At 44.0% G+C, this 72,089-nt stretch overlaps 1 protein-coding gene across 1 annotated transcript; it reads left to right on the plus strand.

The window, feature by feature from the left end:
• Positions 1-2,603: 2,603 nt before the first annotated feature.
• Positions 2,604-53,902, plus strand: SLC22A15 (solute carrier family 22 member 15; the record flags this gene model as incomplete). The annotated part of the gene is made up of 12 exons (XM_084243787.1): positions 2,604-2,690; positions 16,001-16,213; positions 28,854-28,986; positions 29,641-29,805; positions 31,748-31,877; positions 35,411-35,626; positions 39,969-40,109; positions 42,165-42,250; positions 48,450-48,570; positions 50,741-50,813; positions 53,015-53,203; positions 53,813-53,902. 12 exons carry the CDS (start codon positions 2,604-2,606, stop codon positions 53,900-53,902), a joined length of 1,644 nt encoding a protein of 547 aa, XP_084099913.1.
• Positions 53,903-72,089: the final 18,187 nt, after the last annotated feature.

Consider the following 72,089-nt stretch of genomic DNA (forward strand, 5'->3'; position numbering starts at 1 on the left):
AATAACTACAAACATTGTAAAAATGTGTATAGTCACGTGAATGTGAAAAACACAAGAATAACTATCCAAATAATAATAATAATAATAATAATGTAATCTGTAGTTCTCCAAAACAGTAAAAAAAAAAAAAAAAAAAAAGAAGGGCAATATAAAAATGGCAGATGATCAGGAAGGAAAAAAAAGATGGTAAATAGAAAGCACAAAATGAAATGATAGAAAAAATTCCAAATATCTCACTCATATTAAATATAAATGGATTTAACTCATTTATTAAAAGACAGAGACTATCAAATTGTATAGGTAAAACTGTCCTTCTTCCATAAACACACCTAGACCAGAAACAGAAAGAATGAATGTATAAAGATTACAAGGAAAATACTGACAACAAAATTATATGCCTGATGCAGCACTATTCATATTAGACAAAATAAAAATTAAGACAGAAAGCACTCAGAAAAGACAAAAAGCATTAAAAGAAGAAATAACTATTTTATGATCAAATACATAACTCAACTGGTACGTTTATGAATCTACAGAAATAACAAGCGAACTAGATAAAAGCTCAGAAATGAGAAATGTATTGGATGATTTTGACACACTTATTAAAAACTGATATATTCAGCAGAGGAAAATTCAGTAATAATACAGACTATTTGAATAAAATTAACAAGTTTGATCTAATAGATATGGAGAAGCTTGGATCCAAACAAATGGAGAATATTTCCAATACATTCAGTACATTTTTTTAAAATGATCACATAGTTCAAAAAAACTCCTCCATTTCAAAGATTTCACATCATCTTTGTCTCCAAAGCATTTACATTAGTAATCAATAATAAAGAGATGGTTGAAGAGTAGCAACAACCTTTAAGTGGAAGCTATTGAAAAAATGCATTGACAAGTAGCTCATTGATTAAAGAAGAAATTATAATGTCATGGGATATTTAAAACTAAAGACATAGAAAGTACCACGTAACAAAACTTGTGGGACAGAGCAAAGTATTACCTAGAGAAAAAAATAGTCTTGCATACAATTATTCTTAAAAAAGAAAAGTTGAAAGCCAATAGGCTAAACTTTCAAGCCATTAGTTATATAGTAAAAGAATTACCAACTAACAAAAGCAAAAAAAAAAAAAGAATTTATATAATCTACAAAACAGAAAAAATATATAAAAAGAAACATAAACACTGGTTCTTTAAAAAGTACACAAGCAGTACATGAACTAGTTCTTTTAAAAATATACACAAATCTCTAGCAGGACTCCTAAGAATGAAACAACAAAAATGAACAATATTAAGAATGAAAATGGCCTAAATACAGCTACAGTGTGATTGTCAAAAACCCTAAGAGAAGCAGATGAACAAGTTTATTCCAAAAAACAAAAGAAAAAATGACATAAAATAGAAACAGTTCTAGGAAAAAATTAACCATAAGTAATTCAAGAAGAAACTAAAAGTGATTCACTTTTAGTGAATTCATGCATCCACTTCTCTGAACTTTCTACAAAAAAAATTGTCGAAAGCCACAAAGCCAGCCAAGGCCAGATGGTTTGAAGGAGAGTTATAACAAACCCTCCTGAGCCTTTCACTCAACTACTGTGTATAATCTCACCCTCAAATCCAGACAAGACAGTAAGAAGAAAATTAAGCACCAGCCTCACTGTCTCGTGTATAATCTTAGATAAAACAGTAGCTGGCCGTTGTCTCTGATCAGGACTGCCCTGGGGACCACAATGGACCACTGGGGCCAGACGATGGAATAGTATACTGCTGTTAAAACCCCCCCAAGGAGGTGGAGGGTGAAGAACTACGGCAGGTGCCCAGTGCGCCTCGGCCCTGCCCATCTTTCTCCACCTTTCCAGCCTGGCAGATGCATTTACCCTTTAAACCCCTTGGCAGCCACCACCTGTGGTCCACAGATTCGTCCTTCTTGTTCTTCTTTTATATTCACGTTGTACCTTTTGCATCTTTGCCTATGCAAACATACCTCAAGGTTTTGCAAGAATTTGTTTACCTAGGACCAGAACACATGGCCGGCAGAGTAGGATTGCAGAGAAATGTTGGACAGAGCTCATCTGTGAAGGATCTAGAACGACCCCCCAGCCGAAGCACCTCCAAACTGCCCCTCACCCCTCACCCGCTCCCCCCGCGCGCATTGACCTGATGCGCGCACTAAAGGGCACCCAAGTCTGGGCCACCATCTGGTCGCGCAACAGTGGTGGCGACACCAAAGCAGGGGCCGCGGGTTGGGCTGCAGGGGTGCTCGGGTTTCTCGGGCGGGAGGATGCCACACCCCAGTCCACTTCCTCTCGCCTCTCTCTTTAAAGGGCGCAGACACCAATCCCTCTCAGAAGAAAAATCCCTAACAGGAAGCTCGGAGGCCCCGGGACCCGCAGCCAGCCGGGCCTGGCGCGCGGCCCTGGCCGGGGTTGGGCGCTTCGGAGCGCGCGGTGCGCGTGGCCCCGGCCCCCCCGCGCCCCGCCCGCGCCCCCACTCCGCGCCGGGTCCGAGCCGGGCGCCGCCCAGGGCCGCCCCGCAATAACGGTGGGTGGGCTGGAGGCGGCCCCAGCTCGGGCGCAGCCCGGCCCAAGGCGCGGCCTGCCATGGAGGTGGAGGAGGCGTTCCAGGCCGTGGGCGAGCTGGGCATCTACCAGATGTACCTGTGCTTCCTGCTGGCCGTGCTGCTGCAGGTGAGTCCCGCGTCCCGGCGGCCCCCAGCACTCTCCACCCGCCCTGGGGCCCGGGCGCCCGCCGCGCCCCGCAGGCCAGCGCCAGGCCTGGACGTGGGGGCTCTGCAGACCCCGCGAGGAGGCGAGCAGCCGACCCCAGGGGCCAGGGCAGGATGGGGGAGCCGCGCGGAGGCCTGGCCCCCCACACCAAGGTCGCCTGCGGCCTGTCCACTCCAGAGCCTCCCAGCCTGGGCCGGCTGCCTCCTGCCTCCCCACCCCTTGCCCGGGAGCAGGAGTAGGGCTCTGTGTGTGTGTGTGTGTGTGCACTCGCCTGTGTGTGTGTTGGGGGGCTTCAGCCAGTGAACTGGTTAAAAGGGATGCAAAATGTCTGTTACCTGTAATACTCTGTGAATGTGAAAGGAAAGGGTTAAACTCTAACCTGTGGCCCTTCTCTAGGGAATTGAAACCCCGAGGGTGTCCTGACAGGCTCTGGCAGCCTGCCCTCTGGGGTGGGTCTCCAGCAGCCCCTCCACTCTCCTATCTGCTGACTTTATTTTCCTGGATTTGAGGGGATTCCTGTTCCAGGGACTTTCAGGGCCTCAGATTTATTTCTCTCTGGTATAAGTTTCTCCGGGTCGTCTGCTCTGAGTCAGCTTTTGGATTGGGATTTTGATCCACTGAAGTGCCATCTATAATGAGTGGTTATAAGATGAAGTCACTTCTTGGCTGTACAGAATTCTCCAACCATTTTGCACACCCCGCCTTAGAATATATGTTCCATAGGATGTAAGTTGGACTGCAGACACTTTCCCAGGTGAGAGGTGCTTCTCCTCTGCTTGGTTAAATGGCCCGTTTGATTATCAATTTCTTTTCCCAGCATACTGCAGGCATTTCATTCACAAATCCTTTACTAGTGCCTAGTGTGAGTCAGTACTTTTACTCAGTCCTTCATTCAGCACACGTGTAATGAATACCTACTGTGTGCTGGGCAGAAGCTCCATAGTGGACAAATCAAAGTCCATTTCTTGTGAAGCTTGCATTCCGGTGGGGATGGGGCGGGCAGACAGTTCAACAAAGACTTGCAGTTAACAGGTGATCATCGTAATTCTGAGGGAACTATTCGGTGTTCATAAGAAAAATCTGTCTACCAGTTGTTTATCCCGCACGAGGCAGCCATTCAACAGGAAGATGTAGGTGGAGCTAATACTGACTTACTGATTCTCTTTTCCAATAAAATGAAAGTTCAGTTGATTTTATCACCAGGCAGAAGAGCCTTTCAAAGGATGGACAGATAGATGGAGCTAGTTTTTTCCCTAGTAAAACACGTTCTCAGTTCACACATCTGCAGTATTCGGAAGTTCTTTTTAAGTTCGTTGTTTTAGCTTTAAACAGACTTTCCCTATGGTGACAAAAGTGTTCCTGCTAAGTCAGAAAAGAAGGTTTAATACAGACTAGAATTATATTCTTGCTGCCTGATGCTCACTTATAACTGGTTCTTGGAGAAAATTCTTTTCCTGTTGCTAAAAATTCCAGGAACTTAACTCCCTCTGTAAACAATCCAGCACCCTAGCTCTCCATCCCTGCGCTCCATCTCCTGACCTGCCTAGGTGTCTGCTCACCTGGCTAGGTTTGCCTTGAGTGGGGGATCGCACCAAGAGGCCAGTTGCTATTAAGTTTCCCTCGCTTTTGTTTATGGTTGACCTGGTTACTTAGGGTCTGGCACCAGAGGTCCAAGCCCATGGCGGTGACTTTTCACTGAGCCCTGAGTGATATGTGGCCAGTAGTTGCCATAGAAGGATGGGGTCTTACAGGGGTAGGTGTGGCTGGGGAGGTGCCCTGTAGCTGTGCTTCTCTCCACAGAGGAGATGCCCCCATCCAGGCAGCAGCGAATCCTTCTCAGGCATGAATTGTTTGTGATGACTCACCTGCCCACTAGGACACCTGGTCCAGGCTTCCCTGGCCTTCCCCAAACTGTCCTGGATATGAGGGGTCCCTCAAAGACCCCTCTGCCAAGGCTGTTGATGGAGATGGTTTGAGGAGAGCTGGCCTGGGGACAGGGAGTCTAGGGGGTCCTTACCCAGCTCTCTTGATGTAGACCCACCCAGAGGGCAGGCTGTCAGAGCCTGTCAGGACACCCTCTGGGTTCCAATTCCCAACCTTCAGTGCTGGGGTTGCTGCCCCCAACAGCAAAGTAAGGAAAAGGGAAAACATAAGACCTTTTCAGAGTGGACTTAAATGAGAGGAGATGGATGTTTGCTTTTAAAACCAAAGCATTGTCTGCTGTTGCCCAAGGGAGGTGCAGGCCAGTGGCCCATCAGCATGTCCAGAGCCCTGTGCCCCCAGGAGAGGGCGTCTGTCTCAGCAGCAGCTCCCTCTAATCTGTGCTGGGTACCAACCAACCCCAGCGGGGACACACCAAACTTGAGGGACAGACATGGAAATGTTCTAGATCCTTTTGCATTTTCGTCCTTTTGGGATCAGTAAATGGTTTTAACTCCCTTCAAACGTATTCAAGTTCAAGTAAGAGGACAAAATCACATTCAAAACAACACCAAAGGTCTTTAGGTTAATTTTCTTGGATTACTTGCTGCTATCACATAGATCCTCAAAATTTATCTCGAGATCCAGTTTCCTTTGGCTGGAGACTTCTGCTCCTTGCAAACACAGTCTTCGGAACTGCCTTTAGCAGCCAGCTTTCAGAGACATAAAGAATAGGTACAGAATTTATAGATTTCTCTTCAGCATACGATGCAAAAGCCCTGATAATAGTGGTTTGTCATTTTAAAGTTCCTAAGCAAAGAGCTATAGGACAAAAGGATTGCCTTATGTGAAAATGGTTGTCTTACGGACAAACATTAAGATTTATAATTGTAAAGTTTGAAAATTTCTTACCCCCAAATATTTGTGCCCTCCCAGCTCTCTGTGGTACTTAAACATGAAAAATTCTCAGAAGGTGTGGCCTATGCTGAGCACCAGTGGAAAGATTAGTGATGTTCTCCAAAAAATATCAGTAATTCTGTTTATTCTTGTTTCTATTTTCTGATGGCGATGCCATGTGGTAATTTTGTATTTGTGATGTGTGTGCTTGTGTGCCAGGCTGTCTGGAGGAGGGAGGTTGGAGTGCAATGCTTTGTTTCTTGATCCCTTTCGATATAAAGTAAAAATGGATCCTACCTTTTTGTTCTAAGCCCGAAGCCCAGCTCCTTCCTTCATTTTTCTCAGGACTGTGAATCACAGGCGGTAGTACAATTTGCAACCTCAAACTATCGAGAGCATGTAACCTGTAACAAGCATTAGTTTCACCAGCAAAGTGGCAATGTTGCTGTGAGCTCCAGCTTGAGAAAGGCCCCATTTTTATGCAAACTCTTAATAACCCCAACCTTATTTTTCAGATCCTGGTACGACCGGTGCATTCATATCATGTACACAGTAAATACCTTTTCATGGTGTTTTTGAAAGTGGAATGACTGAACAGGTATTTTGCAGAAGATGAAACGCTAATAGTCCACACGTAAAAAGATGTCTACCTTCAGTGGTCATCTGGGACAAGCATATTAAAATGACTATGAAATATCATTTCACACTTATTAGATTAGCAGACATTAAACAGTCTAACAGTACAAGTGTGATGCAAATGAGAAGTAAGAACTGTCCCATTTAGAGAATAATTTGGCACCATCTAGTGAGTTGAAACCCAACATTGGACTCCTAGGTATACATTCTGCAGTATCTCTAGATCTCTCAAAATGTGCATAAGGAGAACAGGATGGAATGTTTATTGCAGTGCTGTTTGTAATAACTAAAATTAGTAATCACCTAAATAAGTCTCAAAAAAGAACTGGAGGGCCTCCCCGGTGGCGCAGCGGTTGAGCACTGGGTTGCGAAGCTGCCCGCGGCTTCTGCGGTGCCGGTTCGATCCCCGGCTGCTCCCCGGCCACCGGAGGAGGGTCCCACATGGCGCGCAGACCTCTCCTGCCGCCCGCTGCTCCCCTCAGCAGTGTACTTCGGTCCTTCTGCCTGCTCTGCTCCCCGCTCTGGCTCTGGTGAATTCTCTCACCCTCCCGCGCTTCTGACTGTACCCAGTGCTTGTACAAATAAATAAATAAATAAATAAATAAATAAATAATAAATCTTAAAAAAAAAAAAGAACTGGATAATGAAGATGTGGTGTGAATTTGGTAGAATATAATGAACTAGATTTATACGCAACTCCCTGAATATATCTCTAGAATACGATGTTAAATAAAAAATAAAATAACCAGGATGATAGATACAATGTGACACATGTTCTTAGTACTGATTTTATTTTTTTATTTTATTTTTTTAAAGATTTATTTATTTATACAAGAACCGGGGTACAGGCCAGATGCACAGGAGGGTGAGAGGGTTCACCAGAGACAGAGCAGGGAGCAGAGCAAGCAGACCGACTGAAACACTGCTGAGGGGAGCAGCGGGTGAGTCAGGAGAGGTCTGCTGCGCCCCGATTTTTAAAAGCATAGGAAATAATACTATGTTTGGTTGGTGAATGTATTTGAACAATGTAGAAGTACAGACATGTGGATTAGAAAGACTCATACTCAATGAACAGGATTGTTACCTCTTGGGAGGAAAGGGTATGGGAGGGATACACTGGAGATAGCCTCTGTTATCTGGAATGCTGGATTTAAAACATCCAAAGCAAAAATGATAAAACATTACTTCATCACTGCGCTGGTAGATTTATCAGTCTTATTTATTTTTGAAATTCCTTGAGTCCATTTACGCTGTGGATTGAGGTCACTTTACAGTAGGAGGGCGGGGTAGGATGGGTTTTGTTCAGGGGGTTTTATTAAACTTTGTGTTGTTCACTGCCACCACTCGGCTCTCCTACACACTTGCATTTGTCACCGTATCCTAGCCCCTCCGGGAGATTCATGGCCACACCCCCTTTGGATGGGGTGTCACTGGTGGATATCTGGGTCCTCTGACCTCTCACCCATTAGCATAGTGAGGACCCTTTCATATGCCAATCGTTAAGACCAGCGATCACTTCAGGGGGCCCTCAGCACAACCAGGAGTTTAGCCCCCACAGAAGCCCCCATGATATAAGCTTCTTCATTGTGACTTGGAGACATGTGGTCAGATGTCTGCTAGTTTGAGCAAATCTCATGTCATCTGTCCTCAAATGTAGTTCTGCCTGCCCAGAGCCTAAGCCCTGGAGCGGGGGTCTCCAGAGAGGTTTAGGTAAGCTGGGGAACCTTGGCCTGGTGTTCTTTCCTTCAGTTTAGACGAGAGGGGGCACCCCAGGTGCCCTGAGCAAAGAGGTCTTAGCCCCCAAGTGTATACCCTCAGGACAGCTGTGTTGTCCACAGACAGACACTGCCCCCTGGCGTGAAGCAGAGAAAGCTGCAAATGTGTCGGACCCTTGGATTCCATCCAGGGGGGTTTAGGAGATTCCGGAGCAGGGAGGTTTCAGGGACCTGTCAAGGATTGGGATGTGCCTTGGGAAGCCCCTAGTTTGATGCCTCCATAGAGCCCGAATCTTCAGCAGTACACCCGCTCAGAGCCACCCACAGCTGCTGGACATGTGCCCTGCCAGAGAAGGCATTGCCTTCCAGACAGGCCAGAATTCATGAAGGCTGCCCGGGCAGTATGAACGGGGGCAGGGAGTACCCTGGGCTCGGGACAGGAGCGGAGTCTGCTCTGTGCTCACTCTTCACTGGGCTCCTGGGAACTCTGCCTCTTGAGAGTTTAATTCATGTATTTTGCAAGTTCAGGATTTCCTCATGTTGCTCAATGCCCAGCAGTTAGATGGCCTCGTGTCAGTGTGGACACAGAGGTTTTCAGAAAGCGAGTGTGGTTCCTCACTAGAGCCAGAGGAAGCACGCACAGCAAGAGGATAGCCTCAAAAACTTGCTCCCCACACAGCACAGAGGAGGCACCATAGACTAGGAAAAGGGTTGAGCAGCACGACTGCTAACCCGTGCTCACCTTTGGGTGTGAGGCCTGCTAGACATTTTATCACACAAATATGCCCACTCATTGTTTTTGCAGAAATTTCTGTTTAACCTGACTTTGTCTCAAAAGTCTTGTGAGTACCTTGCTGGGCTCATAAAAGAATAATCACGTATTTTTAGTGGCTGGCGTGCGGTGTGTCAGCATTTGGCTAGCCCGTCATTTGCTTATTCGCTTCCCATTTATTGTAAATGGAGGTTGGTTGTTTCCTCTTTTCATGGTTCTGAAATGCGCACAGCCCATGCTATTGACTGTGTTCTGGATTTAGCCTTTGCTTTTCCCAGGTGACTCTTTACCTTTCTTCTCAGCCCAGATTTCCCCTTACTTCTTCCCTGTCATTCTCCCCAGGTATCCTTTGTTCCAATTTGTGGATAAAATAGAGGTCTCTCTCTTTCATCCAAATGGATGCTGTGTAATTAGCATAGGTACCATGTGATGCAAACTTCCTGAACATCCTTTCATTTTGCTTCAAAATTACTTTTTTTAAAAAAGATTTATTTTATTTATACTAGAGCTGGGGCACAGGCCAGAGGCGCAGGAGGGTGAGAGGATTCAGAGACAGAGCGAGGAGCAGAACAGGCAGACAGACCGAAAATACTGCTGAGGGGAGCAGCGGGTGAGAGAGGAGAGGCCTGCCGCACCATGTGGGTTGCTCCCTGGCTGGCCGGGATCGAACCCACACTGCAGAGGCTGCTGTGCTTAACCTGCTGTGCCACTGGGGAGGCCCCAAAATTACTTTATAATTCTCATTGGTCCTTATGTTTTCCATGGTGTCCACAGGATGACATTTTTATATCCTCTTTGTAGGGGTAGCCTTTCAGAGTTTTTCTTGGTTCTGTGTGACTCCCCCAATTATTTCTAAACTCCTGTCATTCTGCTTCTCTGACGTTCTAACTCTAAATCTGTAGATTTAGCTGGTCTATGAGAAAATTATTAAATTAACATCAACTCATAAAGTGAGGTTAGTCCCTTTTCAATTCTTCTTTAATCCTTCAATTTATCTAAAAAGAAAGCCTCATTTGGTATGGGTTCTTCTCAAAACATTCGCAAATATTTCTCTTTTAACAAAAGAAATGAACTAGAATTAAAGAATTACAAAGGGTTCAGACTTTGGCAGGAAACATTGCCTACTTAGAATTGAATAACATTCTTCTATTGTCATTGTATTTATTATTCATTTTTGCTAAAAACTCGCAAACACACATGTACCTACTTCCCGATTTAATAAATGTTAATATTTTGCCAGGTTTGTTTAAGGTTGTGTCAGTCACAGTTCAGCCAGAGGAGCAACAAGCAGAACTAAGCTAGAGCTCTGTGTGTGTGTGTGTTTGTGTGTGTGTGCCTCTCTGTGTATAGGATTATATATGTAACTGGTGAATAGCACATATGGGGATTTGACTGTATTCGGTAGTGAGAGCTCGTCCACAGACCCTGTGAGGCTGTTGTCCTCGTTTCTGGTGTCGGATCCCAAAGTCTGCAGTCAAGCCTTTGGGAAGGGAATGCATCACAACTGACTGGGACTACTACCTCATGCTCATGGTCTCCAACATTATCAAGTGAAGGCCTTTCATCGTGGAACTAAGCACTTACCTGGCCCAGGAGTCAGAGTTGCTGAGGAAGCTGGACAGGTGTAGGCCCAGGTGCTGTGCTTGCCAACAAGGTGAGCTGCAGAGAATTGACGCTGTGTGTGCAGCAAGAACGCACCTGCCTCACCTGCCCCCACAAAGTACTCAGTGCCTGCTGCTTTGCTGCCAGGTCCCTCCCCAGTCCTGCCCTGAAGTACCTCCTGCGGCCCGCCTTTACCAAACACACACCAGCCAACACTTGACATCACAACGTGGTGTGGATTTTAGTAGCTCCATTAGGCAGGGCATGGCTGTATTGATATACAGCTTTATTTCTCTGTGAATTAAGTTACAAAATTTGAAGCAACTTAGAGGAAGACGATGAAATAAATGGAAGACAGAAAATAGGCATGTAAAACTCTTGTAAGGGGTTCTCAGATGACTGAAGTTTGAGAAAAGCTGTGATAACTCTGTTAGATCTTCACAGACCCCTAAAGTGGTGCCTTTTCCTTCCTGAATCAGATTTTTGTTTTGATTAACCCCCAAGCTGTCTTTCATTACCTAGCTCAGGTGACACATGTGCAACTTTTCTTGATGCTCCTGTTTGGAATTCACATCTATTTTCTGTGTTCTCGTTAACTTCACTTCTACTGTGATGAATGTAGCATTTGCCTAGCTCTGCCTTGTATTTACAGCTTCAGAGATATTTGTTGTCCTTACCTGAGTGGATGTACCTTGAAGGAAACAATCATTTCTTATCACATCACTGAGGCTTATAATATGCACGTGACGTGTTGGTGCTCACTGCAATTTGTTAAAAATTAAACTGTAGTAACAGCAGGAAGTTTGTCAGGTGCTGGTATTCCCATTTTATGAGCGAGGGAGGTAGGAAGGGTGTGAAGAAGGGAGAACAGATGCAGGGTAAATAACTTGCCAAAGTCTTAAGCAGTGGTGGGTTGAGATTGCAATTGGGTCCCAGAATTACTGGTTTTTAACCCACCATCATCATCGTCTTTTGTTATTTATTTATTTTGCTCGCCATTCTGCAAGGAATTAACTAGCAAAATGTCTCATAGGCTGGTATGTCCAGAGTGGTGTACTGGGTTTCTTGAAGGGTTATAGAGGTATAAGGTAGGGTTTCTTCCCTTCAGGAGATGACACAGCATTTAAAACTTAGAATTTAACTATGTCCACACAATTAAATAAAGATGCAAAGTTATTATTTCCCCCAGAAAATAATACAACCATTGAAAATTAAGGAAGGAGATGTCAGTGGGTCTAGAATGGCTTCTTGAGACATCAGGAAGTGGGTCTTGTCAGGAGTGCAAAATCAGGCCCCACCCAGCCCAGGGGGTCAGACTCAGCATGTTAAAGCTGGGGAGGTGGCTGGGGGGGGGGTGCTGATAGGCAGTTTGTGTTATGCTATTGGACATCCCATTTGACCTAAGAACAGGACAGGTAATGTGAGTGCCTCTAGCGTCCAGTCTTTTTTTTTTTTCCCCATACTAACCTGTTCAACTCGCCAAACATGACAGATTCATTGCATGGTGTGGAGTAAGTGGTACCCGAATATCTGATGGGGACCAGCTCCAGTCAACTCCCAGCAAACGATGACCTCTGTGAACTTCATGTTTTCTCCAGTAAGACTGGATGCTATTCAATCCCCAGCCAGGAGCCGACCCACATGGCACAGCAGACCTCTCCTGTCTCACCTGCTGCTCCCCTCAGCAGTGTATTTCAGTGGATCTACCTGTTCTGCTCCCCACTCTGTCTCTGGTGAATCCTCTCACCCCTGCATCTCTGGCCTGTACCCCAGCTCTTATATGCATAAATAAAAAAAATCTTAAAAAGAAAAAGACTAATGGGAATGACACAATAGGATCATCTTTGCCTCTTCCCCCCATTTTCTGTCCTCTGGAAAGAGCTGCGGCCCCAAAGTCGGGTGGCTCCTCCAGCCTCATTCTGGCTTTTCCATTAGTGTTTACGTAACCTCCAATGAGTCACTTAATCGCTCTGCAGCCCATTTCTACTACTTCACAACAGAAACATCACACTCAGTGTGACTTCACAGCACAAGATGTTGTGATGAGATAATTTATGGGAGACTCTTGGCTTCCTGAATATTATCAAAGCTGTAATGGTGTTAATATAAAATTACTCTTAAGACCTTCACTTTTTGAAACTTTTAAAATCTGAGTCCCCTAGTGCACTTCAGTCATTTTTCTCATTATAATTACATTGAAAGGGGAAGAGAATCTGGCCATCTGTGGCACTCCCCTTCCCTGGAGGCAGCACCGGAGAAGATAATGGCTTCTTCAGCCGCCGTCCGTCCTTCTCCACAGGAGAATGGACCGTGGTTTCTCCTTGTGGCTTTCAGGCCCATTGCTGATGGGTGCGATTCATTAGACAGGAATTTGTGGGCGAATGTGTGCGTGGAGCTGTGGAGTAATAGCAGGAGAAGAATATCTGTCCTTGGGGACGGAGGCAGGATGTGAGGTGTGTGGCTTTGCTGCAGCAGGCGGAGCCCCCTAAATCTGTGTTTAGATGGTTCAGCCCCACCCCTGGGGAAATGCTCAGCCATCTCCGACTTCTTACAACCCTGTTGTTGGGTGGGTGGGTCTGGAGGAGACTTACATCTGCCTGCAGACTCTCGGCACCCCCGTGCCTGAGCCTCATGGCGCCCGTCTATCAGCAGCATGATCAGGGGTGCCAGAGAGGCCAAGAGGCCATGTGGCCGTAACCTTTGCTGGCATAGCCAAGGCCCTGGTGCTACCCAGAGCCTACTTGTCTGTGTGTGTGCCCAGGTGGGATGTGGGCGTGGGGGCAGAGAAGATTCGAGATTGCTGGGACTTGGGCTGATGAACACAGATTATGCTTCTTGGCAGGTGTCACTGCTCCCTTGGTTATGAATGAGGATGTATCAGTGTGTCAGCACCTTACCTTTGTTTTTCAACTGCAGTTTCCTGACCAGAACAGGAACCTAGTGGAAACAAGCCTCCCATCAAGCCTTTCCCTTTTCTTCCAGGAACATGGCTTGTCCTAGAACAATCCAGATAAGCATATGGTGCACTTGACATGTACATAACAAGCGCTTGGAACGTAGCGTGTAGCCCCCGGTGTAGAAGTGTCTGCTGTCATTGCTGCATTCCCTGAGCTGTGTGCTGTGCAGCCCCAGAGTGACTCAGACATGGACCAGCCCTCAGGGAGAGGTTAGTCTGATTGGAAAGACAAGACAAACATGGAAACGCTGTGGAGAAGATGCCCTGTGCTCGAAGGCAGGGCTGGGTGGCGCTTGGGGTGGAGGGTGAGCAGAGCCAGCAGAGGGGAGAAGGCAGGATGGGAGGCGGCCACATCGGAGTCGCATCTTGGTGGATGGAAAGTTTTAGATACTCACAGACCAGAAGGTGTCTCCAGGTGAAGTCATGGTAGGAACAAAAGCAGGAAAGAGCTCCTTTCGAGCAAAAACCCAACCGGCCTGTTTTGCCGCCGTGAAGGCTCTGAGTTCTGCGATATCTCCAAAGTTTCCTTGTCCCCTTTTTTTCATTTCTTTAGCTTTCAGTTAAACTTCAGCAGCTTATAATCAGGAGGGGTAGTTATTAAAAAAGGTATTAGTGGCTTTGTAATCGTAGCTGTGGCTAAAAGGGTGGTCCGTTCCTGTAATTGCTAAGGTTTTTAGTTTTCTAAGCTGATGGCCTCCTTTTCTAAAACTTTCTTAATAATAAGCAAATAGCAACCAGGAAGCAGTGTAAATCTCGAAATGTATTTTCCTATTTGGCAATAAATCACGCCCACTGACTGACCTGTGGCAGTTTGGCATCTCCAGAGGCCCAAGATCATTTGACCAAAATAGAATGGAGCTGACTTGCCACCTCGCCGTCTTAACCAGAGTGGAAAAATCGCATCTTGGGCTTTACATTAGCTTTTTTTTGTGACACACACACAACCTCATGATTTCTCTTTCTCTGGCAGTAATTCCATCATCTGTTTGTGATAAATTACTGTGCCTTCGGCTCTTTAGCTTATCCACTTAACAGCTGAATATGCCTCTGCAGACTGGTGTGGAAGGAACTGCACGTTGCTGATGAACAGAGAGCTGTTGGCAAGTTTCTCGGCCTTTTTGTGCCTCAGTCAGTGCATCCACGCAGTGGGGCAATTATAGTATGTGCTGGAAAGAAACCACATGCTTTGTATTTTTAAAATAGTTATTCTATGTAAAGATATTTTAAGACATTAACTTTTAAGCTCATAGAAAACAATTGTCTCATTATGGAGCAGAGTAATTCTATGTTTCCCTAGTAAATTTTAAGCTTGAAATATCCATCCAACAATGGGAGCTAATGTGACTGGAAATTCATAGCATAGAAAGCATGTATAGGGCTCAACAGCTTAGAAACCTAATTTTTTTTTTTATTGTGGTAACATTGGTTTACAACACTGAATATGATGAGAGTTATAGGATCACAGCTCTTCAGACGTTTGTTATTATATCACACCCACCACCAGGGCACCCAGAGTCCTCCACCACTATAGCTTTTGGGCCCCCTCTACACTTTGCTCTTTACCCCTGCCTTTCTGGTAGCCTCAATTTTAGTCATATTTTCTAGGATTTGTTTTTGTTTAGTCTGACTCTTTCTTTTGTTTCTCTTTATTCCACATCTGAGTGAAACCATCTGGCATTTGTCTTTCTGACTTATTTTACTTAGCACAATCCTCTCCAGTTCCATCCATATTGTCATAGATGACAAGAGTTCATCTTTTTTATAGCTGCATAGTACTCCATTGCATTTATATTAGGCTGTTGGAAAAGTTATGCAGTGTTTTGTATATGTTTTCTTCTGTATTTATTTCAGTCTTACATCTACTTCTTTAATCCATTTTGGGTTCATTTTTGGGTATGGGGCAAGAGAGTAATCTAGTCCCATTCTTTTGCTCATGGTTGTCCAGTTTTCCCAACACCATTTGTTTAAGAGACTTTACTTTCTCTGGTATATACTCTTGGCTCCTTTGCCGTAAATTACCTGTCCATATAAGCACAGAAGAAACCCAGTTGTGAATAACCAAAAAGCCCAAAACAGTCAGTGACATGGCATATGTGCTCAAGAAATATTTCTTGAATGAATTTTTTTGGGTGCTGCAGGACCACTATGTTTAGATTAAGCAATGATTAAGTACAACTAAAGATTATAAAGTGAATGTCTATGCTTGGGATTTTGAATTTCTTTAAAATCTATTTCCAGTGTCATACCTTATTATAGGAATAGTTCTTACTCAGGTACATATTATGTTAATATGCTTTAATAAAGCACATCGCCTATCTGTCTGTCTGTCTATCTGTCTATCAGTTAGTCAATCAATGTGGTTTTCTGTGCCACAGAAAGTCTTCTTGTTTGGTGTATGAATCCAAGACTAAGAAACTCCTAACCCCTGGTGACTGCTAGTCTGACTGAGCTAAGGGTGTAGTACTGCGGAGCAAATAGCTGCAATGTTTATCTTTTAAACCAGTCTTAAGATGCCAGCACCCCCTACCCCCAGGGTCCAGCAACCTATGTGCATGGTCCTCTACATCAGAGGACAAAAGCAGAAGCTCAAAAGCAGAAGGAAAATCCTTGGGAGAGTTACAAGGTGCTTTGCAGATGGGACTGTTGGTGGCTCTGTCACTTGCGGTCATGAAGCTTCCTTTTTCTCCTTTGTCCCTGATGTGTCTTCTTTCTGAAGGCTGCTGAGCTCGCTAATGGCACTTCCAGCTTAGACGGTTGTGTGCTTGCTTTCTAGCTCTACGTGGCCACGGAAGCCATCCTCATCGCGCTGGTGGGGGCCACGCCCGCATACCACTGGGACCTGGCCGAGCTCCTGCGCAATCAGAGCCACGGCAACCGCTCGGCCGGTGAGGCCCAGGCCCTCGGGGACTGGCTGCTGACGGCCAACGGCAGCGAAGTCCGCAAGCACCTGCACTTCAGTGGCAGCTTCACCTCCATCGCCTCAGAGGTAACACACCTGGGGGGCAGTGAGCCCCCAAAGGGGATTCTGATCACCAACAGGGGCCTCCTGTCCAGAGGAGTCTGTTTCTTTATCATTGATTTACAGTTCAGCCACATTTTCAAATTGTTTTCTAGTAAGTTTGAGAGTTCAAGAACATGCCATGAAAACACATTTGTTTTTCTTTTACTAGAAATGGGAAAAGCATGAGTCATATCAGACTAGCTAGATGGAGTCAGATGAAAACTCAAAGTCACTTTTCAAATATAGTGTCCTTTCAGCAAGTGAGTGAGAACTTCTTGTCTCTCTCTTACATACACAATAATTAACAAGTAAAGAGAGAGGGAAAGCGATGACCCACCGTAACGCCCACTGTGTGTGTAAGCCCAGCCCTGTGTGTAGACCCCGTGGGGCGTGAGAGGATTCACCAGAGACAGAGTGGGGAGCAGAACAGGTGCATCTACTGAAATACACTGCTGAGGGGAGCAGCGGGCGAGGCAGGAGAGACCATCGACCCCTTGACTGTCCCCTGTGGCACATGGCAGGCAGGGAAGCAGGAGTCTGTCAGGGACTTGCCTTCTCTAAGCTGATGTGATGTTGGTATCCAGCTCACGAGCATCTTGGTCAGTGTTGCTGCACGTGAATATCTTGCAAGTGCTACGGAGAAGGTGTGCGTTAGCCCCTCTGTGTTAATTGTCAGGCATAAAGAAACCTGCAGGTTTCCTGATATAACAAAGGAGAATGAAATAAAAGTCACAACATCTGTGCTTCTCAGCCTTTCACCCCCACCCCAGTATGCCCCGCTGTTGGCCATACGGTCGCTCACATCTCTCCTCACTGAGAATGTGCAGGGAGACCCAAGAAAGGCTGGTCTGCTTTACATATTTTTTAAAGATTTAGATAAATTATATAGTGTACGTAATGTACTGTCACATACAGTATATCTAGTATATTATCATATAGAAAAACTATATATATATACACGCTAATATACACGCTAATTTGAAATTATTTGGTGTAAAAGCAGAATTAAGAAACAAATGTCAAGTCCTATTGACATCTCATATAAAAATCCTGAAAATAGATATCTAGAGAGAGTCTGCAGAACTCCAGTTTAAGGAGACTGAAAAAAATACACATTTTAAAGCTCCCGCTCCACACTGTGTTCACGTCAGGTCTTGCAGAAGTTATTGGTGGAGGGTTCGGGAAGGGTGAATGAAGGGTTATGTAGATGTGATTAACTTGGTATTAATGAAAAAAAAATCTCTAATCTAGAAGTCTTGACTATTTTAAAATGAGCTAATAGCCATTGGGGTGAATTTATGTAGCAAATTGCTGTCTGCTGTATTCAAATTATTCCCTGCGCTCTGACTCATTCAGAAAGCACCAAATATCACGGAGACACACAATTATCATGCTTAATTAATGTTTGCAACCCAAAAGAGTCAGGTCGGAATCTTTAATATCATTGTGGATTTTGAAGAACTGAAATTGACTGATTATTATCTTGAGATTAATATATTTTCCCCAAGCCATACCCCGGGGTCAAAAGACAGAGTATTAAAACTATCTGAAAAATTCACTGCAATAATTGCTTTAGGGGCTAATTTTTTTTTAATGTCTTGCTTCCTTACGCCTGTACTGCTGATTGTTATCGCCTGCACACTTCACCCATTAAGTGGTAATTCAGAATGACAACTACATTGAAATGAAGCAAGTTAGTTAATCACCATGAAACTGTTCCCGAAATACCCTGTTCACATACGCCCTCATCACGGGAGGCCTCTGATTACCTGATTTTTTTTTCCTGAAGTGAAATTTTCCTGTCCAAAGCTGTAAATATTTTTGTGGGAAATACAGGACCATGGAAGGGGAATTGGCTGGAATTGTGAGAATACTTGGAGCTTATTCAGAGCAGCCACAGCTTAGAGCTGTGCAGACCCTCAGGAAAGAGCCTCGGGCCTAGGGAGGCAACCGTCCAGCCTCCCTGCAGCCTTAAAGTGCTGCGGAGCCAGGACCCTGGCCCTTGTAGTCAGACAGGATTTTCATGTAAGTAGGACTTGGAGATCCATCAATAAGCCCACCTCGGGCTGATTTGCTTCTTCGGTTGGCCCACCTGGATGCCAGGGGCAGCTGCCTCAGTTTCCCCTTATGATCAGGTGTGCTGTGTCCCCCGCCCGGGCTCATTTGAGGCTAGTCGTCTGCATGGCTGATAAGCAAGTCCACCCTTTAGAAGAGACACAGTGGCAGGTGAGAGGCTCAGGTACCACCGTCCGAGCGTTGTGGGCCCTGCCTGGCTTGCAGGCTGAAGCCCTGTGAGTGTCCACATGTGGTTCCTGCTCTGCCCATTCCCTGTGCTTCTCAGCGTGGGTGTTTGAGGGGGTTTATAGACCCGTGAGAGTGCTTTTGGGGACCTCGCTGACTCCCTTGCGCAGGCTTTGGGAAGTCTATGTTTCCATGGACAGAATCTGCCTTTGCGACTTTTTTCAAGCCAGTTTTCCAGAAAACAGCCATAGTTATTTTGTGTTTTTTAAATATTTTATTTCTATTCTTACAGCATTGTTCCCCCCTCAGGTGTGGTCCGAGTGGTTCTCCCACCACCAAAGTACCCATGAACTGCTCCCGTAGTCCCTTGTGCTCTTCTCCCCCCTGTTTTGACCCCTCTCTCCTCCTCCTCTTGCTGTTTGCCTCACTTCTGTGCTGGGTTTGCACGTTTTGTCTTTTTTTCCCTGACCCTTTGTTTGGTGTTCTTATGCCGCCCCATCAGTGAAATCATTTTTGATTTTCTTTTGCCTTCTGACTTATCTCGCTGAGCATTATCCCTTCCAGCTCCATCCATGTTGCTACAAATGGCATGAGTTTATCTTTTTTTTTAAGATTTATTTATTTATGCATGCAAGACCTGGGGTACAGGCCAGAGGTGTGGGGGGTGAGAGGATTCGCCAGAGACAGAGTGGAGAAGCGTTCACTCTTACCCATAAACAATTCAGCACGTATCTAGTTAGTGCTGGTAGACATTATCACGGCAGCGCTTAAGAAGAAATACACCCTTCAGAGACTCTCAGAGACTCCCAGCATGCAGGGGAGAGACAAGCAAACACGTCACTTGACAGGCATCACTATAGATGCAAAAATTGGGAGAGAGTTGGCAAAAGGAGAGCATGGCCAGCCCTGCCTCAGTGGGTCTGTTGTTTACAGGTGAGCAAAACAACCTAAGGATGTCTTGAAGGACCAATAGCAGCTCACCAGGGGACCTTCGGGACTGGGAGTCGGGGGGGGGCCAACAAGGCCACAGCCCCCCAAGTGGGGAGTGAGTGGTCAGTGGCAGGTGCAGTGGTCAGTGGCAGGTGCAGTGTCACAGCAAGTGTGGAGTGAGTCATGTTGTTTTCCTTTGGGGGGCCGTGTCCTCCCCGGTGCCCCTACATTATTCATGTGTGGGAAAGGTAGTCATTCATTCACTGTGGCCAAAACAAGGAGGACAGAAGGACAGAGTCACCTTGGGGAAGGAAAACAACCTGACCCAGTGCTTGAAAAAGCTCAGGGTAAAGGTTTTTTATTTCCCATGCGCTGCCCCTCCCATCAGAGCCAGCTACAGGAATAGCTTGTTTTTCAGCTCTTTGTGCATGAAATGCCACCAGACAGTAGACAGCGGGAGAAGAAAGTGGGCTGTTCAGGTCACAGAGGAAAACTGCAGTAGAGACAAGTCCGTGACTTTGCCGGTGCCGATGAGAAGTTGCTCACAGCAGATACTGGGCTCATGTCTAAATTCTCAAGGCCCTTCTTGCTTTGTTATCATCCTAGTATTGATGATTGGCTGAAGACATATCTCGCATAGACCGTGTTCTAGTTCTGTGGGGACAGGGCCCAGCACGGTGCTTCTCAGGGAAGAAACAAAGGAGGCAGCCTGGGGGTGGGATTTTGTGACTATGAGTGAACACTGGGAGCTTAAACAGACAGGAAATGATAAAAGCGCAATTAAAACAGAATTATTTTGGGCCTCCCTGGTGGCGCAGCGGGTTGGTTCAATTCCCAGCTGGCCAGGGAGATACCCACATGGCGTGGCAGACCTCTCCTGTCTCGCCCGCTACTCCCCTCAGCAGTGCTTTCGGTCCATCTGCCTGTTCTGTTCCCCGTTCTGTCTCTGGTGAATCCTCTCACCCTCCCACCACTCTGGCCTGTACCCCAGCTCTTGTATAAATAAAAAAATAAATCTTAAAAAAAAACCCAGAATTATTTTTAGTATTTTTATTTAAAATATGCAACGTAGATTGAACTGAATCTCCATTAAATACACTTTGAAAGTTGCATTGTTAATTTTATGCTTTTGGTTTAACACACTCATGTATAGTGTTATGTGTACGATTGAGATCTGGGTGTTAGTTCTAAGACTGAACTAGCTGGAGCATCTAGGACTCAAAGAATGGGGCTGAGAAAGTATCCTGGTATCAGATCCAGGCACCATCACTTGCTCTAACGCCATTTTGTCTCAGCTGAGCAGCAACGTCTATAAAATGAGAATAATAACAGTGACAGTAGCAACCTATTCTAACAGGCGTTTATTGGACTTAGAGGATCATGTGAAGACTGGCTGGTTGTTACTGATCTGGTTATTATGTGCTCTAACCCTTCCTAGTTGACATAGCTTTGATATATCTTTTTTTTTTTTTTCTCAGATGCTGAATTTATTTTTGGGGTAATGTAAGCATGCAATCCATTTTAAAGTAATAATTAATGTTTTCAGATTATCCTATTTCTGCCACACCAGAAAAATGGGAATGATTTGTGACATCTCTGCAAAGCTGCGGTTTGGTGATTTCGAGAGTGATGCTAAAGACATATTTTATTCTTTCCTTTAAGACTTGAGGCTTCACTCAATCCATGGTTGATCTAGTCCATGCTAGCGTTTTCAGATAATACCTGTTTGTGGGTGACTCAGCCAGGTGTCTGGATCCAGCTTGAGACCATCCTCTTGTTTGAGGCCCCGGCCCTGTCCGGTCTGACCTAAATCACTGTAATCACCTTTGATGGGGCTTCCCACACCAGTAACTGCCACCTCTGTCCACTCTCTGTATTGCAGCTGGAATAACTTTCCTTGACATATGCCAGTCCTTTATCCCATCCAGGGAGATGCGGTTTATTCTCAGCCTATAAGCAGTAAGAATCCAGTTGCTCAACAAAAAGCCTACTGGTTGCTTCATTAATACTAATCAATAGTATCCTCAATTCTCTTCACTCCTGCTTGCTGCTTTTTTCCCTCTTTAAGAGCTGGAAGGCCCTAGGTGCCACCTGGAAGGCCATGGGTGCCACCTGAAAGGCCTTGGGTGCCACCTGGAAGACCCTGGGTGCCACCTGGCTCTGATTCACACTGGCATTTGCAATATTTATGTTCCTTTCATCTTTTATATTTGAGGCACCTGCTGTTGGTGTCAGTCTGCAGAAAATTGTGCCTGATTTTCTCCGAGGTCTGTTTTCTGTAGATGAATGAATGATGATACCAGTTTTTTAATGTTAGCTCCCTCAGATCCTTCTTGAAAGTACAGTATAATGTGCAACTTATGTACTAACCCAGCTTAGTGATTGCGGTTAGCATAGAGCAAAATAAGCTACACTTGTTAGTTGTGAAACAAAAGTAGCTTTAGCCAGATCAACTGAGACTGACAATATTTTGTCTCTGGATTCTTCCCTTTCTGTTACGGCATGGGAGAAGAAAAGTAGATTTCTTGCTTTTTCAATTTGCAAGTGATTTTTCAACTTGAAATAAATTAGTATAAAAAGAATATTCATTAGGTAGCTTTAGAATTTGACTTGTCATATAAGAAAATAATGAGACAGTCATCACTTTAATCATCTCAAGCCAATTAAGGATTTGAGTGACATAAATTTATTTCTTAAAATTAAAGCCTCATGAAAAACCTTTTTGTGAATATCACAGTCATCGTATTTAGGTTTAAAATAGTTTAATTTCTGATATATACTGGTTTGGGTTTTACTTTGGTACCAAGTATTTGCCAAAGGCACAAGAAAAAAATGAGTTAGCAATTGAATCTGGTCTGGTGCATGCCCTCTTTCCAAAACTTTAATAGTTTAGGCCAGTACATTTTCTCAGACAGTATAGAAATCACTGGTATAACTTGTCTGGGATTTTACAAAATAAAACCCTTTAGCTTTCATAGTTGGTGTGTGAGAAATATATAAACTATATTTGAAAAGTTTCAAAAATCGAAAATAAAACATTTAAAATCTCATCTGTTTGGGGGAGGGGAGTAAGTGTGGAAAGCTGATGGTAACCCATGATCTGGGCCCCTGGTGTTTGGGTGGCTCATTCACCTAGATCTGTCAAGGAGATCTCCTGGGCTCCAGCTTCCCGCTGCCTAATTTGCATTTTAAAAATCCAGCGGTGACTTTCCATTTTGCTATCAGTTTCTGAATCTATTCCAGGAGATACAGGGAGACGCATTAACCCAATCAGCATTGACATGAAGAAAAATTACTAGAAATTGCTTTGATACTTAGAACTGGCAGTCTGAGAATTAAAATTTGGTATTTTCTGGTCAGACATCCCCTCGTGCCTAAATCTTCCATCTAATGCCAACTGCAATCAATAAGCTGAGTTAGTACATCAGTTGCACATTATAGTGTATTTTAAAAAAGGATTTGCGGGGCTGACAAAAAAACTGGTATCATCATTCATTCCTCTAAAGAAAACTTGATAGCTGTCCAGTTGTGGGGAAGAGTAGATTAGCAACTTTCCGATGGATTTGAGAAGCTCTCAAATGCGGTCAGCAGGGTGGTTGATGGTGGGATGGCTGCATTAGTGGCTCTTTTTAATTAAACGCAAAACAGACCAGAATGAGCCTGTACATCCTGTGGTGTAGACAGAGGAGCAGAGGTAGAGGCACAGGATAATTGAGGCTAATGTTGCAGGTCAGATTTAAAGGCATGAAAACACTAAAACAAGCATTATGAACATGGAAAATGTAACAATGAGCGTTCGAACTTCAAGGTGTGCAAAATAAGTCCATGACGCCTTATTTTTTAGTCATTGTAAGAGAAGGGATATCTCCGTAATAAATGCTGCCCTCTCCTTCCTAGGCCAACCTTATGCCTAATATTTGATTCAGTTTTCAGCCCAGAAAAACATCATCACCTTAGGCCTTCCTCATGACTTGACCATTTTACCACACACTCTCCTTATATCCAAAATGCTACAAAACAGAATTTCTCCTTCAAATTTCAGAACTTTTAAAATCTTACATGGAACTGTAAAGTGTATCACACCCTTTCCTTCACAGATCCTTAAATCAGGGCATGCGAACGTGGCTCATTCTTTCTGATAACTTGGTTGTACATTTGAGCTTGGTGGTGACTGGGGCCTTGAATGCTGGGAGCTTGCGTACTGCAGGAGATGAGTGGGCAACAGTGGTGGTGAGCTGAGGGTGAGTGGGATATTCACAATTTCAGGGTGGATGCAGTTATTGAGGGTGGTAAGGTTCTGGGCAGAGGTTCTTAACCTGGTTGCCTTTGAGAATCATCTGGAGAACCTATAAAATATGCCAGTCCTGGGCCTGGTCTACCCCAGCATCCTCAGGGATGCCAGATCCTTCTGCTTTGACTTTGTCACCCCAATATATGGCCATCTTCATCCTGGTTCCAGGGGGAGCCCCAGCTTCCAGGTGAACATCCTAACCAGTGAGATATAAGAAACAGGCAAAGGCCAGAGCAGCCATCTTAAGACAACTTCCGGAAGCCACCACGCGACGCTTCTGCTTGTATTCACTGTGCTGACCTTGATACTGTGGCCAGCCCCACTGTGGGGAAGCTCGGACATTTCTTCTTCCCTTTGGGTGGCCGTGTGCCCAGGGACGCATCCTGTTACCATGGAAGAAAGGAGAGAGGACGTTTCTGAAGACACTTACGTCTCTGCCATAGAAAGGTCGAGGGCCCCAGTCTGATGATGTGATGTCAGCTGGGCTGGAGATTTTGAAGGTCGGTCATCCACTCCCTTTTCGGCCTCTCAGGTCTAAAGGGAAAAGCAGCCTCCAGTTGAGAAAGAGCCTCTTCAGCCAGTGATTTCCTGAGGAGACAGCCACGTCAATTAGGGCAGGAGTGAGAAGCACAGAGAGGTTAAGGATTCCTGAAGGTGACGACGTTGCTTCATTGTCATCCTCACGTCTTCGTTTTCTTCTTACCCAGCTTCTGTTCCACCATGACGATAATCACTCCTTTGCAGATCCCCACAAGTCCCTGCTGCTTCTTGCCCTCTGTAGTGCTCCTGGGGAACTCCCAGCTCTGCGGACGCCCAACTGCTCACCTCCGCCTCATAAAAAATGCCAACTGCCAAGTTCAAGCTCGCCTTCTCATGGTCGGGTGGGATTCTGCTGCAGTTCCTGTGAGGGGGCCGCACCCCACTCCTGTGAGGGTCCCTCGTCATCTTCCTCCTTAAACTCCCAACACCCTCTTCTTCCTCTCCCGTCACTGGTGACTGCCTTGCTATTTCCGTGACAAGGAGGCCATCAGGCGGGCGTGCCTTCATTGCCTGCTTCTGAACCCCCATTCTGCCCTCCTCCTTCTGAAGCTGTGAGCACAGGGCTAACCCCTCTGCTTTCTCCACTCGGGAAGACTTTCTCCTGCAAGTGCACCTCCTCTGCTGTTCACCCCAGATCATGTACACATGTCAAAAACAAGCCAGTGTCCTTTGACCCTGTATCCCTGCCCCCATGACACCCCGTTTCATGGCTGCCCTGCACAACCCTGCTTGTGGGGCCTCCCTGTCCATCCTGCTGTCTGTAATTCCTCAGCCTCCCCCAGTCTTCCTACCCTCTTCACCGCGACTTCTGTCCGTCCTCACTCTGCTGAAATTGCTACTGTAAAGTGTCCATTTGTTTGCAAATCTACATCTCTGGCCCTTTTCTTACTTGACTTCTAAAGCAGCATTTGACAGCCACGACTCCCTCTTCCTCTGTGCGTCAGGTTTCTTCTTGTGACCTTGGGACCTGCTCTCCCCAACCCTCCTGTTTTTGTTTGAGCCCTTTTTCCCGCGTACGGGTCAGGAGCCTTTACATCCTCTACCTTGAGGCCACTTCTCTCTCAGCTGACATCCTACATGGCCCATAGGAAGTGATAAATGAAATATCCTTTTCCTAATATGTTAATAGTTTTAATCTCTTGAGTATTTTTCTCAAAAAAATTAAATATATGATCCAGTAAATCCACTCTGAGAGCAGTCACACATTGCCTAGTTGACAATGGGCCAAATGCACAATAGTGGCCCCAATAGCCTCTCCCATAGAGCTTGGTGAGCAGCAGACTATACCACATAGGTTTGCATACACAATCTGTGGTATTCACACAATGACAAACTGCCTAATATTGCATTTTTCAGAACAAGTGGCCTCCGCACTTGCATGTCTGATAAGCTTCTCAACCTCTGCCTGTCAGACCCAACTCGGGCCCAGCACCCCCCAACACCCCGGGCAGCCTTCACCCTCCCAGGAACGGTCAGCACTGTCCACTGAGTGGCAGGAGTTGACAGCTAGTGAGATACTTGACTGTTCCCTCCTCTCCTCCTGCCTTCACAGCTCCTTCATCACCAAGTCCTGCCAGTGTTGCCTTCAAAATACATCCCAAGTCCACGTGGTTCTGTCACCATTGCTCCACCCACGCGTGAGCCACCAGCATCTCGACTATCGCTGTCCTACTTTTCCTCTTGTGATGCTTTCTCTAAGGGTGGCCGTGTGACCTTTAGAGACGTAAACCCATTAGTCCCACACCTTCCCTTTGCCCTGGAATAGAACCCCTGCTCCTTACCTTGGCCCAGGGCCCCCTGTGATCTAATCTCACTCACCTCCTTGTTCCCTTCCACCACCCTGGAGGGACACACGCATGTGGCCTCCTCTTCGGGCCATAGGATTGTCCTCAGATTCCCCCAGCAGCTTCTCATCACTGATCACTTAGTTAGATCACAAATGTTACCTCCCCTGAGATGCCCTCCCTGATTACCTTATTTGAAGAGGTTCCCACTGGCCTCTCCCTATGTGTTCACTTGTTTAAAGTTTATTTTAATCAGATGGCTCTTACTCCCACGAGGGCAGGGACCATGCCTGGCTCATTCACATCTGTAGCCCCAGGTTTTAGAATAGTTGTTAGCAAGCTAATAAAATATTTATTAAATAAACAAATGAAAACACATCTGAGGCATGCTGCAATTTTGTCCCACTGCCTCCATCACCCTCCCTTATTTAAATGACTGCCTCGGGGAGCCTCCTGCTCACCTTTTCCAAGGGTAGTGGTGCTTGGTCCTCACTCTCAGCCCAGGAAGGGCGAGGCCAGCAGGTTAATGAACCTTGCTCAGAATTGCAGGTGCAGAGAATCTGCAAGTCAAGCACCTGAATGAGGGAAAGTGGCCGTGTTTATCTTCCAAACCCTGAGTTATTTGTTTTGTTTTGCACAGAGATGTCCAGAAACCACCTTGTCAGGGCTTTATCCGTGCAGGAGACCAAGGAGGAAAGGCAGCTGTGCTCTGAGTCAGAGAAGGTTCTGGAAGCTTGGGGAGGGAGTAGGGCAAGGTATGTGGGAAGGAGCATAGGGTTTCTTTCTTTCTTTACTTAATTATTATTTTTAATTATTTTTTTCTTACAGCGTTGTAGTCACCATAGTTCTCCCACCTCCATGTCACTCATGAACCATCCCCATGTTCCCTTGTGCTCACCCTCCTGTTGGGGGCGCAAGGCTCCAGGCTGTCCTGGGCTCTCTGCTCTTCCTCCATCAGTAACTGGAACTTCTCTGAAGTCTTGTCTTTGGGGGTTTTATGGAGACTGTATTACAAAATCATGATTGATTTAAATCCTCAGCCACTGGTCATTGAATTCAATCTTGGGTTCCTGTCCCCTCCCCAGAGGCCTGGAGGGATGGGAGCACAAGTTCCAACCCTCTTGCATTTGCGCCGCCCTGGCAACCAGTTCTGTCTGTAGGGACTTTCCAGAAATCACCTCACTAACATGACCCCAAGGTGGTTGAAAGGGGCCTTTATGAATAACAAAAGACACCCACTTCACTGTTGCAGCTCTGGATCTATTTCAGAAACAGGGAACAAAACTAAATATTATCGCAGAAGGTCCCCCTATGGCTCTTTTTTTTTAATTACAGCTTTTTTTGAGGCTCCTATGGTTCCTACATAGGAAATTGTAAGAGTTTCAGGAGCTATATGGACAAAGACCAAACACATTATTTTTAAAATTTTATTGTTCATTTTTAGACAGCATTTGATATCTCCCCTCAGGTGTAGCCCCCAGAGTTCTTCCACCACCACACACCCCATGACCCATCACCACAGTCCCTTGTGCTCCTCCTTCCCCTGCTTTGAGCCCTGTCTGTGCCCCTGCCCTGCTGTATGCCTCAGATCTGTTGTCTGCCTGCAAGTTTTATCTTTTTCCTGACCCTTTCCAAACATGTATTTCTTATTATAAATCACTATATCACACTAATATAAATAGAATTATGTAATATTTGTCCTTTAATGTCTGGCTGATTTCAGTTAGTATAATGTACTCAAGTTTATCCATTCTCTCTTTAAGACTGCATGATATTCCATTGCATATGTGTATACACACACACACACACACACCATTGGTTTATCCATTCATCTGTGATTGGACATTTGAGTTGAGCCCACCATTGGCTATAGTGAATTATGTTGCAATAAACACTAGTCTACAATTATCTGTTTGAATCCTTGCTTTCATTTCTTTTGTGTATATATAGTCATGCCACCTAACAAGGCAGATGTGTTCTGAAAAAATGCAATATTAGGCAGTTTGTCATTGTGTGAATACCACAGATTGTGTATGCAAACCTATGTGGTATAGTCTGCTGCTCACCAAGCTCTATGGGAGAGGCTATTGGGGCCACTATTGTGCATTTGGCCCATTGTCAACTAGGCAATGTATGACTGCTCTCAGAGTGGATTTACTGGATCATATATTTAATTTTTTTGAGAAAAATACTCAAGAGATTAAAACTATTAACATATTAGGAAAAGGATATTTCATTTATCACTTCCTATGGGCCATGTAGGACATCAGCTGAGAGGGAAATGGACATGAATGGGACTCAGCACCTCATCTCAAGCAACACAGGAGTCAGGACGTGGGCCTAGTCAGTAGACACATAAATGATTTTCTATACTATGTTCAGTGCTGTGATAAGATGTGTATAAAAGATTATGAGAGTATGTCATAGTGATAACATGGAATAAAAAATATAATAAAAAATTTCTAGCATTTCTGAAGACAAAATTACCTTGACTGTTATCCAAAGTGGGCGCTGTACTGAATTCTAGTTAATAATGGGTGATATGGCAGCCAGGGACCACATGTGACGCAGCAGACCTCTCCTGTCTCGCCCGCTGCTCCCCTCAGCAGCGTATTTCAGTCAATCCACCTTTTCTGCTCCCTAATCTGTCTCTAGTGAATCCTCTCACCCCCTCTGCCCCTGGCCTATACCCCAGTTCTATGCAAAATAATAATAATAATAATAATTTGATGTGGTAGAGATATTGCAATGGAAAAGTTGTTGTATGTTTGGTTTTTTGACAGCTAGCTCAACCCATCTATTTTGTGACCTAAAAGTCTCTTATTTTTTCTTCCTCTAGTGGTTTTTAATTGCCAACCGGTCGTACAAAGTCAGTGCAGTCAGCTCCTTTTTCTTCAGCGGTGTGTTTGTGGGAGTCATCTCTTTCGGTCAGCTTTCAGATCGCTTCGGAAGGAAAAAAGTCTTTCTCACAGGTAACCTGTCAGCGAACTCCTGACCGGGCTAAGAGAACTTACTCCCTGGGGTTCTCAGAGAAATAATAAGGGGCTCCTTGCTGAAGGTTCCCACGGAATTGCCATGTGGACGCAGAACTGATTTTTATTATATTGGCAAGAGGCCAAGCTTCAGCCAAGGTTAATTCTGGCCAAGGATGTTAATGTGACCGACACACCTGGTGACGGCCAGACATGGCAACGTAAGCTTTTCCTAGATGATGGCGCTTTGTGTAACCCCCAGATTCTCACTTACATCCTGTTTCTAAGGACAACAAAGATGACGACGGTTTTCTGGGTCCAGGTCTTTCTGTTTTTTGTGTTGAGTCCCTTCAAATGCACTTTGTAAGATTCAGAATGGTTCTCCTGACACGCTGAGAGTGAGCCAGGAGCTGGGATTTTTCAATCACTAACGTTATTGTTCTTAATTGAGAACTGTGCGTGATTGACAGCCATCAACTGTAATAAAAAAGGGGAATTTCAGGTTTTCTTTATAGTTTTTCAGAAAAGCTGAAAAAAGAAAACAGTTCAGAAAATTTTAGCTTACAGATTTCTTTACAAACGAATGAATATTTATTACTTTCATCAAATGCTGTTTTGTCTCTGGATGACTGACTACTGCTCCTTCCTTTCTAGGTTTTGCTCTTGACATCTTATTTGCTATTGCAAATGGATTCTCCCCCTCCTATGAGTTCTTCGCAGTAACTCGCTTCCTGGTGGGCATGATGAATGGCGGCATGTCTCTGGTGGCCTTTGTCCTGCTCAACGAGTGCGTGGGCACCGCCTACTGGGCACTGGCAGGTACTGTTCAGTCCGTGCAAACAAGGGGTGGCTGCGGCTTCAGAAAACCCGTAGACCACCAGTTTAATCCTAGAGTCGAAAAATGTGCTTGAACTTGAGGTTCTCTGTCCAACTATTATACTTGCTTTCCTGAGTTTGTTCTGTATGACCTTGAATGAGTCATTTTGCTCATGTCCCTCTGCGGACTCTCCCCAGGGGCCTGCCTCGCAGATGCTCAGCTCCCCCCACCACACTGGTGGTTTAGGATTATTGGGAAAGCATTGCTTTCCTCAAAGTTGCTAACTGCATTTTTACCTTAAACTGAAAAGCAGTGCAAAGATAGCAAACACTAGAAACTCCTTTCCCAGAACCTTCTCCCATGTTTCATGGAATCCTTGTCTCATTGGCCTTTCTGGTTTGTGCTATTCAAGGCAGCAGAGTACCCTTGTATTGTGTTTCTAGTGTTTGAGTTGCAGAATTGAGGCCATGCTTTGTATTGTTTTTAATCATCTTCTCAAAACTACATTGTTGTAGAAGAAATGATTTGAGAAATAAATGATTTTAAAATGATTTAAAAGTCAAAGAAATGATTTAAAAAGTCAGTGACTGAAAATAACGTGCACTCTAATGTTTGCAGCAGCGATAACTTGGTTTTGCTTGTCGTTCATTTGGTGCTCATTGAGTACTGCTGGTGTTCTTGTACAAACACGGGAAGCAAGTTGGCCGTGTGACTGACAGAAGTATGTCCCAGAAGGAGAGAGATGAGAGCACCATTGTCTTTCTTTAGAACTAATGCACAGTGCCAGCTCCCATTTCTGAGCATCTATCCATGCCTGGTACCACCCGAGACATTGACTAACCTCTGATATTCGCAGAACTTACAAGAATTTCTACCTTCATTTTGTGGATAAGGATACTGTGTCTCTGAAGCCCAGTATGTCCTTTTGTTAAGATCGGTCGTTGATACACAGGAATAGAAGGAAGCACTTGTCTTACAGGATCGTTGCAGGAAATTTTCATCATAGATCAGCAAAGTCCTTGGCTTGGAGAGGCCTACAGAAGCCTGCCTGCCACAGCTGGGGTGGGAGAGAGATGGGCACAGGGTGGAGGCTGCCATCCCAGGCAGGGGACCTGGTCCCTGCCCCCCAGCTCTGTCCTCACGCCACTGCCCCCAAATTCTTTGAGCTATTTCCTAACTTGAGTTTGTGCTAATAATGGCACCTGCTGTGGGGACAATGTCTATAAAGGCTTAAAGCTCAAGAAATAGCAATTTTCACTACAACTAGTGACAGAAGCAGCTATAGAAAGTGCGTCAGAAATGCCGAAGCCACAAGGATGCTGGACATAATAGCCCATCTTAATACCTATCTCAGTGTTTATTTCAGAAATGCAGGCCCCAGCACGATTGCAGGGATTGCTTTTTTTCCTATCAGTATGCTAACAAAAATCCATGACTCATGAAGCTTATATTCTAGATGGGAGAGACCGACAAAACCCAGATAAACATGAGACGTCATGTACCCCATGGTAATAAATTAGGTAGGGAAAGACAACGGGAATTGCTGTGATTTAAGATGAGAATTTCAGTGGCAGCCTCTGTGATAAAGATGAAGTCAGAATTGCAATAATCTCACACCCTGAAATCCTTGTTGCCGTGTAGCAAAAAAAAGTCTCCCAGCCTCAGTGTGGGCTCAGGTGGATGTCAGCCCAACAGTCAAGGCAGAGAGCATTTGGGCAGACCCTTCAAATCCACCCTGACCGCAGGTAGTTTGTTTTCACCTGTACTTCCTTCCTCACCAGCTTGCTGGCCTCTTCTAGTTCTATCATCTGACACTTGGTACTTGTGCAGGTTTTTCTTTTCTGCTGACATCTCGCATGGAAGGAACTGGCTCTGGGATCTGGGTTGGAAACCATGGTGCAGATGGTGCTTTCTCCAGTAATTGGGCTCTTGTCTCTGAATTAGGATCGATCGGTGGCCTCTTTTTCGCAGTGGGCATCGCCCAGTATGCCCTGCTGGGATACTTCATCCGCTCCTGGAGGACCCTCGCTGTTCTGGTTAACCTGCAGGGAACCGTGGTCTTTCTCTTATCTTTGTAAGTAGTTTTTCCTCTTGGGGTTTTAATTTACTAAGTAGAAGGAACAACTTAAGAGGATGAGGGTCAATGAGCGGCGTTCTTCCCTTTCAGGAGGTTGCCTGCACTGACTTTGGTGAAGAACTAAATTCCACAAGCGCTCCAATGCTTGGCAGCCTGGGAAGAGAGATGCTTAATTAATTCAGAATGCAGGTATCCCTTATTTAAAGTGACCTCTCCATAGACTGCATTTTAACCTTAGCTGTCGACCCAGGATTGACATTTCTCATTTAATCTAAAGCTTGACGCATAAAGATCTTCAGGCTGGAGCAGATCAGGTGCTGTGTGTGTGGCTCAGGAATGTGTTGGGGCACAATCTATTCATTTGAAAAATGTAGCCACAACTGTTTATCCCATGGATGAGTATCATTTCAGGGCTCTGGAAGATTCTCAGATATGGGAGCAATCCCTGGAGTGTGTGAGCTCAGAGCAGTGAGTCACAGTGCAGTAAATGCTCGAAGGTGCCCAAAATTTTGTAAAGCGAGGCACTCATTTAGGCTTATTTCACGACAAGTTTTAATGTGCTTATGAAAGTTTTTTTTTCCCCTAAGATATCAGCCCTCTAATTTTAACCATTGAAATCCTTGGGATAAATAAAACTTTCAGCTAATGGCACCGATTTTCCTACATACCATAAAGTGCTGGACACTTGTAGAATTTTCATTCAAATAGCCTTAATTTAGTTTTCAGGCTCTGCTAATTAAGATTTGGTGGGGATTGAACTGACATCTGTTTTCATACTCTCACTGAAGAGAATCATTAAGTGTAAAAAAGAAGATAGCAAAAATAGTTCATCTGTGTTTAAAAAGGCAAAATTTATTGAGCGTATTTGACAATGGGAATATGGGTGAAATGATTTTATTAGAGAGGGAAACTAACATCTTAATAACTCTATTTTTTGGAATAAGTGGGTGTCTAATATAGTTCCTTGAATTCATGTAAATATTGGTCGATAAATGAATTTTCTTTTAAAGTAGTTCATAAATTTCATACTTCTCAATCTAATCTGGCTCTCATAGTAGAATGAATTCAATGAATGATTCAAGCCAGTCTGCTTTGCTTTTTCTGAATATGTAGTCTGAGTTGGTTATTGCTTAGTGCCAGATGGGGACATCCACTTACTGGAAAATGAATTCAGGTCATGAAAAATTGGAAACAGAGAGAAGAGAACATGGAAAATTGGAATACGTATTTATTTTTTTAGGCCTGGAATAAGGTGTCCCACAGTTGGCTTCCAATTTATCTTTCTTAATTTTCTCCCTTCCAGTTCCCCATAACCTGTGTCCTAGGCACACAAAGATGCCTGTAATTCTGGTATAAACCTCCTGTTTTTCTGCCTCCTGCTCAGTGCTGTAGCTGCTCCTCCAAAGCCTTCTCCCCACCTCCTTTTTTAAATAATTTTTTTAGATAACATTGATTTATAATATTACTTCAGTTTCTGAAATACAGCTTTAGGGTTCAACCTCTATGTGGACTACATCATAATCACCACCAAAAGTCTAGTTTCTACCCACCACCATATAATTGACCCCCTTGACTTGTTTCACCTCATCCTTCACCCTTCTGCCCCCAGTAACCATCAATCAGTTTTCTATATCTGTTTTTATTTTCCCTTGTTCATTTGCTTGCTTGCTTTCTTTGTACATATGAGTGAAATTATGCAGTATTAGTCTTTCTATGTGTGATTTATTTCACTTAGTATCATATTCTTAAGATCCATCCATGTTGTTGCAAATGGCAAGATGGCACCTTTTTATCGCTGAGTAGTATTCCATTGTTCGTATGTGTGTATATTTACCACCTTTTAAAATCCATTCATTCAATCCATTCATTCATTCAATCCATTCATTCATTCACAATCTGAACACAGATTGTTGTCACATCTTAGTTTTTATAAATAATGCTGCAATAACTATGGAAGTACATATATCTTTTTTTAAAAGGCGATTTATATTAAGCAATAACAGTTCTGAAACACAAGGAACTTTAAGGGAAAGCAAGAATGACTAAAGTTACCCAAGGATGATGAGTGATAATGTTTTAGCTATTTCTTTGTTGGTTCTTTCTCACTCCTCCCAGTTTACTTGAGTTTTAATTTATATTACCATATACTTTCATAATTTTTCTGTCCCAAGTATTCTTTCTTCAGCCGTATGGTCTTCTCTTATGTTCTTTGTGGATAGACTTAGTTTACACAGTACCTCCTATACAGCCCTGTAGATAGCAGCAGCTGATCCAGTCGATGGTGAGCTGACCTACCTTCCAACAGGACAGTATCTTACTGGTTATTTACCTGCGTGTCAGCAGTAATGATCACCTGGCAATGAGGAAGGATTTTTCAGACTGTTACAGAAGACCTTTGTTTCAGGTCTTGATGACAATTAAATGTGCACAAATATTCTCTTCCCAGTGGTGGAACTTCTGGGGAAATCTCTGCCTTTCTGTTGTCTTTTCTCTTAGCACCTTTTATGTTGCTTGGTATAAAGTGAAAGTGCTTGATGAGTGATTATTGATCGACTGTCCATGAAGTTCCAAATTCTCTGGCATTTGCTGTCAACTCACTTTCCTTATCCAAAGGATATAGCATATTCCAAAAAGCACCTGAAATAGTCACTATTATTCTTACGTGTTTCAATTTAGGCAAATAATTTATTAGATCAAAATAGATCAAAAGGTACTTTCTGTTGTGTTTAGTAAAACAAGGCTTCTATGTTCTTGCCACAGTTTTGTCTTTGGGAAGTCCTCTGGAAGTGCATGCAAACCTGTGACACAGAACATCTAAGTCGTAAAACTTGTTGACGGTATCAGTGGCAATTTGAATCTTCAGTACTCTGTAGTTACATGTAAAATAACTGTCGTGTTTTAACTGAAAGTCACAGATAATTTTTCTTCTTTAAGATCTTGGGGGACCAGGAAATATCCCCAGGACACATTAAAGTGAGCGTGTGACCTGGTTGGAGTATTTTGAAGCAATAAACCCTCAAGAGTACCTAAGATGTGACAAGTCTTGTTTCATTTTCATGTAACCTTAAAATAATCTCTACCTTCTTAATAACATACCACTACATTAAAGACACTTCGTAAAATTTTTTTCTTCTCATGACACTTTTTCCAAACTCCAAACTTCAGAAAAAGCCCCTTTCTAGAGCATTATTCTCACAACACATGGCTGTGATTTAGCACCATATCTGTAACTCATGCTTACAGAGGAATTTGTATCATTCAGTATTATTGGCTTAACTTCCATATGTTACAGCGTACTTAAAAGCAAATGCATAACGTTTCCCTTTTTTACTGCTACTTGGAAGGACGTTTTTGGTTTCCCTGCGAAAAATAGGCCACCTCTTCACACGGCCAGCCTGGTGGATGTGGCCCCCTCTGGGAGGCTCAAGCTTGGAGGCTGGCATGGAGCCCACATACTGTGTAGTGAGTTGTCTCCTTCCGCTGCACATGTACCGACATGGAAATACAGCCTTTAATGACATCTCTTTCAGATTCATTCCTGAATCACCTCGTTGGTTATACTCCCAGGGTCGGCTGAGCGAGGCTGAAGAAGCTCTGTACCTCATTGCCAGGAGGAACCGCAAGCTCAAGTCTACGTTCACACTCACACACCCGGCCCACAGGGGTGCCCAGGAGACTGGCAGCATCCTGGACCTGTTCCGCCACCGGGTGCTGCTGGGGCACACGCTGACCCTGATGTTCATCTGGTAATTACATCCAGGGGCGGTTCTGCTAAGCTCCCACTCGGGTCGTACCGGTCCTAGGTGACCTGCTTCTTCTCCAGGGTCACAGAAAACTGTAGCTCTTTGTTAGCCTAAGGTTGATCTCACAGAAATAAGGCTACCCCCCCCCCCCCGGCAGGGCCTGCCTGTGCCCACTTCTGCTTTTGCCCTAAACTCCTTCTCAGGGAAGAAAGGATGTGCCTGGCAGCAGGTTGACTGAAGTGGTATAAGTAGGGATCAGAAACACATTAGGATCAGGAGGTGATTAATGCAAACATGTAAGCTTGTCCCATGGCCGCCACTCCAAAAACAAGCAAGTGTGCCAGAAACAGAAGAGTTTTTAAAAGGGACTTTAAAATACTGAGCAAAAATGAACAATGTAAGAAAATAAATAAATTTAATAGACAAAAAATAAAATGAAAGTATCTACCTTTGGTTTGGGCCTCAAGCATTCGGATAGCACATTCTCAGTGTGTGTCCTCTGCGGACCCCCTGGGGTGGCCTAAATGCTCACAGGCCAGTCCCTGCACACATGGGGTCTGGGAGTTTGGCATGATGGACCAGAGCCACGTGTGCAGACCAGCCCTCTCTGAGCCTCATTATCCACCTTGGCTCCTCCAGCCCCACTCACAGCCCTCTCAGCACCTTGATTAGCTCAGGATGGTCCTTTACAAAATGAGGTTGTGGAAAGGGGAGAAATGGATAGGTGGGACCTGCAATTTGTGGCGTGCATGTGTTTTAATACTGTGCATTCTGCAGGAGGGTCATACACATACGGGATCCAGTTTGGCATGTAAACATCACAATTACTGGCCTAAAGGACTCCTGTGCTGTGGTTGTTGTGTATTTTCCATGAATCCTGCATGGAAACCTACATTTTCTTGCGGGAATAAAGGAGACCAATTTTGTGAATAAAGCTAAAAAGAACAGCAGATTGAGGAAATCTGCTAGGATCTTTTTTGTATGTCACGATTTTCTGTTCCTGCCCAACCAAGCCCTGGCTGCTGTCTGCGTGGCCAGCGCCAGGTCACACCACCTGCAGCTCCCCCTGGTGCCAGCATCACAGGTGCGTGAGGGATGCTGAGTGGCAGACAGGCTTGGAGGCATGGAGGTGAGGGGAACCATATAAGCCAAAGCTAGCAATTTTGAGGTTCTACCTATTTTAAAGGAAATTCTTCCCAAGGACGTTCAGGTCCTGAGGGCACCCTAAGACTGTATTTGCATGTTATGTAGACAGTCAGACCCTCTGCCTGAAGAGAGCGTGTGACCTGTTAGGGTTACTTACCTCTTGTTTTTAAGTTTTTTATTTTTTCCAAGCATATTGCTTTTGGATTCTGGCCTTTCGGGGATAAACAAAATAGATGAACAAACAAACTAGACAGAGCCAGAGAAAATGTCCCTGATTATTTCATGCCTCATGCAGCCAGAGGAGCTCTGCTCAAATCACCGTCTTCCCCCAGGCGCAGAATGTTAAAATACATGGTAATAGATTCAATGTCATTCCACATGTTGCTGTTCTTTTTGAAGATGCTATAAAATTTTAAAATATTTTCTGTGGATCTGTCATTGAAGAAAGCCTGAACTGAGGAGTCAAATTATACCTCTGTGTTCAACAGCTGTTCCTTTGGTTATTTCCCATGCCAGTATCTTTTAAAATAGTTCTGTGCTGCACTAAATATACTGTTAAATAACATGCATTTTAATGGGCCTCCCTGGTGGCACAGTGGATTGAGCGCAGCACTGTGAAGCTGTCCTCAGCCTCTGCAATGCAGGTTCGATCCCAGCCAGCTGGCGAGAAACCCACATGGCGCAGCAGACCTTTCCTGTCTCACCCGCTGCTCCCCTCAGCAGTGTATTTCAGTCAGTCTGCCTGTCCTGCTCCCCATTCTGTCTCTGGTGAATCCTCTCACCCTCGGGCCTGTACCCTAGCTCGTGTACAAAAATAAATAAATCTCTAAAAAAAATAATAATAATAAAATAAAATAAATAAATAATATGCATTTTAAATTCTCTTTGGGACCCATAAAAAGATTGCCATGATTTTAATAGCTGCGTCTATGCACACCCCGAGGACCGGTCTGCCGTCACGGTAACCTGCGAGCAGGTCTCGACCTTGGGGCTGGGGTTCCCTAGCTCTGCTCCCCTTTCTCCACCTACTGGTGACTAAAGCCTCGGTGTCCAGGACCGGCTTTGCTTATCCATGCCAGGCTTGACACCAGCACAACTTGGCTAAAGCAGGTGTGTGTGTTTTTTACCGTTGTCATTGCTCTGTACATAATTTATGTGCAGAGTAGATACACACTGACATGCTCACATGCTGACACACTCACACACTGACACGCTCACACCTTGACACCCTGACACACTTGGCACCCACACCCCATGCAGAATGCCATGACGTTAGGGGAGGGCCTTTATTGCAGGTAGGGAAGATTTCTAAAATGCTTTAGAGAACTGCCTGGCTTCTGATTTATTTGGCCTGCTGCTTGTGACAAGGCGCCTCGGGCCCCGGGGGAGCTTGGTGTCACCTTCCGTCTGAACACGATCTCCTGGCTGCAGCCCAGCGGCTCCAGCCAGTAAGCGTTGCCGGGAGTGCTGAGCTGCTGCTGGGCTCACTGGCCCCACAGGGATGAGCCCTGAGCAGTCAGCTCTGAGGGTCTCTCTGTCTTCCTCACCGCCCCCTTCTCCTTGGTTGTTGAAGCCCAGGGTCTGGCCCACGGTGCTGTTTCGGCAGAGGCGGAAATAAAGATTTCTCTTCCATTTGTTGTCATCTTAGCTATAGCTCATTGGACTTTTTTCACAAAAACTGAAGGGAAGCAAATGGGAACTTCCTCTTTTTAATAAATAGTTGTTAAAGTGAATTACGAAACAGAAAAATGGGCAAACTTCCAAACCCAAGTGTTTTACTCTTTGTCTAGAAATGTATGGTTTACAGAATGTGTTCGGCTATAACTGAAACTGAGCTTCGGGAGGTAATTTTTGTTTGCTCTGTTCTGTTTGGGGTTGGTTTTAATAATGCAGTTTCCTAGACACGGAACTTCTTTACGCCCTTGGCTCTGCTCGGGGGAGTCCCAACTGCCACCTCTGGGAGGCACTTGGGCTACTGAGCTGCCCGGTTCCCAAGTGCGGGAAGCAGGCTTGGTGTCTGGGCTCTTGAGTTCCCGGCTTCGTACCTGGCACCCAGCCTGCCACCCAGGAGCATTCCAGCATCGACATGTGTCAGTAACTTAATGGCTTTTCAGAGGGCTCTTTTCCAGTTGACCCAAGAGGCTCCTAAATCTGCCGCGGACCTTGTCTTCCTTCCCCCAAGACTGGTGTCCACAGTGTGGGCACCTGCAGGAGGCTGGGGCTGGTGTCAGGGGGCCGTCACCATTAGAACCTTCTCCGTCCCTGGCCTGTGCCATCCTCTGTTGGCTTTCTCCATGGGAGTTCTTTTCTAGCGTCAATTAGATAATATAAAAACAATTGCCTAAAACAAGAGTTCCATAAATTCTTTTTTTTTGAAAGATTTATTTTATTTATTTATGCATACAAGATCTGGGGTGAGGCCAGAGATGTGGGGTGTGAGAGGATTCACCAGAGGCAGAGTGAGAAGCAGAACAGGTGGATTGACTGAAATCCACTGCTGAGGGGAGCAGCGGGGAGACATGAGAGGTCTGCTGCGCCGTGTGGGTAGCTCCCTGGCCGGGGATCCAACTCATGCTGTAGTAGCTTCATAGTGCTGAGACTTAACCCCTTGTACCACCAGGGAGACTCTCCATAAATTCTTGAATTAGGGGCCTCCCTGGTAGTGCAAGGGGTTAAGCACCACACCCTGAAGCAATCCGCAGCCTCTGCAGCACCAGTTCGATCCCTGGCCAGCCAGGGAGCAACCCACATGGCACAGCAGACCTCTCCTGTCTAGCCCGCTGCTCCCTTCAGCAGTGTATTTCAGTCAATCTACTTTCTGCTCCCCCCTCTTCTTTGGTGGGTCCTATCATCCATCCCTCCCCGCATCTCTGTCCTGTACCCCAGCTCTTGTGTGCATAAATAAGTAAATACAGTAAGAGCAAGGTCACTGTCTGCTGTAAATATGCAGAAGCGCTTGATGAAAACACAGGCAATGCCTTTCTTTTTTGGGGGGGCTTCCCATCACTTAGAAGCATCTGGTCAGATCATGTCCAAGGCCCTTTTAGCTTTCATTTGTTCCTCGTACAGAGATTGAGATTAGGAGAGAAGGATTTGTGGGGAGGTCAGGCTTGCTGTTTGCAACAACTCACATTGTATGGGATCCTCTCTGGAAAATTCTTATGTGTCTTTTCTTCTTGTCTTTTACCTTCAATTGCAGGTTTGTGTGCAGCCTGGTCTATTATGGCCTAACTCTGAATGCAGGTGACCTAGGTGGAAATATTTATGCCAACCTGGCCCTGTCTGGCCTCATAGAGATCCCATCTTACCCTATCTGCATCTACTTGATCAACCAAAAATGGTGAGTAGAGTTGGGAGTGAAGTGAACTGTATCGAATACACAGGCTCACTTATCCATAAATACCTACGGACCATTGTTCTCGCCCGTGCACTGTATCTGCTAATTAATTACTCCATGGTGATTAGAATTCCGAGTCTAACCAAACAACAGAATTCACTTCTAGTACAGTACGTCCTGGGTTTCATGCTTACAGGATTTCAGTTTTTAACCCAGCGTTGAAAGGTGTAACCACCCAAGTTTTTCGAGTAATGTAACTTGCTTGACTCAACAGATGGGATTATTTATTGGCTCTCTGTAGATAGAACTCCAACACCTAATCACTGTCATTTTGTTCTTACTGAAAGCACTTCTAGAGAGACTGTTCTTACCTCTTAAGACCCATGGGACCTTCTTAAAGGTCACTGTCAGGAGGCACAGGTTTGAAATGCTTTGTAAAAGTTCTTTTATAGACTACCCTTTCCTCAGTTTCCCCAGATCTGTAACTTAGTCCCTAATCAGGACAGCTAAAAGTTCTGATCTGTGTGAGCTGGGAATCAGTTGGATGGTACATTTCTTATTCTCCAGAAATCATCATTTTAACAAAAAGTGACATTCCTTTGGCATTGAGCTTGACTCCATTTTCATGAATATTGAGCTTAGAGCATTGAAGGGCAGCTTTGGGTCTGTGCTGTTGAAGGCTTTTTCTGGGGGGTGTTCCAATGGCACCTCCCCTAAGTGACTGAGCTTCCTCTCATCCTGGTCGGAAATCTGTCCCTACACCCCAGTATGCCAACACCCCTCCTTCGTGCTGTTATAGCTTCTGGTGCACCCCTCTGACACCCACATAAGTGTAACAAGGATGCTGCCCCTGGGGCCACCCCACAGTATTGCACCCCCCCCCAGGTACCTGCCTAACATGGTGCTTCTCACTTGAAAGCCTTGGATACTATTAAACCAGCAGAATGACCTGGAGATTCAAGTCTTTCCTTGTTGTCAGCTGCTGCCCACTGGAGTTAGGATTACAACCTGAGCAGATGGAGGAACCCCGCCTTCGGGGTCCAGCAGTCACCCGAGTCCAGTCTCAGCCACCTGTTAGTTTTATGGCCTTGACATGTCACCTCATGAAGCCTCCATGTGCCTGTCTTTAAACTCAGGGTTATAAATTCCCCTGATGAAACTGTCACAAAAATTACAAGTAGCATCGAAGCTCCTAACAGAGGATCTGGCCAATGGCAGTAGGCTTATTAATACCAATATCTTTTCTTCCAAGGCTAGAGATTTTATTTGAAAATTATTTCTCCCAAAAAAGTGTGCAATACTTAATTCTGACATTCTAACAAGACATATTTTTATTTGTCTTTTTAAGAGAGAGGTTTGTTTACAATGTTTAAAAATTTAAATGCTTAGATTTTTTTTTAAAGATTGATTTATTTATTTATACAAGAACCGGGGTACAGGCCAGAGGTGCGGGAGGGTGAGAGGATTCACCAGAGCCAGAGCGGGGAACAGAACAGGCAGACTGACGAAATACACTGCTGAGGAGAGCAGCGGGCGCAATAGGAGAGGTCTGCAGTGCCATGTGGGACCCTTGCCGGCTGGCTGGGATCGAACCGCCGCTGCAGAGGCTGCGGACAGCTTCACAGCGCGGCGCTCAACTGCCTACGCCACCAGGGGAGGCCCTAAATGCTTAGATTTTTGTAACCAGAAAATGAAATGATCTGGAAGAGTCCATTGTCCGTGATGCTTTATTTTCTAGAAGATGGGGGTATGTGCCATTTGGACTGTTGCTATGACAAAGTAAGAATAGGCAGGAAGCATGTAACACATGCCTGGAACAGTTAACACTGTTCTAAGTTCTTTTCCTGCCACTATCTAATCTTGCCATCCAGTAAGTTTTCTTTTGTTTTATGATAATTATTCATTGAATCTCCTGGCCTGTCAGAACCGCCCCTCGCTCCTTAAGAAAAGATGAACATATGTAATGAAACTGAGGATGTTGTAAAAGAAGGTTGGGAGAAGAAGCGGTGAATTGGTGAGATTCTCAAGAGAAATGTGTCATTTCTTTCTATTATTTAGGTTTGGCCGGAAGCGAACATTAGCAACATTTCTGTGCTTGGGAGGACTGGCTTGTCTTATTGTGATGTTTCTTCCAGAGAAGAAAGGTATGCCTTTCGGATTTCTACATAAGGGTTTGAACAGCACTTTTATTACAATGAATCTCAATATAGTAGAGAGATTACCATATGCCAGGCTTCATGTCTATGATTGCATATTATTTCGCAATTGTGTGGGGTATAATGGGCCAGATTCTTTCCATTGCCTGAACTATTCTCTGGGTGAATAATGGGCTTGGAGGTGCACTATTAATTCTTTCAGGCGATTAAGCTACCATCTGGGGCTGCTGGGCTGTAGCACTGGTGATGTTAGAGTTGTTTATTTGATGAGGAAGAGGAACCTTTAGTTCTGCTCAGAAAGAAACTCTGTCCAAGGCTTCTGATCACACCACTTGTCCAGCCGATCCCAAAATGGAGGAGCAGCGTCAGTGGTTCTCAGATCTGCCTTTGCACCCTGTACCTCGGAGCCCCAGGAATGACAGCAGCAGTGAGAGGAGTCGCTGATGGTGACAAGTGATATCTCCTCAGTCTCATGAAAAGTATGGATAAAACGTCATTAGGAAAGTCGGGGTGTTTATATATTTGTAGCTTTGCTATGCAAACACAGCTTCAAAGAAGGTTCCCTGAGCACCCTCGTGTAATATCACTTCTTCTCATAAAAAATTAAAATTCTGGTTCTCAGCCTTTTTTAATTTTGCACTGCCACTTCGAGAGCTGTGTTTCCGGTGGGTTAACTCCACTGCCGGGGCCTACAGCAGAAGCCCTGTGGGGGCCCTGGGGCCTCCGATGTTGTTCCACTGTGGAGCTCATTCTTCAAGTGGGCATCACTGTGAGATGATTTGACATAACTGCAAGAAAAACAGCTGAAGAATTTTATTTCGCACCAGCTTCTCCTACTGAACGCCCCTTTGGCATTCAGCTGTACCAATGTCTCAGGAAGAGCCCTGGGCCACGTTATAGGTCTGTGACCTGCACCCGCAATGGGCCTGCTGTCCTGTGGGTTGCTGTGTGACCTTCTCTGCCTTTAATTCAGGATGAGTTTGTTCTCTAGTTAGAATTTTACCTAGGATTTAGAATAGTCTTTGACTTATTTTCATGGAATCATGGAGAACTTACTAATCTGCCTTTTTCTTACTCTGTAAGCAGTTCTTACTCTGCAAGCAAACTGTGCTAGGAGCAGGAGAAACTTCTCAGCTGTTGCCTTGGGCTTGTAGTACTAAGTGTCCAGCTCTGTATGTCTCAGACAGACATTAATGGGCTTCATCATTGTAGCTCTCGGTTCAGCAGATTGTGTTTGTCATGGGCAATATGGGATTTTGAGTTTTCTTCCCACAATAGAACATGTTTGGAAACTTCTCACTGTTTTTTTTTTTTTTCTTAAAAGATTTATTTATTTATGCATACAAGAGGTGGGGTATAGGCCAGAGATGGGCGGGGAGAGGGGGCGGGGAGAGGATTTACCAGAGACAGAGTGGGATGCAGAACAGGCGGATGGACTGAAATACATTGCTGAGGGGAGCAGCGGGCAAGTCAGGAGAGTCTCCTGTGCCATGTGGGTCACCTCCCTGCAGCAGCTGCAGATAGCTTCATAGTGTAATGTATTAACCCCTTGCACCACCAGGGAGGCCCCACAAACTTCTCACTATTACTATAAACATATGTGTAACCTAGCATACCTTTGTGGGCCAGGCTAATTTATGTCGTTTCTCCCTCCTGCTCTGTACAGTCACCCACCCCTTAGTCTCTGCAGAGTTTTGTGCTCCTGTCCAACCAGCCATCACTCTCTGCTCATGTCCAGCCTGTTGTAAGAGAGCAGCTGGATCCCTTCGTCTGCTGTTCCCCTTGGCAGATGCGGAGTAAGGGACATGGTGCAGGGAGTGTTTTCACACTCTCAGGAACATGATTCCACGATAACACTTAGAAAAGTGAATGTCTTGTCTGTTTTTGAAGATTTCCAGACAAAAATTCCACAATGTCCTTTAGAAAATTGTTTCTAATTTTAATATCCATTAGGATATTAGAACGATCCTCTTGCATGACATCTGAGCCCATATCCATTCATTTTATTCATTGCTGGAGATGGAAAACAGATGGTCACTTTTTTTTTTGGTGTCACTTTTTTTTTATTTTATGTATTTTTTACATCATTTTTCATTTTTGTACAGTGTATGCATTTTCATCTTGGTTATATTCCCCATACAATTACCACCCCCCTTATTTTGACCCTAATCCTCCCCCCATAGTGTGTTTCTAGTTTCTAGTTGCTTGTTGATTTTGATTTTGATTTTATTATCATTAGTCTTTTTTCTGGTCTCTTATTTAGGTTTTCTAAATTCCTGCTACAAGTGAGACCATCTGGTATTTTTCTTTTTCTTTCTGGCTTATTTTGCTGAGCATGATCCCTTCCAGCTTCTCCCATGTTGCTGCAAATTGCATGAGTTTATCTTTTTTGAATGCTGAGTAATATTCCATGGTATATATGGACCACATCTTCTTGATCCAGTCATCTATTTTTGGGCATTTGGATTGTTTCCAAAGCTTAGCTATTGTAAATAGTGCTGCTATAAACACAGGCACCTTTTTTTTGGTTTGTTTGTCTTTCCTATTTAAATGTTAAAAATATTTTTATGGCTTTCTCTGTTTTTTGTTTTTGTTTTTTTTCCCCAAAGTTCTGAGCATAAAGCTGTATATTAGGAAAATTCTGAGAGGTACATATTAGAAAGGAGACCTAGTACTTAGAAAATTTTTTAGCATCTCTTCTAAGCTTGGGGATTACTTATTGTCTCACTTCTTTTTTTTTTTTTTTTGGGTGAGACCCTCGCCAGCGGCCAGGGAACGAACTGGCGCTGCAGAGACTGCAGGCAGCCTGGCAGCCAGGCGCTCAACCGCTGCGCCACCAAGGGAGGCCTGTCTCACTGCTTTTTATGCTCATTTTCTCTCAGATTTTCCCACCAAATATTCATCTGCTTTCTCCTTTCTGTCCACTCAGGTGCCCCTCTCTGATTGGCATCTAGACATATGATTGTGGTTCTGTGTGTCTGAGGCACAGGCTTAAAGTTTATCTCTAGAAAGGAGAGCCAGGAATCTAGAAAATAGGTTTCTTGATACCCTCAGCCTGGGGCTTATAATTATTAGACCCAAGTGCCCTGCCCAGTATGTAATGACACGCTGGTCAGGCTTAAGCTGTGACCTGCTGATATAGCAACACAGATGAATTTCAAAAGCTTTATGCTAACTTAAAGGAACCAGACACAATGTCTAGACCTGATTATTTTATTTGTGTGAAATTCTAAAAGTAGTGAATCTTTAGTGACAGAACTATGTGTAAGTATGGTATTTTTCTTTAAAAAGAGAAAGCACAAGTAATCACACTTCTTTGTCCTTCCTGTTTCATAGCAAAGGGCCTGGAACTATCTGAAAGATGTTTAGCACATGCGTGAACAATAAAGAATCTGCTATAATCATCCAGAGAATGACGTGGGTGATTAAGTTGAATTTTTATATTTGGGGGCCAGAAAAATATGATTGGAACATACTGAGACATTTTGCTTGGGTGGCCCTAAATGGCCTCTGAGCAGACATCCACGTGACTGTTTCCAAAGATGATGTCCTTAGTAGCTGCATCATTGGAATAAACATAATCTCCTGAGTTTAGCACATTGAAGGATACAAGTGTTTTGAGGGTTGCTTTTTTTTTTTTTAAGAAAAAAATTCAATTTAAATTTTCCCTTTTCAACAATCACTGTTTTTCTAAATGGTCATTTTGAACACTCTTGGTAACAGCCAATAATGCCTGATTTAGTTTTCAGAAAAAGAACCAAGGTCAGTAATCCAGGGAACCAGCCTTGTAGCTGCAAAGCCCCCCTAAATATGAACTCTACATGGCCAGCAGCTCCACAAGCCAGAGTCCCAAAGAAAATAAGAAAGTATTTTCCAATAAGCAGGGCTGTCTGTAATTGACATGGGCCATCTTAGAAACCAGTGAATTCTCCCAGGTTCTGGTTGGCAACTGCAGCCTTCATTGGCAGGAACACAGGAGGGAAACGTGGAGCATTTAATGAGGTGCTAGGTGACATGTGTCTGGAGCCAGACCCCCTATATGGACCTCGGCTGGCACTGGGAGATTCTCTCTGCCATGCCTTGGAGCTTGTGTTAGATGATACAGCTGCTATGACTTGCCATTTGAGTCCAGTCTCGAGGATGGCAGCCCCTTAACTTGTCACATTGTCTGCACGCAGGCTGGGGGTCATCCTGTTTGGGTGGAAAACTGCGCAGAGCTCACTGGCAGTTAAGCAAATGTGCACATTTCTGTTTGCTCAATGCCACCTACGACCTTTGCCTGATTCACTCAATTTTCTGAAAAACAATTGATGAGTTTCATTCCCCCTCATTCTTGATTTAATTGAAGTTGTTAGATCTTGAAAGTCCGGCACATACCTTGGGGTAAATGCTGAATGGCCTGATTGTTTTTTCCCAGAATCACCTTAGAGCTTAAAAGAACATATTTAGAACTTACAAGATCCTTTTCCAAATAGCCTGGCAGAAAGAGAAAGCCCCAGATGGTGGAGTTTGGCAGTCCCTGGACTGCTGTGCTCAGGACACCATCTTTAAAGTAGATGAAGATTTATTTTCTAGTGAAACTGGAAAAGCAAAACTTATGTTTTGGAACAGAGTGTGTTGTATGCCTCCCTCCTTACAAGTTGAGAGAAAATGAACAGATTCTTCTCACTGAAATTAATCCCTCTTGTAGTTCTTCCACTTAAGTTGCTCAACAAATACCTGATGAGCGTCACTGTGCTTCATGCTACGAGTTGCTCTGAGACACACACACAAGAAAGACACTGGCCTTCACCTGAGATAACGTGAAATATTCTTGGGACAGACAAGATGGAAATGTAAGCAACTAAGAGTGTCAGCAGCACATCAGCTGGATGGATCAAGAAATGGGAGCAGCAGAGGTCAGAGGAAGGGCAGGATATTGCATTTGAGTTATTTAAGGGAAGAGTGGTTTGTGTGAGCCAGGCATGCGGTCCGGGGAAGGGACAAGCGTGTTCTCTTTGGCAGAAATGTCAAGGAGACTGAAAGGCAATTACTTTGGTGATTAGGACATTGCTGTTGACCTTCAAGAGTGGGAGTTTCAGGACAGGATGCGACTGAGAGCCAGACAGCAGTGCATTACAGAGCAGATGTAGCTGCAGAAATGGAGAACTAGTCGCTGATTGGAGATGTTTGATAGTGAAGAGGGAAGTATAACAGAGTCCATGAGAATTGTTTTCCCTCAGACAGGGCAAATTGCTATTTTGAAGGTAGAGGCTAGTGGGTTATTGAAGGGTTTAGGTTCAATATGTCTGAAAGGAAAAAATCGTAAGGTCCCTGAGAGAATAATGTTAACAAAGGAGAGAAACAGGATAATTGATAGTATTTTTTATAGGAAAATGAACTGGCATAAAATCTACTTTTGCATTTTATGTAAAATTGTGACATGAAGAAACTCAGTTATCGTTAGTGATTAGTATTTCTAGTAAGAGGTGAGGGAGGAGGGGAGATTAAAAGTAGTCCCATTTTTGACAGTCCTGTTCTTTAAAGAATATGAATACAGTGATTGTAGTAACTGAATGGGATTATTCCGTCTTCTCAGTGGAACAGCAGGGAGTGTAGACTGAAGAGGGATGTTTTTCTGGAAGATGGATCTTTCTCTGCCTCTGTGTCTGGAAGACTCACCCCCGTCACGTGCTGGGGGCTTATCTGGCCGCCATGTTAGATACACCATTAATGGTGTATTCTTTCCTTGTGATTCTTTCCTCCTGTTGGTTTAATGTCTCCTTTGCTCAAATTTTTGCAAATTGTCTGTGATGGTTAGTTATTTCCTTATTGCCCCTATAACTCACTTTCCCAGCTACTGGCTATAACCATTTTGTCAGACTGGTTGGGGAAAAGGGAGAGGCAGGTGACACCGAAAGGTTTCCATGAAGCTCCCTTGATGACAGCTGATGCTCACCACTGCAGATGTCCTCAGGGGCCTCGGTCACTCAGGAGCAAGTGCAAGTTCAGCCACACGTATTAACAAATACTAAGTCAGAGTTCTGGGGAGAACCATGCCTGTGTGTTGGGGCACATCTAACTCTCTTGAGTGTGTTCTCAGTTATACCACCTCTTTGCTGTTCAGGATCCTTCCAAATGGAATGTGTCCTTTCAAGGATTTTTTCCCCACAAAGGGCCTGACAGGTGTCACTCTTGTTCTCCTCAGACACAGGTGTGTTTGCGGTGGTGAATAGCCACTCCCTGTCTCTGCTGGGGAAGCTGACCATCAGTGCCGCCTTCAACGTGGTGTATATCTACACATCTGAGCTCTACCCCACCGTCATCAGGTAAGCCTCGCACAGCTGCCCTCTTTCTCCCACACCTGCGCCTGCACAGGTATGGTTTTCACGTCACCTGGACCAGAGTTAGAAGGTGCAGCCACAATTCAGCAGGCAGTTGTGAGCTGTGGAACTGTGTGGACTGCTTGGTTGAGGAGAACAAAGTTTTCTCTTAAACTGAATTCCCTCATGTAAGTTGTGGGAGATGCTCTGCACTGAACAGCCCCCACCCACCTAGTGCTTGGATGTCTTTTTGGACATCCATGGGCTTCATTTATTCACCCATCCTGTGTCAGGCGCAAGACAGACATGGGACAGGGTCCTTCTTGTCCCAGAACCTACATTTAGCATAAAATATACACATTTTAAAAAGATAATCCGTGTAGGGCCTCCCCGGTGGCGAAGGGGTTGAGCGCCGTGCTGTGGGCCTCTGCAGCGTGGGTTCGATCCCCGCCGCTGGTGAAAATCCCACGTGGCGCAGCAGACCTCTCCTGTCACACCCAGCAGTGTATTTCATCAGTTTGTGTGTTCTCTTCCCCACTCTGTTTCTGGTGAATTATCTCACCCTCCCGTGCATCTGGCCTGTACCCCAGCTCTTATATAAAAATAAATAAATCTTTAAAAAAAAAAAAGATAATCCACGTAGCAATAACTGAATGTTAGATTTACATATTTTTTTAAAGTACAATTTCCATTTTATTTCTCCACAAAGTTGTTCTTCAGTCGTTACATGGCTTTACTCTAGCTTCTTTACATGGGCTTTGGAGGAGGTCGTGGGGCAGCACCTGCAGGTCTAAATCGGGGTGGGGTGTTCTAGCCTTCCGAGCTTCCCGAGAACGATTCCTGACCACCTTGTTAGGGTGTTTTTGAGGAATAGGACATACTTAGTTGAAAAGAACATATTCTGTGCTGAGTTACCCTCAGGACACAGAAAACAAACCCGGATGTGAAGGGTAGCAGTGCCGCCGGGGCCCCCTGGTTCTGCCTCCGCAGGTTGGCTGTACCCCTCAGTTAGTGCTGCTCCAATGGGCCCATCTGCTTCCCTGATCCAGGCAACCTCATGATTCTTTCTGCCTGTTGGTTTACCGTCTCCTTTGCTCAAATTTTTGCAAAGTGTCTGTGATGATTAGTTATTTCCTTATTGTCCCTATAACTCACTTTCCCAGCCACTGGCTATAACCATTTTGTCAGACTGGACACTTTGGAATGTGGGTGTTATTAACAGTTAGTCTGGGATAACAGGGTGATAACAAACATTGTCATGTGCACTCCCCCCTTTTATAGACATGCTCCCCAAGAAAGCAGTGTTCTTGGTTCTCTGAACACATATGTTCAGTCCATTCCTATTTATGTGCTTTAAGAGTTATCTTTTTTTATACCCTGTAAGAGTTAATTAGTTGAGTTGAAATAAATGGGTTGACTTTCCACATCAATGAAAAGTCCTGGCTCTCCATGGCCACATTAATACATAGGGGACCTAAGACACAGACTGATGATAACAGCCTTATAGGAAAAATTATAAGAACAAGAGAACACTTGACAAGAGATAGTCACTTGCTCATTTCTGCACCAAACTCTATAACTGACCAATGAGGTAGTTACTAGCCTCGTGTGACTCTTTAAATTTAAATTCAGTAAGAATAAATAAAGAGTTGAGGTCCTCTGGGCCTCCCTGGTGGCGCAAGGGGTTAAGACGCAACCTATGAAGCTGTCAGCAGCCTCTGTAGCACAAGCTTGATCCCCAGCTGGCCAGGGAGCTGCCCACATGGCACAGCAGACCTCTCCTGTCTCGCCCGCTGCTCCCCTCAGCAGTGTATTTCAGTCATTCGGCCTGTTCTGTTCCCCACTCTGTTGCTGATGAATCCTCTCACACCTCTGGCCTGTGCCCCAGTTTTGTATGCATAAATAAAAAAAAATCTTTTAAAAAAAAGTTGAGGTCCTCATGCTTGGTAGTCACATTGCAACCACTCGCAGTAGCTGCTTGTGTCCAGTGGCTTGTGTAGTAGACAGTGCAATTCTAGAACATTCCCAGCACCACAGAATATTCTGGTAGGCAGTGCTCTCTGGATCCTGAGTTTCCCCTTTGGGATCTTTGTCCTGAGCCCTCTGTCCCACAGGGTCTTTGAATTGTCCTCCTAGAACTTAATGATTTTTAAAAACCTTTTCTTATGCCTTTCAGGAACGTTGGCCTCGGAGCGTGTTCCATGTTCTCTCGAATTGGTGGCATTATTGCTCCCTTCATCCCCTCACTGGTTGGTTTGTAACCCCTAGTTCTGTTTTTCTTGGTGCTCTGCTTTGGCAATGCTTGCACTTTTGAATAGAAGGGGGGTAACGGGCAGGTGCCATGCAAGTTCAGCCTGACACAAATGTGAGACTGTGCCTTTGACATTAAGGCTCCATCAGGATGGAGAGATTCTTCCCAAGGATGCTTTTACCTCCAACTCTGAATTTTCACTTCAATGTCTTCATTGGGCTGTTAGCTAATGCCAGCTGGCCCCTCCCTGTCCTCTTTCATAAGCTAGTCAGTTAGTGAATTTTTAATAAGCTTCTCTGTGTGCTGGGCTCTGGGAGAAACATGTCATGTAGCACACGCACACTGCATAACCATATGAGGGAGGCTTGTTGTTACCTGGGTTCAAGTTGAACAGGCAGCAGAAAGACCCTCTACAAGGCACACCACATGGGAAGAAAATTAGAAGAGAAATACAACTAGTTGTGTGCCTGTTAATAGTTGCTGTCATTTTGTAAATTTCAGAGTCACATGAAAGGGGATGGGCTAAATGACAGCTCTGACGTCCCTCTGGTTCTGAAATGTTGGGCCCTGGGAAAGAGCCTGTGGGGTCCTGCGCCTCCCTGCACTGTCTGATCTAGGAGCTTCCAGCCCCCACTCACAGAAGGCGATTGGATTTGGTGTGGGCTAAGAGCCTGCTCTGTTCACAGCAGATGACAGTGCAGGCAGCTGCACCAACTGCTTCCTAGGACAGACGTCTCTGAAATGCCATTGCAGCCTCTTTTTCGAAGTTGCAATGCACTTCCTTCCTCTGAGCATCTCTCTCCATGTTTCATGCTTGCTATTAGACCCCAACACCCTCCTTGTGGAGCAGTCATTAATTCCATTCTGCAAAATGTGTCCGACGTTCAGTGTGTATCGCTAAAGATCTCCAACTTTGCGTGGCTCTCCTAAAGCATCATAATACCCAGCACTGGGTTTCTGTTGAGTCCTGCTCAGTTGGGAAGAGGTGAGCGGCTCCCCTTGATTCAGCAACACACCCACAATGAAGACACGTCTGCCTGGACGTGGCCAGAGGGTAGAGTTTCTCCTTGCCAGCCCCCCCGTCTTCCCTCTCCCCACCTCCGTGTCCCTTCCTCTCCCTCTTTTTCCATCTCTCGTCACTTATGAAAAATCAGGAAAATATTATCTGAAGGGCCATCCTCACTCGTAGTGAGTGGTCCTACCCACGGAATTTGGAAACCCAAACCAGTAGATGATAAAGGCAAGTGACTCCTGTGCAGGAATTCAGGAATGTTAATCAGCTGGGAAAAGCCCCAGAGCAAAGTCCACAAGCAACATAATCTTTGAACCTGTTTGTATTTAAAGAATCTGTTTAAATTTAGAATCTCTAAAGCAAGTGTTTGTATCACTGCCTGCTGCTGTTTTCAGTTTGGGTAGTTCAAAGCCATGTGTGTATACCAGGATTCTGGGCTTTTCTTGTCATTTTCAGGGTATTTCTATATTTTTTAAAAAACACAACATTATTTGTTTATTTATTTTCTTACGTTTGTTAATTTTGGGAATCTACCCAGAGGACACAAAAACACTCCTCTGTTTATTGCTGCGCTATTTATAATAGCTAAGATACGAAAACAACCTAAATGCCCCAGAACAGATGACTGGATCGAGAAGGTGCGGTCTAGGTACACAGTGGAATTCTACTCAGCAATCTAAAAGATAAACTCACGCCATTTGAGGCAACATGGATGGAACGGAGAGAGAGGATATTTCTACTTTTAACCCCTGTGCCTCTCAGTTAGGGAGCCAAGTGAATTGGCAGACATGTGTGGGATTGTTTGGTCCATTCCAGGTTGAGAATGATAAACTTCGAAGTTTATCATTAGTGATTATTTTGGGGCATCTCCTGTGTGCAGAGACTTGGAGATCTCTGTGTTCTTAGCTACTCCCTGAGGCTGGGCGCTGGCTTCCCTCTCCCCTGACCCCGAACTCTGACCTGCTCAGGTGCCAACAAGTCCACAGCATCCACCATGCATGAAACAGATTCCCAGGAACCACCATGATTTCTCCGGGGACTCTCTATGGGCAAAGCATCTGTAGCGTAGCTGGCCAGAAGGCAGGAGCCTGATAAGTAAACTCGGCCCTTCACCCTCAGCACTGACGCCATCTGCCAGGAGACTAACCCTGATTTGCCTTGTTTTCCTCCCGCCACTGCCCCCACAGAGATATGTACAGTGGTCTCTGCCCTTCATTGTTTTTGGAGCCACAGGCCTGACCTCCGGCCTCCTGAGTTTGTTGTTGCCAGAAACCCTGAATAGTCCATTGCTCGAGACGTTCTCTGACCTTCAGGTGTGTTCGTATCGGAGACTGGGGGAGGAAGCCTTATCTCTGCAGACCCTGGAGCCCCCTCAGGTACGACAGTGTTTTTCTTAATCACTCCCACCTACCGATGAGCCTGGTTTTGGGAGAAAAGGAACGTTCTGTTGAGATGCAGCAGAACCGAGTGAAAATTGCTAGGAAGCAAAGGTGGAATCTAATAGTGGCTGCTTTCCAGAGAAATAGAAATAATCAAGGATTTCATTAGCTTTTTTTTTTTTTAAGATTTATTTATTTATGCATACAAGAGCTGAGGTGCAGGCCCAAGATGCGGGGTACGGGGGTGGGAGGGGAGGGGTGAGAGGATTCATCAGAAACAGAGTGGGGAGCAGAACAGGCAGATCGACTGAAATACACTGCTGAGGGGAGCAGCAGGCGAGACAGGAGAGATCTGCTGCGCCATGTGGGTAGCTCCTTGGCCGGGGGTTCGAACTCATGCTGCAGAGGCTGCGGATACTTCATAGTGCTGCGCCTTAACTCCTTGCGCCACCAGGGAGGCCCCCACTAGCTTTCTTAGACACTTTAAGGGCCTAATTCTTCGGGGAATAGATGTCATAAAAACACTTTGTCCGTTGAATGGCTAGATAGTCACTTTCACTGCAGAAAGACATCGGTCCACCGCCTCTTTCTCCTTTCCTGTTTCAGTCCACAGAGAAAGAAAGTGCTTTGGGGAGCGAGAGCGAGGAGGAAGAGGAATTCTATGACGCGGATGAGGAGACCCAGATGATCAAGTGAGGAACCAGACCCTCCCCAGGAGTGAGGACCCGCTCTGTGCCTCCGACTAAGGCAGGTTCTCCCAGGAAACCTGGTTTTAGGACAATGGGCTTGGACATAACAGAACTTGGTGTGAACTGATTTTTTCAGGTGCAAAGAAAGTTGGAAAAGAGATTTCATGACAGAGGATGCCACCGCATTAAAGGAACAGTTGTTAATTTGTCCAAAATTCGGGGTTATCTCAGAATCATGGCCTCTGGCCCAGAGCTCTAGCTTAGAGGCCTAAGTGGCAACTGATTGCTATCTAGAAATTTGATTCTGTTGCTTTTCCTTCGTGTCCTAAGGGCAGATATGTAAAAGTTCTCACCATTTTAAGTGGGATAAGATTTAATCTTTAGGTCTGGCCACATTTGCTTTTTATACCATATTTGGCATTTGCTCCATCCGCTGCTCCTCCCCAGGAGTATTGGAGCTGGTGGTGTTGGCATTTCAGGTTTGTTCCAGAGGAAAAGCACTGAGAGGTTATTTGCATGACCCACAGACTCCGCTTTTCCAGTACAGATGAAATCGGGGTCCTCAGCCCGGTTCCCAGCCTAACGAGAGCTGGTGCCTTGGATTCCTCAGATGATGCACTAGGAGAAGCCGACTGTACCGACACAGTTTCTCAGCCCCAGAGGTGGAGCCGTGGCTCCACCTTTCTTCACTTTCCACTTATGCATCCCCCCCAGAAAGCTTTCCATCTCAGGTTGCTGTGGCAGCAATAATCTCAGAATCATGCACAGAAAATGAGCAAGTTTAAAAAAAAAATTAAAAAAGAATAATAAAATGAGCTAGTTTTATAAAGCAGAGGGCAGTTAAAAAGTGACATGAGGGGCTCCTGAATGCTGAAAAGCAAAATCAAAGGTGCTGTTTTTTTTTTTTAAAGATTTATTTATTTATGCATACAAGAACTGGGGTGTAAGCCAGAGGTGTGGGAGGTGAGAGGATTTAACAGAGACCGAGTGGGGAGCAGAACAGGCAGATCTAGAGAAATACACTGCTGAGGGGAGCAGTGGGCGAGTCAGGAGAGGTCTGCTGCGCCATGTGGGTTGCTCCCTGGTGGGCCGGGATCAAACTTGTGCTGCAGTGGCTGGCAGTAGCTTGATAATGCTGTCTTTAACCCCTGGGCCACCAGGGAAGCCCACAAAGGTGCTATTTTAATGATGAAGAAAAACAAGTTATTTGTCACAATGTATTTGTCTTGTTTTCAGTGTTGGGCCAGGAGACTTGGGCAACGTTCAGACTTGAATCCTCCTTATCCTAGATCAGCCCCTGCCTGTTGAGTCAGAATGGAAGTCTCAGAGATTTCATAGCAAATGTTGGTTTTTCATTCCATACTAGCAGCTTGCAAATGAGTCAAAATCAGATTTCGTTTCCTAAAATCATGTGCTGAAAATACGTTTCTCTGTAAAATTGGAATGTTCCCTCAAATAGGAGTTGTATCATAGGGTCAACAAGCTTGGGAAGCATTGTTTTAGGTTACCTACCCAATTAGGAAAATATTTGTATTTTCAGGATTTCCATTTCTACTAATTTCTCGGAGAAACAGAAACTGATTTAGAGGGAAAGAGGAAAAGTGTCGTGAATGCTAATGATTGCTTCTGGAACCCGGGGAGGCGTCACCGGTGGGCTGGGTACTCTCCTGTCTCCCTCCATGCTGACCTCTCAATTACGCCGTATCCATCTGAACCTATATGGGTATTAAAGTATTTTCATGTCCTTGATTATGTATTTGACTTTTCATTTCTAGGCCATTTAAAATCCATTAGGGGGATTCCAGTGTCATAATATTAAATGTTGAAGATAGGGAGAAAAAGGAATTTCCTTACATCCTGATAGATGCATACACTTATTCATCGACTAGAGTGTCCATCGCAAGTCAGCTTGAAAGTTTTGTGACACAAAGCTGCTTCTCTGTATATGGGATGGAATGATTTTCAGGCGTTTTTACCACAACCCATTATCTGTACGAACAATGCCACACACAGAAGGTGCGTAGCCATAGATGTGGATTGTATTTCATATACAACCAAAGCAGTTTTGTCCAATACTACTTAGCCTAACTGTCTTCATTGCATTGTATTTTCAATTTTCACTTAAAAATGGAAATAATACTGGTGAAGACAAATGAAGGTGATTTCACACTTGATAAGCAGCTCCAGACATGCAGCTGGGAAGAGAGAAACGAGAAGCGTGCCACCTTCAGTGTTTGCCTTAGTCCTTGCCTCGGGCCCATGTGCACAAGGACATGTGTGTAAAGATGTTCAGTGTCAGCGTGAAACAGTGACATGAAATGCCTTCAGTACAGAAATGTACAGACACCTTTTTATATTCATAAAATGGAGTGAAACACAGGAGTTCTATGAAGTAGATGCATCTCAACAAGGTTGAACAAACTGTTGGCAAGATTTTGCTTGATCAAATCATTTCATGGTTAAATTCTTTAGGGGGTAACTGAAGAACATGCTAATAAAAGATATCGAAATGCTTCTTCTGCGGTACTTTACAGTCAAGACTACTGATATTCTGTTGCAAAATACAGAGTTCTCTTTCTTATTTCTACCCAGATGAAGAGTTATTTCTCTTCCCTATAGGTTATATTTCTCCTGAAAAAGAGCTTTCCATCTGTGAAAACATTTAAATAACTTCTCAGCTGAGACCCTAGAGCTCTGTAACATAAAGCTGAGAGAGATTACTTATTTATTGAAATATGTCAAGGACAGATGTAGCCAAATTAGTAGTAAGATAACTTTAGTCTAGACCCCACAGAACAATTGATTTAGAATAGATTAGATTCTGGTGGAGTAGCTTTGCTTCAAGACATAGCTTCAAGAAATTGTATGAAATAATCATGTGAGATGAGTTAAAAAATGCACACTGGGGGCCTCCCCAGTGGCGCAGCGGTTGAGCGCTGGGTTGCGAAGCTGCCTGCAGCCTCTGCAGCGCTGGTTCGATCCCCGGCCGCCAGGCGAGGGTCCCGCATGGCGCGCAGACCTCTCCTGCCGCCCGCTGCTCCCCTCAGCAGTGTACTTCGGTCCTTCTGCCTGCTCTGCTCCCCGCTCTGGCTCTGGTGGATTCTCTCACCCTCCCGCGCTTCTGACTGTACCCATGCTTGTATAAATAAATAAATAAATCTTTAAAAAAAAAAATGCACACTGGACTTGGAGAGAGTGTAATAAATGAATGAATTACCAATGTGTGGGCACAGCGTCCAGAAACCACAGAAAAGAAGGCAATGCAGAAGGAAGCCCATTGATGGAGGCCTACTCATGGCCCAGCCTCCTGGGGCCCAGGACAGGGTGAGGAATGATCCAGAGGGGTCAACAGGAAATCCTCAGTGTTGGGAGGCACGGGAAAGTGGGTGAATACCCATCACTTCAGATTAGGCTTTTAAAATCATCGAAGCTAAGCTATTTTTGCTGGTGATAATACAACAGATTCATTTGCTTCCTAGAGCCACTTTCATTATTATAAAGGCATTTCTTTATTACAAGAATGCATGTTTTCCCATTGCTGCTGCAGGGGGCATGCATCCATTTAATAGCTGACTGCAAAAGAAAAGCCCACAACATATTTTGTACCATATTCCCCTCCTACAGCGTGATCTGCTGAACAGCCTTCTTTACCCACACTAGGTCTTTCTGTGGATACTGAAGAAATGTTTACGTTCCAAATTAAGAGGAACTTAAATACTTACTGCCAGGTAGCTCATCACATTGATGATCCTTTGTGTGAAAACAAAGACCAATGATCATCATATATTTTATTTTATTATTTTTTTAAGATTTATTTATACAAGCACTGGGTACAGTCAGAAGCACGGGAGGGTGAGAGAATTCACCAGAGCCAGAGTGGGGAACAGAACAGATAGACTGATGAAATACACTTCTGAGGGGAGCAGCGGGTGGCAGGAGAGGTCTGCGCGCCGTGTGGGACCCTCTCCGGTGGCCGGGGATGGAACCGGCGCTGCAGAGGCTGCGGGCATCTTTGCAGGCCAGCGTTCAACCGCTGCGCCACCAGGGGAGGCCCCATCATATATTTTAAAGTCCCACATTGCCCCACATGAACACCCTGATTTTCTTGATGATGCCAAATAGAAAAACAAATAAAACAAATGACTCAAAATGCTTTATGTCTAGATCATGTTTGCCTCTAACATGACATAGGTCAGAAAATCAAATTCTGAAGTTTATAGGAAAGGACATGGGCAGAGAAGAGCAGTTCTTCCCATATTATTTATTGTAATTAATTTTTCCATTCCCCTGAGTGGATAACATAGCCAAGAGAGAGGAGGAGAAGAAAGAATATTATTTTGCTTTTACAGAAAGAACTGTGACAGAAGAATGCAGCAATTAGGAAATGCTAATCAAACTTTTCTGTAAAGACTCCCCAGGTCCTTGTAGTTCACTTAAGCAACAGGGTGTTTCATTAGTTAGTTGCCTAATACTGTAACACAAACTTAGTGGTTTTAAATAACACAAGTTTATTCTATTATGGTCCCGGTGGTCAAGTTATAAAATGAGTCCTTAAGGGGCTAAAAAACAGGGCTGGTGATTTCTGGATTCTCCATGGGCAACTCCATTCCTTCCAGAGGCTGTGGCATCCTGTAGGCCTGGCCACGTCCCTCCAACCACTGCTTCTGTGATCATAGCTCCTTCTCCTCTCTCTGCCCTGCCTGCCTTTCATGAGTGACTTTTGAGGTTACATTAGGCCCTGGAGCTCATCTCCCCACCTCATGCTGCTTCCCTTCATGGCCTCTGTAAAGGCATGGTTGCCACAGAAGGTAGCACTCACGGGTTGTGGAGATTTGAACAAAGAGGCCTTTGGGGGGGATGATCCTTCAGCCCACCATGGGTGTCATAAGTGTGTGTTGTAGAGAGAGTCTAAGTCAATGCACCTGCTGGAGTTGTTTTTGTATAATTATAAGTTTTATAGAAAAAAATCAGGCATTGTCAGGAGAAGCCAGACCCAGCCCTTGAGTCACAGCCTCAAATCTGCATTTTTGTATCCATCTTCCTGACCCAGTTGCCTCAATGTGCAGTCTTCTACTAAGTGTTTGATCCAATGAACTGCTTACAAAAGAATTTACACCCATGACTGTTTTTGAGTTGTGTTTGTGGTTGTAGCTTAATCTCCAGCAGTTTTTTTTTTTTTTACCAAATCCTATTATTACCTTTACCTTTGATATGTCTTAAACCTCAGATAGTTTTCCATTATAGCTGATTGTGTACTTTAATAAATGGGGATGTCTTCCCTACTAGATCATAAGCTCTCTGAAAACTGGAAATATGTCTATTTTTACCTACCATGTGCCCACCCATAGCACGGGCCCAGGATGTGATAAGCATCCAAATATTTTTAAGGAATGTGAGAATCTCTCATACCCTTCCAGATGTGCTATGTGGTACTCAAAAGCAAACAAGTTCCATATCTCATTCATCTTAGTAACTTTTAAGAACTAGCAGAATAATCCATTCACTGGAGGCATTTATTATGTCTTTTAATGAATGAATGCTTCAACATAAAGCAGTTGGTTTGGCTTAACAAGACTACCAAGTAATGTACTCAAGCAAGATAGTCTTCCCCAAGATCTATTTGAGAAGCGTTCAATGGATGACTTAGCTCTGAGTAGGCAACTTATAAATAGAAAAAAATCTTCATTCCATCTTAACTTTGTTGCCTAATCTCACCATTTTGTGCAGTTAGTTAAGAGATATAAACAAGAGAAAAAACAACTCCTTTTAAAAAGTTCTAAAATATCTACTTTAGAAATGGACGCATACCAAGAAGGATTGATTCTTAAATAATAGTTTTGTCTATTAATTTATAAATCTGTAACCAAAGGACCATTCATCCTACTGAGTTGTAAATAGAAGTCCCCTCTGGTGATTTCTTTTTTTAACTGAGACATGTGCCTGCCCTCATAAAGAAATGGCCTTCCCTAGGAAGATATTCTTTAGAAGAATTTATGGCATAACCGTTGATGTTGTAATGTTCAGGTGTCTTGAAATAATTCATCTAATGGAAACAACATATAAGAAATTCAGAAATGCTGTCAGCTTGATTCCAGGAATTTAAGGAATATGCACAATAAGGGAAAAAAATCACTAGGTGTTGGCTCAATTTCTAAATTTTTGCTAGATAACTCAAGTTGGCTCTTATATGTTGGAAAAAATACATCACCTTTGATTTATCAGAGGAATGCTTTGTCAGAAGGATGAAGAAATACCTCAAAAAAAGAAAAACAAACAGTAAAGCCTAAGGGGAAAGTTGGACAATTAGGTAATGGCATGTCTTTTTCGTTTCTGCCACATTCCAGAAGAAACTGCTTATTAATTGGCAAGTAGTTTCCAAAGCGTCCTCAAGTCCAGAACATGCTCTCAGATGTCACTGGGCTATAGAATTCCACTGCTGTTGACTCACAACTGTCATAGCAGTGAAGTGACATAATAGATGCTTCTCTCACCATGAAAGAATTTATGTAATCTTCCCAAATCCTAGGCCATCAGGGAAAGGGATGAACCTTGATAAAACTTAGCAGATAAGGAGAAGAATGACTGTAAACAGTTGTACACCTGGTGTAGCAGCAGAGAATTTTGGAAAAAGTTTTTAATCAAAGAACAAAGTTAATGTATTTTACGCTTGTGTAGCAAATCATTTGAGTTAAGCTGTTAACAAGTTTAGTTGATAAAAGTACCAGAAAATGAGAAATGAGGTGGTAACCCTGACTTTGTATGTCTTTAAATATCCTCCCAAGTATTTCAAATCACTCCAAATAGCTTCAAGTTGACCCCAGGAAGATGTGCACAAACAAGGAAGAGATTTCTCCAACTAATTTCTGATTTTCAAGAGAAAATTTCAAGGAAAAAAGCATCCCACATGTATATTGAATATCTTGAGTACTTACTATCTGCCAGACCCTATCTAGTGCTGGTTAAAAAAAGTAATACTTTCTGAGCATTGTTTATATTCCTTGGCACATCCAGTCCTCTGAAGAAAACCATGAAATGTGTACTACTCATTCCGTTTGATAGATGAGAAAACCAAGGCTGTAGTGAAGTCACTTGTCCAAGTCCTCCAACTCATAATTGGCAAAGCCTGGATTTTGGAAGTCACTTCTCAAGATATGATGCCAGACTATGATCTTGAGGGTCCTTTGCTTTTCACCAGGCCTCATTTTTCCATGGGCTTCTGATATGGATGATACTAATGATGGTAAGTACGACATCTGGAGCACCAAGTACTGGGTCACCATGGTAAGTACTCTCTGTTTCTGGAATGTGGTTCTCTCAACAACTCCCTCAGGTGGGCTTTTAGTCCTTTATGGATGAAAACCATGAGAATTGGAGGCATTAACTTTCTCAAGGCCACAGCTCTAGGTTTAGATTCCATTTCTCCATATCAAGGCCCATGCCCTAAGTTCCCCCAAGTGCCTGCCATGAAAAGCACTTAATTCAAAAGAAGAGGAGACACTTCTGTCTCAAAGACTGCTAAGAACAGCTCCAATTTCTCTCTAGTTTCCAGGACAAGAAAAGTGAATTGAGAACAGACTCTGGTGAAATCCTTATGAAGCTGACTCAGGCCTTTTGATTGCAGGCAGACCATTTTAAGCAATCTAATTAGATGATGACTTTATCTGTATTTTTAGAACCATTGGGATTTTTTTCCTCCAAAATTAAGTCAGTGGAGGAATACATTTGTCAGTCAATAATATGGATGAAAAGCTTGATAAGACTCAGACTCCTCATTAATAGTGAGCCAAATCCAGGCATGCTATGGAGAAGACGGAACGTTCCTGTCTGTCTCCCTGCAGTGTCCTTTGGGGTTTCTTTCATTACCCACTTTAGGGCAACTGTGAACCTTCTCTTCTACCAAGTACATTTAAGAAAATTTCACTGAGGGCCTACTGTGTGCGCATCATTCCAGTCTTAGAATTGGCACATGTCGGTGAGGTAGATTTTTCAAGCTGTTTTCAAGCTGTGAGATTTGTCAGTCTTTGACCTAAATGGCATTAGAAAGTTGAAGGACTGTGAAGCGGAAAAGGTGAAATTAGAGAAAACTTCTGAGGTCCAAGTTTGGGAAACTGGCTAGTAACAGAAATGGTCTTCTTTTTCAAAGAATTTCTTGAGATAAGAGAGCTCAGGCTGTGTCATCTGCTAGTGATTTTAAGGAAGACTAAGCCACATTGCTCGTAAGCTAGTCCTCATCCTATTTAATTATGCCACTGATTAATTAATTAGGTGAAAATCTTAGTACCAGATCACTTACTACTATTGGCAAACATTTCTTCTTGCAAATTCTCTTTCTTCTTAATCAGATTTACCAGTTTCAAAACCCAGACCTAGCAATCTGGCCTTCTCAGCAGACACCTATTTTTTTTTTTTCACATTCCTCATTAAACTTCTTCATTTGATGCTTAATAGCATTTAGCTTTGAAGTAGTGAAAAATATTCCCAAAAGACTTTGTAAGAACCCCGAGAAGTTTTTGCAATATCTGCATGCATATAGTTTTAAAATTAGGGAAAATTCTCATTTTCCCTTCTTTCACATGCAGTATTAACACCAATGTTGTATTGATTACTCAGTGATATGTATGAAAATTCCAACTACCATGTTGTACCACTTAAGAACTACCAAAAATTTTGAAACAAGAATTTAATAGGCAGATTTTTAAAGTGTTTTAAGAAGTGAACTCTCACGGTATATTTTTTTCAAAAATGAAATTGATATAGACTATCTCAAGAAAACGTATTTTCACTTGATTGACTTCATTTGCCATCTCATATGTAACTGAAGAAATAATACTTTTTCACGATCTTTATTGTCCTTGAGATCTGTGGTTTCCTACAGAGGAAGCCCACCTTCTGCCTTCCCCCTTCCTCCTCCCACTTTTCTGAGGAATCCCTGGGTTAGGGTGGAGCCAGGAGCCTCCAGGTGGGAGGATTTAAAAAGCACTTCCTCTACACCTGGGTGACATACCTCTCCTCCTTGGGATCCAGCTTGGAGCGGTAAGTGCGGGAGAGGGGAGGTAACTGGGGAGTGTGTGTGTTTGTGTGTGTGTGCACGCGCGTGTGCGCACACACACAGGTGTGTTCCATCTAGAGCTCCGCAAGGGAATGGAGCACTGGCTACCATCTCTGAGTCAAAGGTATAGAAGATCATCCCTGAGAATCCAAACCAAAATAGTTTACTTTATTTTTTATTGACGTAGTACTTCATGGGGATTCTTTGTGGCTTCAGGTGTGCTCAGGAAGAGAGGGATCTGGCCAGAGGGTCACTTGTGTTCAAATCATGGGAACCAGAGGGAGCCTTAGGAGACTGTGGAGGCAGAAACTCAGTTACAGATTACATACATCAGCCTTAAGGGCCACAGACAGGCTCATTATTTTTCAGGACAGATAAATTCCAATTCCCAGCCTCACATGCATCCACTTGCCTGTCCTTTGCCCTCTTTTCTTTCTCGTCCCCTGGAGCATCAGAGTTTTTCCCCCTGAGCAATCTCAACACCATCTGCTCTGAATATTGAGTTTTATTGTTTGTATATCATTCCTTTTTTGATTCTAAACATAGCACATAACATGTGAATTGTAAGAAAAAAAATAAAGTCAGACAATGAAGGAAAAGCTAACGTGGAAAATAAAAATTACATGCAATCCTACCAGCCAGAAACACCATAACGGAGAACATATAACCTTACCTGTGTGCTTGGGTCATGTTTGGGACTGACCTTTTCCCCATTTGTCAATATTTCACAAACATTTTTCTGTTACTAAATCTTTTGCTATATATATTCTAAAGTCTGGAAAGTCTTTCATCGTATGGAACTTGTTAGAACGTGTTCAATTGCTAAATATTTGTTTTATGTCCAGTTTTTCCTGTTATAAACACAGATAGTAAGCCCAATACTCCCGTTCCTGCAGATAAGGTTTGGGTCAAAGGGCGTGCTTTTAAAAATTTTGCTGACAATTGGCATGTCCGTGGATTCTGCCATTATTAATATCTAAACAGATGGCCCACCCTCTCCTTAGCGCCTTTTTTATTTTTCTGATTTTCACCAAATTATCAAATTATGGGGAAGAGGAGAAACAGGGAGGATCTTCTCGTTCGGGTTTTTTTTTTTTTTTTTTTTAATAGAGGCATGTTTTATTTATTTATTTGTTTGTTTGTTTGATTTGTTTATACATGCACTGGGTGCAGTCAGAAGCGCGGGAGGGTGAGAGAATTCACCAGAGCCAGAGCGGGGAGCAGAGCAGGCAGAAGGACCAAAGTACACTGCTGAGGGGAGCAGCGGGCGGCAGGAGAGGTCTGCGCGCCATGTGGGACCCTCCTCCAGTGGCTGGGGAGCAGCCGGGGATCGAACCGGCGCTGCAGAGGCTGCAGGCAGCTTCGCAACCCAGCGCTCAACCGCTGCGCCACCGGGGAGGCCCCTCGTTCAGGTTTAATTTGCATGTTTTTCGTAACTAGAAATGTAATCCTTTTTATGTTTATTAATCATTTTGTATTTGTTCTTCTGTGGATTGCCCACATAAGCGCCCTGCTTATTCTGGATTGTGAGATTGTTTTCTAATCTTACTGTTTTGTTTAGTTTTCAGTAACTTTAGCTTATGTGCCTCATATACATGTTTAGATAAACATTCCTCTCTTATTTCTTCTGGTTCCTTTTATTATTTGCTTTTATATTTAACTATTTCATTGACTTGGAATTTATTGTGATGTGTGGAGAGAGGTAGGGACCTGGTTTTATTTTTTTTCTGAAGAATGGAGCATTTTTCCCCATCATTTCTCTCAGTCCTTTATCTTGACCCCACTGATTAAAAATGCTGCCATTATTTCAGAGCCTAGAAGGACCCAGAGTTCATTCATTGTCATGGTTTTTGGGGCCAAAGAAGATTAGGCCGGGCTTGGGAAAGGCTACAGGAAAGAGACTTCAACTTTACAAGTAGCATTATATCATTTTTTTTTTTTTTAAATAAGGGTGAGCAGCGGGCCTCCCCTGGTGGTGCAGCAGTGGTTGAATGCTGGGCTGCAGAGGCTGCGGGCAGCCTCTGCAGCACTGGTTCGTTCCCCTGCTGCTGGCGAGGGTCCCACAAAAAAAAAAAAAGGTGAGCAGCAAAGTGATGAATATTTTCATTTGTCAAGTTTGAATGTATGGGCCTGCGGGAATCTGTTGTGTTTCTCTGCTGCACTGTAAAAAACGTATGAGAAGCGTATATTTCTTGGAAGTTTATCAGTAGGCTGAGCCTATCACTTTCATAACAATTTTAGCGATTCTTTTATAATAGTTTTCCCTTAAAATAATCCTACTTCTGGTGAGTCACGTTTCCTAATTAGTATTTATCTAGGACATCATTCACTTTTTTATGGATTTTAAATCAATTAGTATAAGTTTATCAGAGTAACCTCTCCATATCTGTGACTATATTTTTCTGAATTGTATTTTGTATATTTAAAATTTTACTTGATTAGATTAACTAAAGGGTTTTTGTGCTTGTGTCTGTTTTCTAAAAAATTTCCAAGTACTTGGAATTATTTTATAGATAACATTATTATTGGATTTGTTTCTTTAAAAAATATATGTATATACATTCTCTTTTCCATGATGTTTTCCACATTTTTTATGAGTATTTGATAAGATTGTTCATGATTCTGTTTTTTGCTACCTGATCTGTCAAGGGTTAAAAGATATGTGTTAAAAATTCCGACCACCGCTGTGTTTTTGCCAGATTCTTTATGTGCTTCTGTTGTTTGTTTTATATGATTATTCTTTTGTTTTAATTCAAAGAAAAAAGTGTATCAAAGATCTAAAAAACAATTCCTAAAAGATTTTTTCCAGAAAGCTGTAGCTACTCAAAGCATTTTGTCTGTTGTGTTAAAACATGCGGTAGACACACACACACCATGAAACCAGCCCCCATTCTTAACAATCTGAGCAAAAGAAGCTTCCTAAGGAACAATGTGGGTGACTTCCAAAGGGAGACCCTTATGTTGAACCCCATAATAAATAAGAAGCTCACAGGTGGGTGTGTTCAGGTAAAGACAAAGTAGCAAAGTTATTGCTACGTTGGTGGGAGCAATCAGAACACTTGTCATTAACATTAGCACAGATGATAAAAGTGTCAAAGGGGGGGCCTCCCCAGTGGCGCAGCGGTTGAGCGCTGGGTTGCAAAGCTGCCCGCGCCTCTGCAGCGCCGGTTCGATCCCCGGCTGCTCCCCGGCCACCGGAGGAGGGTCCCACATGGCGCGCAGACCTCTCCTGCCGCCCGCTGCTCCCCCCAGCAGTGTACTTCGGCCCTTCTGCCTGCTCTGCTCCCCGCTCTGGCTCTGGTGAATTCTCTCACCCTCCCGCGCTTCTGACTGTACCCAGTGCTTGTATAAATAAATAAATAAATACATAAATAAATAAATAAATAAAAATAAATCTTAAAAAAAAAAAGTGTCAAAGGGACATAGACCCACCAGGATCCAGTGGTGCGCACTAAAAGTGACTGGGGCAACTTTGAAATGAAGGAAGCAGGAGCTCTAGCCCTTTCTATTTTCTCTGTTTAAAATCAGACCGAAAACAAACGTCCATTTGTTATGTACTAGCATGTTCAAAGTACATCATTTGTACAAGAGAACAATTAAGAACAGAAATGTGTTTACAGCGATCCCTACCCTAGTGGGGTGTCAGAGCCTCATCTGTGATGCTTCTTGGAAGGGCCCCTTTATCATCTCCTCTAAACAGAGCTGCAGAATTCTTTGTCAGATATTTTAGGAAATCCTGAAGATAATTCAGTAATCAAGCAGGTTACTCTTGCCCAGAGGTGTGTAGGCCAACACTGCTCAATTCAAGCACTCACAGCAGATACCCCACACACCTGCGACACTGGGGGAGCTGCCAGAGGCTGGGGGTACTGCAGCCCCTCAAACCTCAGAGGGCTGACACCCAGTGTGCTGTGGAATATTCCTTTACCCCCACAACTTCATTCAGAGTGTGTGTCTTCCGATCTGTGTTTCCTCCAGAATTTTTGTAGTTCATATCACCTTCTAGAATAGAATCCACATTATTTTGGCAGGAAGGTGATAAAGCTGTTTTTGCCAAATAGTGAAACCCCCATCTGCACCAAGCCATGGTTTAGTTCTATTTATTTATTTATTTATTTATTTATTTATTTATTTATTTATTCATTCATTCATTCGTTTGTTTATTTATTTATTTGTTTGTTTTATTTAAGCACTGGGTACAGTCAGAAGCACGGGAGGGTGAGAGAATTCACCAGAGCCAGAGCGGGGAGCAGAGCAGGCAGAAGGACCGAAGTACACTGCTGAGGGGAGCAGCGGGCGGCAGGAGAGGTCTGCGCGCCATGTGGGACCCTCCTGACCCTCCTCCGGTGGCCGGGGAGCAGCCGGGGATCGAACTGGCACTGCAGAGGCTGCAGGCTGCGGGCAGCTTCGCAACCCAGCGCTCAACCGCTGCGCCACCGGGGAGGCCCAAGCCATGGTTTAGTTCTTCAGGAATTTTTGCTTTGATTTTACCCCTGTCTGGGATCCATCGCCAACACACTACTTGTTTCCCCTCGGCCCTCCTCCCTGGCAAGCTGAGTTGTCTCCCTGGCAATGCCAGCCACTCCATTTCCAGGTTCTGATCCTCCTTTTTTGTTTCCACCAACCAGATGCTTCATTCCCAGGCCAGTCCCTCCTCACTGCTTCTGCATATTCCAGGTTTAACTTTTTGGCATTTTCACTCTTTCAGGAGACTGGTGTCCACCCACTTGAGGACAAGCTCTCTGGAAACCATTTATCCCAATTTTTTTTTAAAGATTTATTTATTTATACAAAAACTGGGGTACAAGCCAGAAGCGCAGGAGGGTGATAGGATTCACCAGAGACAGAGTGGGGAGCAGAACAGGCAGAAGGACCAAAATACACTGCTGAGGGGAGCAGCGGGCACCAGGAGAGGTCTGCACGCCATGTGGGAATCTCCCTGGCCGGCTGGGAATCGAACCGGCACTGCAGAGGCTGCAGACAGCTTCACAGCACTGCGTTCAACCTACTGCACCACTGGGGAGACCCCATCCCAATTTTTGTTCCAACCACTGTAGTATATTAAGCATTTCATACTCTTTGTTTAACTCAGTTCAGCCGATTCATCTTTGTCTGTTTCCTTTTATTTAATCAAGTCTGTGTTTTCTTAATTTTATGTATACAATGAAAGCAGAAATTGCCTAACTCATCTTTATTATAGTAAATCCTTTCCAAAATTTCTTAACTGTCATATTTGCCTTTTTATGTTGAGTTTTAGCACTCTGGATATAGTTTGGATACCAGACCCTAACAGAAATATAAATTTGTAAATATTCTTCTATTCTGTGGATGGTCTTTGCATGTTTAGACAGTGTTCATTGCAGCACAAAAGATTTTAAATTTTTATAAAGTCCAATTTATCTATTTTTGAAGTCTAAATCATCTTTGGTAGCTTGTGTTCTATGTGTCATATCTACGAAATCATTAGTCTTCCAAGGGCATGAATATTTACACCTGTTTTTCTTTCAAGAGTTTAATAGTTGTAGTTCTTACATTTACGTCTTTTATCTCATTTTTAGTTAACTTTGCATATTATATGAGAAGACATTGTTTTGTTTTGTTTCGTTTTGTTTTGTTTTGGCACATGGATATCTGTTATCCAGAACAAATTTTAAAGGGACTATTCTTTCCCGTCAAATTGTCTTGACACTCTTGTTGACATTCAGTCGGTTAATGATGTATTTTCTTTTGTCCTTAAATTCTGAATTCTGTTTCCTTATTCTGTATGTCTAAACCATATGTCTCTAGAGCTATGCTTATGACAGTTGTTTTGTAGGAAGTTTTGATTGGAAAACATGGGTTCTTCCACTTTGTTCTTCTTTCATAAGATTTCTTTTGATTTACATGTAAATTTTAGAATGAGTTTGTCAATTTCAGCCTGAAACGTAGCTGGAATTTTATAGAGGGTTGTGCTGAATCAATTTGGGGAGCATTGCCATTTTAACAATAGTAAATTTTCCGTTCAGTGAACTCAAAATATCTTATTTAAGTTTTGTTTAATTTCTGTCAGGGATGTGTGTACAATCAAGATTTCTCTGTTAAATTTATTCCTAAGTACATTAGTTTTTGGTATTATTATAAATGGAATTCCTTTCTTAGTTTCATTTTTGGATTATTCATTGCAAGTGGATAGTAATATAACTGACCTCACTGATTTAGTCATATTGATGTGGTGTTAACTCTGTTGAATGTGTTTATTAGCATTAATAGTTTTTTGTTGTTGTTGCTGCTGCATGGGGATGTCTTTTATTGTTTAAATACAAGGTTTGCGAATAGGAGTTGTTTTACTTCTTCCTTTCTAAAGTAGATGCATTTTATTTCTTTTTCTTGCCTAATTACCCTGGCTGGAACCTACAGAGAAATGTTAAATAGAAACATTCATCATCAGTAAGAATCTTGGCTTATTTCTAATCTTAGCAAGGAAATTTTCAGTCTTTTACCATCAAGTACGTGGGTTTTTCAGAGATGGCCTTGCTGTATGTAGCTGGCCTAACAAACTACTCATAATTTCTTCATTTTTTTAATCATGAAAATGTGTTGGATTTGTCAGGTGCCTTTTCTGTATCTACTGAGATGATCAAGTAGACTTTATTCTACTAGTTTGGGGTGTTGCATTATTTGATTTTCATTTGTTGAAGCAACCACACATTCCCATGATAAATCCCATTTGGTCATGGTGCATGTCTTTGTTATATGTGGTTGGCTTTGATTTGCCAATATTTTGAGGATTTTTGAATCTATAGTCCTAAATGATATTGGCCTGTAGTTTTCTTTCGATGTGTTTGACTTTGGTGTTGGAAACTCAAATCCTGTTCTGCTCTCTCTGGTGGCTGCCAGACTGGCTTGCATCAGTAGGAGCAATCTGGGCTGCAAATTTTCTAGGCTTCGATGGAACTGGCGGTGAAATATAGGAAAGATTAAACACCATAAAGCTTCCTCTTCCTACCTGACTTGGCTGTTTGAATAAATGCATGCCTTTAGTTAATTTTTTGACTTGTGAAAAAGTTGATTTTGTGACTTTTCTCATTCTTTTATGGAGGGAAGGATTTTTTAAGTTCTTTATTCTGCCATTTGCAGTAACATCACTTCTTCCATGCTTTCGAACTTGGCATTCTTTTCCTGAAACATACTTCTTTTTTATTTTTTATGAATTCGAGATACCTTCTAGCTTTGAGTTCTGTGTTTCCAGGAGTGGGGAGAGGGTGCCCAGTGGAGCAATATTTTTAAATTGTCCAGAAATCTAACAAGCAAAAGAGGAGAGACTCATATGAAGAATAGAAGGTAGGCGGAGTACAGAGATCATCTAATCCAGTGTTCGAAACATTGAGATGTGGGATCTAGTCTCTGCTAAAAGTTAGGGGAAAAAGGATGTCCCAAAGCAAATTCCATATAGGCTTTGTGGACTCCACCCCCACCCCAGGTCAAAGCCAAAGACACTGGGAACTCCAAATCCCATCACCACCCAAGGGAAGGTGGCTGGGACCTGAGGGTGGGGTTAAGCAGCCAGGTGGATACAAAAGGCAGACACGTGGGCTTTGGGGCACGCTCTCCATTTTGGCTCTCCGCCAGCTCTGGGAGTGACTTTGGATTTCCAGGTCGTGGGATCGGGTAGGACGCATTAAAGACTTTATTTCCCTATTTTCTCCCTGAGTTGTACATTTTCCTTATTTCTTTTTCTCTTGTAAATAAACCTTTTATTAACCCTTTTGTGTGTGTCTGTAGTAGAGTATTCATAAGTCCCTTTAAAGCGCGCGGGTGAGGACCCACAGCCAGGAACCCGTTTAATATCGGGGCTGCTCTATAACAAAAGGAACTCTTGCAACTGAGGCCCTCAATTGTATTTCATAAATTACCAATAGTGTTTCTTAGCTCTGTTATTTCTGATTGTAGTTGCCTCACATTTTTCTTATTTTAATATGTTGTTTTATATCCCTTATTGTTTCTTTGCATTCCATAAGCATTTCAGAAGTGGTGTCCTGAGCGCCCCTTGTCATATCCTGCAGCTCCACTGAATCAAGGTTCTTTTTAGGATTATTTTGCTCTGTCATTTGTGATATGTTCCTCTGTCCACTCACTTTTTTTTTTTTTTTTTTTTTTTGGTGGGACCCTCACCGGTGGCCGGGGATCAAACCAGCACTGCTGAGGCTGCGGGCAGACTTGCAGCCCAGCACTCAACCGCTGTGCCACCAGGGGAGGCCCTTCTGTCCACTCACTTTTAATTTCTTCTATGAATTTTAATAGGGGTATATTTTCAGACAGTTGTCTTTGCACCTGTTGGTATAATCTGAGGACTAGTGCTAGCCAGCAAGGGTAGCTGGTCTGAAAAAGGTCCATATGAGGAGGGCATCAAAGGATCCCCTCCAGTAGACTGAGGAATCTGAACTTCCTACTGTGGCGCAAGTGCCAGAGTTGAGTGGTGGGGATCTGCTGTGACCCCTGCTCTCAGCAGATCCATGGACCTAGTGTCTCTTATAGTCTGTGTCAGCTCCCACGGCGGCTCTTCCAAGCACTAGATGCAGAGCTGAGCATGGGCTGTAGGTGATGGGGGTCCTTGCTGGGACTTTTTCTCTTTTCTTTTCCTGCACAGAGCTTATCTGGGGTGTTTGCTCCTGTTATCAGTAGGTGCTGTTTGTTCCTTGCTAAGGTTTCAGCCCTGGGGTCAGGGTGGAGCTTGTGTTTGCATCTTGCAATATGAACCTCTTTAAAGGGAAACCCAGGTGCCCAACTGCATTCAAGCTACAGCTGTTCTATAGAGAGCGCCCTGGTCAGGCCAGCAGGCTTCACTCTGAGCCCTCACACCTGCAGCTTTCCGAGAACCCACCCTCCCCTCTGGGGTATCTGCTCAAGCACCCTTGACCCAGCACCACCTGGGCCGCAGTTGTCCTGATGTCAGTGTGTGCTCCCGTCCACAGCCTCAGTGGCTCTGCTGGCAGCTATCCCTCTTGAGGGTTGTAGTGCCCAGTTGTCCTCTAAACAGAGATCACCTGGAGCTCCAGGCTGGGCTCCCAGGGTGTGCTGTGGTGGTCTGTTTCTCCCTCAGGGGCGTTTTGGGCTTTGTTTTACAGCAATTTAGTTATGTCTGAAGGAAGCTGCCATCTTGCTAGAC

The sequence above is a fragment of the Talpa europaea genome (assembly GCF_964194135.1).
Source record: "Talpa europaea genome assembly, chromosome: 9".
In the NCBI taxonomy this organism is placed as follows: Eukaryota; Metazoa; Chordata; class Mammalia; order Eulipotyphla; family Talpidae; genus Talpa; species Talpa europaea.